The 72,089-nt window shown below is 39.3% G+C and overlaps 4 protein-coding genes and 1 long non-coding RNA gene across 8 annotated transcripts in view; 1 reads left to right on the top strand and 4 right to left on the bottom strand.

Moving 5' to 3' along the window:
- The window catches only part of LOC139119499 (uncharacterized), a 21,648-nt gene extending 5,248 nt beyond the window's left edge, over positions 1 to 16,400 (bottom strand). For both annotated transcript variants that reach the window (XM_070683366.1, XM_070683360.1), the window contains exon 1: positions 15,311 to 16,400. In XM_070683366.1, coding sequence (XP_070539467.1) covers positions 15,311 to 16,367 — 1,057 coding nt within the window. In that variant the 5' untranslated portion in view covers positions 16,368 to 16,400. The remainder of the gene's footprint in view (positions 1 to 15,310) is intronic.
- Positions 16,401 to 25,176: 8,776 nt separating this feature from the next.
- LOC139119488 (uncharacterized) lies at positions 25,177 to 33,865 on the bottom strand. Of its 2 annotated transcripts, XM_070683338.1 has the most exons (4): positions 33,631 to 33,865; positions 28,388 to 29,449; positions 27,324 to 27,521; positions 25,177 to 26,929 (listed from the first exon to the last, which is right to left on the bottom strand). In XM_070683338.1, the coding sequence occupies exons 2-4, from the start codon at positions 29,427 to 29,429 to the stop codon at positions 26,655 to 26,657; spliced, it is 1,515 nt and encodes a 504-aa protein (XP_070539439.1). In that variant the 5' UTR covers positions 29,430 to 29,449; positions 33,631 to 33,865; the 3' UTR covers positions 25,177 to 26,654. The 2 variants fall into 2 exon arrangements, with proteins under 2 accessions (XP_070539439.1, XP_070539447.1); XM_070683346.1 differs by lacking the exon at positions 33,631 to 33,865 and having other exon boundaries at positions 25,577 to 26,929; positions 28,388 to 30,019.
- Positions 33,866 to 34,659: 794 nt separating this feature from the next.
- LOC139119482 (BTB/POZ domain-containing protein 10-like) lies at positions 34,660 to 56,576 on the bottom strand. Its single transcript, XM_070683325.1, has 10 exons — positions 56,488 to 56,576; positions 48,697 to 48,818; positions 48,055 to 48,325; positions 46,488 to 46,590; positions 45,452 to 45,572; positions 44,723 to 44,820; positions 43,870 to 43,969; positions 42,454 to 42,564; positions 40,795 to 40,848; positions 34,660 to 39,788 (listed from the first exon to the last, which is right to left on the bottom strand). Exons 2-10 carry the CDS (start codon positions 48,794 to 48,796, stop codon positions 39,550 to 39,552), a joined length of 1,197 nt encoding a protein of 398 aa, XP_070539426.1. The 5' UTR covers positions 48,797 to 48,818; positions 56,488 to 56,576; the 3' UTR covers positions 34,660 to 39,549.
- A 3,252-nt stretch (positions 56,577 to 59,828) lies between these two features.
- Positions 59,829 to 64,584, top strand: LOC139119469 (uncharacterized). Of its 2 annotated transcripts, none has more exons than XM_070683314.1 (2): positions 59,829 to 60,222; positions 62,283 to 64,584. In XM_070683314.1, exon 2 carries the CDS (start codon positions 62,340 to 62,342, stop codon positions 63,135 to 63,137), a length of 798 nt encoding a protein of 265 aa, XP_070539415.1. In that variant the 5' UTR covers positions 59,829 to 60,222; positions 62,283 to 62,339; the 3' UTR covers positions 63,138 to 64,584. The 2 variants fall into 2 exon arrangements, with proteins under 2 accessions (XP_070539415.1, XP_070539405.1); XM_070683304.1 differs by having other exon boundaries at positions 59,833 to 60,222; positions 62,280 to 64,584.
- A 2,477-nt stretch (positions 64,585 to 67,061) lies between these two features.
- Positions 67,062 to 70,059, bottom strand: LOC139148069 (uncharacterized). Its single transcript, XR_011555865.1, has 3 exons — positions 69,962 to 70,059; positions 68,672 to 68,899; positions 67,062 to 67,790 (listed from the first exon to the last, which is right to left on the bottom strand). It is a non-coding gene; the product is annotated as an uncharacterized lncRNA (long non-coding RNA).
- Positions 70,060 to 72,089: the final 2,030 nt, after the last annotated feature.

Here is a 72,089-nt window from a genome sequence, read left to right as displayed (position 1 = left end):
GACAGATCCTCGTCTGGGAGTTAATACATTCCGATTGATGGGAGGTGAATTCCATGACTTGAATTCGATGAATTATTCACTGACTGACCTTTAATGACAGCGTCTTGTGGTATTAACGTAGCATTACCGCTGGTGCCGTCGAACGACCGTGGAGTTTTGGAAGTAAGACTTGGGACACGTTGAAGGCGAGGTGCGCTTACTATACAGCCAGTGCGAGGGCGCTGTAGAGGTCCATCCGATTTATGTGGCCAGCCTGTTCGCATGATCCCGATGAGAGAAATAGCATGGTCTGTCATGACAGGTACAACGCTGAAAACTCTGCCAGTTTGCTTCAAGGTGTCTTTATCATTTGTGATTGCTGCAACCTCGTGATGCAGAGCATTTACTGCTGCATCACTTTCGATCAATTTTCGCCAATCTTCCAATTCAACGCAGAAGTCTCGCACGTGACGAGCTTTCTTGCTATCTTGGCTGGCCACTAATGTGGGCCGGCAGTTTTCTAGTTCGTCATAAATGTGTTTTAGTTCGTCCACTATCTGAAGAAAGTTAGCGATGAGGTAGGCACTCTCTGTATAATTCTTGCCCATCATGGCGTCGTAACACTTCCGCACGACATCGAGTGACGTCACTTCCGCAAATGGATAGTTGGCGTTGTGTAGAGATTTGCAAAGCGGGTAGGCAAGTGTTATTGACGAGGAGAAGTGGACGTAGCTGGATTTGAAACCTTTCCAATTATCGATCAGCCTGATCAATCTTTCATCGAGATATTCATAACATTCTTGGATTATTTGCTCCTGTATACTGTTCCTTTCAATCGACGTCGCCTCGGTGCAGCAGCCATATTGAAAACAGTTCCTTACAAATTCTGTAAAAGATTGCAGAAGAAGAACAAAGGTCATTACCAGCATTACTCTGATTTAATGTTTCCAAACAACAACACACACGGAATAAACCACACGCCTACAGTCATATGTACACTGGTACAAGTCGACTTAGAAAATAGCTGACAGTTAACCTAAAAACATGTATAAAAGGTAATCCATTCGCAAATAAGAATACTCTTGACATCATACATACATACATACATACATACATACATACATACATACATACATACATACATACATAATAATTTTGAAAGAAACTTTGAGTTAATCAACTGGTACCGGAAGTCAGTATTACCGTCACTGACAAAATGTCGATATGTTTCCTTCCGGCTCTTTCGCTCTTTACTACCCGTACATGCTTGACACAGACCGACAGACAGACAGACAGACAGACAGACAGACGGACAGACAGACAAACAGACAGACAAACAGACACACAGACAGACAGACAGAAAGGCAACCCCGTGAGATAATAAACAGACATAGAATTAGATAGATCGATAGATAAATTTGCACATCCACCCGAAATACATTCGACACATGCAAATACTGACTGACAGACAGAGGCAGACAGACAGCTAGATAGACCATGGAGGTAGCAGAGAACCTTCTCTGCTACCTCCATGGACAGACAGACCGATAGACAGCCATACAGACAGTCCGAGCCGGAAAGACGAACCGATTATGAGATAAATACACAGGTATAAAGGTAGATCTATCGATAGATAAATTTGCACATACATCAAAAGGCATACGACACATGCAAATACTTAAGCCTGATAAGCGGAGATTCAATACATCTCCGGACGCACGCACAGTAAACGCAGTCGGCGGTACCAATAGCTTATAGGAATCAGCGGTTGTAAAATTGAGGTTTGATAAACGAGTAATTTTTACAGAGGTCCACTGTGGTTTAGTCGATGATCAAACACTTCGAGACGTTGACAATGAAAATATCGGTTTTCCTGTTAATAGCTTGCATCTTTCTCCAGATAAAACCGGATATGTGATATTTTGGTATCGAATGATTTTTTTCCAGTGTTGCATTCCATAGTAAGTTTTGTATACTCTGAAAAACATCAGCAAACAGGAAACACGTAACACAGCAACAGGCTGTGTTATTGGAATTTTGTCATATCACGGAAGTTCTTTCAAGTTGCCACAGGTCTGAGTTATGTTTACCACCATGTACGTCGAGGACAGATATTCGTACACGCAAACTTTTACAATACTTATTGACGCCTAATTTCTATTCTTGATTTCGAACTAGTATTTAAGTTTGGGTTAAAGTGCAAATCTTTCAATTTCGAGACTCGAACCACCTTAATTGGAAACAAGCCCGGGAACTTATTTAAATTGGTGAACTTATCAAAATTTAGGACTGGGGCAAACATGACGATGCGATGGCAAGTCCTTCGTCGTTGACGTTTACAATGACGAGTTAAAGAGGGTAGCTTTACTACCCAAAAAGCGCGATTCAGTAATGTCTATTACATAACCAGTAGTATAAAAATTGCTAGACGTAGACGTCTGTCTATTACCCCTTCCCCCAAATGGTTCTCAAAATAGTCTCACCGACCCTTCAAAACAAGTTACACACTCTAGAGAAAAGTGCGATATTTTTGTGTGGCAAACGTAATATGTGTCGATGAAAACATATCCCATTTTAAACTTAGTCGTCATATTCTATTTTCAGAGCTCGCTTTCCTTTGGACTTGTCGGCGTTTTAGATCCCCGGCTTACGAGTATAATCGCCGGAATACTTTTGTAATATCCGCGCTAGTCACGGTGTGATCGTACCTGTCTGCAATTTTATTAAACATCAACTTTAGTTTTATGATCTTATAATGTGACTTGTGTGCGTTCACTCTATCCCACTCAGCCAGTTAATATTAACAGTGTCTTTGTAAGTCGCACTTTAATGCAACGTTTTAAGTTAAAATGCCGATATTGATCAAATTCATCACCAATCATGGCAGTTTTCCGATTGAAAACGTTTAGGTTTATGTAGGATATCAAATCGTAAAATGTCTTGTCGGTCGAACTGACCATAGGAAAAAGTTGCATCATAGTTATATAGAGAATAGCAAATGTCACCGGAGCGCCGACTCACACACTTTGTACCCCACAATGGCTAGTCGCTGACTTCAGTGACCACACTTAGGTAGTACAGACCTCATAATTGAAAGGTTCAAATGTTTGCTTATACTTTCATCACTGAAAATTCAAACCATTCCCTTTCGATATCAAGAGTAAAAATTAGGGTTTGCCGTTCAAAATTGGTACTTGACATACAAATTTCCTATAAAAATTACAATTTGGATACTCAAAATGGCCGACAGCCCTGTATTAATTCTAGTTTGAGAAAATTGAAAATTTCGATTTTGAAAACAAGATAGGACAATGGAAACTTTACTTACTCTACGAGCTCCAAAATAAGCCAAAACAAGCGGTAGAGAAGAAAAGATCGAGATCGGCGGCCATTGTGAAGTCGAATCGTTTTGACTCGCTGTGTGCTTTTTATCTCGACGTGAAGAAGCTCAATTTGGAGAACTTATAAAGAAACAGAAATCTCCACTGTTCAAAATGTCATTGCGAAAAAAGTGAAACATGTTACGTTATTACGCCAAAGTTTTAAGAGCATCCATTTCGGGATTTTTTGTTTAGTTTTTAGATTTCTTTTCTTTTTGGGCGGGGTTGCTTTGATTTTAATCGTTCAAGGCAAAAGATTAGGCGATACCCTCATAACGTGTTTATATTTTGAAGACGCCTGTGTCTAGAAGACCTGCACTCTGTAAACAGAAAATTTGAAATTAAATCAAGAGCTTGTCGACAAAAATGACAACTCTACAGAGAATAGACTTCTACAGTCAAACATTTCGCAGGATCAAATAGAAAGGTGTCGTTGCACGTAATTGTGCGTGCGTCTCATACTGCAGTGGCCTTCGTATATCCCTGCTGATGTGTGAATTTGAGCCCAATGATTTTGCCACATGTTTTCTCGGAAACATGCGAAATTCGTGTTGTTTTCACAGAAGATTGTTTTCTTCGCGTTACGGCTATTCTTAAACATCATACCACCCTTGAATATAAATGGCCAGTTTTCATGGATACAGTTATTTATGAGGTTTGAAGACATTTTTGTGGATATATGAGACTACAACATTTCGATCACGTCTGGCAATCGTAGCGAGTATTTCTGGTACTGGTGCAAACTGTAAAATATTCGGATGTAAAAGCTGTTCGCTTATTTACTATATAACTTTGCGAGGTTGTTGCCTAAATTCACGGACACCATAAAGAAACCGCAAAAAATATTATACGTAATCGTGTGTCGTTTGCCGCTACGAACGTCTGCGCCACACGTACATAACGTCAACTTGAGACACGTGTACCGATGGGCGGAAGGTAAACACGTGATCAAACCTCTCAAATATTTTACAATGCAGCCGCGTGGTGAACAAGGATCTTACATTCTTTGACTTGGATACCTCACCAGGAAGTGTAAACAGTTACATAATCGCTAGACTATGATATGTGTGTCAACAATATATGCGCGTCTATGGCAACCAGTCGGTAGCAAGCCAGCGGTCACTGTGAAAGAGTTTATTGTCAACATGCAGCTCTGCCTGGTTTTCTGTGTGTGTTCAGCTCGCTACCGTCACGGCCTACAGTATACAGAATATGCGTACTATTCGAGCAAAACGCCACTGCAAGCAGCCGCTGCTTAATCCTTTGAGCAGTGTCAGCTTTTTAAAAATAAACCCCAGTAAATTTTTTCAGATTTTTGCCACAACTTTGATAAAAAGCTGTAGCCAATGAAACTTAGAGTCCATCGGGTCCAAAATTGTCCCAAAAAATAATAAAAATCTGAAAAAATGTTATAGTAATATTTTGGTGGGAAAATTACAGCACTCAAAGGTTTAAGGTGGAACGGGCCTCGGGGACACATATTCGCACTCTGATTTTTTTTCCATAATTTTTCTGATCTACCATTGGTGCGGGTTCGTTTAGAAACTCCAGGAGTAAATAAAGTTTTGACTATTGGATTTGTGGAAAATCGAAATCACTACTTTCTCCACGGAGTTAAAAGAGAAACTGCGCCGAATTTAAGGTAATTTGTTTCTCTAGTAACAAAATTTGTGATGTGGCCCTGATTCTTGATTTTGAAAGACAAAGGTTGAAAGCTTCTCATAGGAAAGTTTGTTCTTCAAGTCTTTCCCTTTTGAGGTGCGCACTATCTTAAATTAAACATTCTTGAGCTGACACTCATGACAAGAAAGTCATAAATGTGACAAGCACCTTTGTGGAGGAATTTGAAATACAAAGGTTTGAAAAATCACCCCACCATACCCTTTGGAGTCACGAATGTGTCAACTTTGTTCAAACTGCGTAAGAATTTTCCATACCTGTGGTGTGAATCGTAGAAATCACTTGAAATCACATGTTTATTTGCAAATGACAACCATGTGCTAAACTCCAATATTAGATGAAAATCTGTTTTTATCATTGGGCTGCGCATTGATATATTTAAAATCACAGTTACGCGGTTTAGTAATTTTATCATCCTTACATCCGGAAGTTGTTAAGTTGAATATTGTTCCGGTTCACTTTCGGTCAGGTGATAACTATGTCGCAGCTATGTCATCAACAAGTTAACATTGAATCCTAAGGGACGCGTCGTTTGATATACGAAGCATGTAATAATGCATGTTGAAATTGTCGTGAACATCATAACTTTAAGGTAGTATCCTTAAGGAATCTTTCAATCATTCTCTTTAAAATCAAAAATAAATATCGGGGTAACCGTGCAAATTTTGGTACTAGAGAAACAAATAGCCCAAGATTTACCGATATTTGAAAATCAAAAAGGCCGCGATCCCTGCGTTAACTTATGGAGAAAAACAAAGTTTCCGAATTTCGAAAAACTAAACCGGTGAAAATTTTTCTTACACCATAGTTTGAAAATAACCTCCACAAGTAGTGCATCAGAAAAGAATTGTAAAAGTTTGAGAGTCCGAATATCTGTCCCCGAGGCGCGTTCAACCTTGACAATTGTGTTTACTGTGTCAGTTTAAAAGTCTGTACAGTTGTCCTGTTTCTGAATTGTTTACCCTAAGTAAATTGATTAATAAGTTGATCGTGGAGCCCTCGAGACGATATCAAGAAAATGGCCGTACCCAATAACACAGGATTATGATAATGCGTTTTGTAAGCTATGCTTTGGAAAGTTAAACATTAAATTTAAACTTCCTCAAGGCCATTGAATTTTCGATACGGTTCAGATACAGGGTGTGTTACAGTTAACTGTGATTTACGTACAATATCTCGTACTTTTTAAGTTGTAGAAAGTCGAGAATGAATGTTATCATAGTGTCTATCGAAATTGGCAGCATCTGCAATATTGCTTCTAAGGGTCAGCAGCTGGTTGTATACTCATGTATGGCCGCTACGTCACTGGCTTTGACGGAATACAAATGTATGCAATGATGATATGGTGATGAGACATATTTTCACGACCACTCGAAGTGTTCGTTGAATTAAGATCCATTATTTGTAACTTTTTGATGAATTTTCCGATATTTTTGATCTTAGTAAAGTTTCTTTTATCTACTCCCAAAAACGATGTCAAAGTTCCTGTAGTGTACAACTTCTGAATGCAGCCTTTATACAGATTGTCTGTGATGTTATGTTTAATATTCTTTGGCAGCAATTAACATTGTATATTGTACACGGCGCATTGTGTTTGCCAGGGTAATGCCTTCCATTCCGACATGAATTTATTTCTGCAGAAGAATAAATATATGTACTTAGACTAGATTTTCAAGAACAAGATTTATGAAAACGTCGTCAAAGTTACAACCATTTTCTCTTAAATAAACTGTGCAAATCAATAATCTAAACTGTTTTTAAGTCACTCGCTGTAGTGCATCTATCCGGGTTACTCGATATTGAAAAACTTGTGAAATGTTGGTAGAAGAAACTGTCGCTTTTCGTTGGATTGTGTAAATAAATACATTGGAATTCAAATTCCAGTTTTTTTTCTTTATATAACGCAACAAAATCTAGCTTATATGTCTTCTTCTACAAACTTGTAGTCATCAAACATCAACTATATATGGGGTATTGAATTTGTGACGTCACACAGACCTGTCAATTATCAACCGTGGATATTTAGCCATTTCCTCCATGCATAGATAAAACAGGCATCGATATTATATAGGTAAATGGCGTCGGCAAGCCTGGAAACATATCGAACATTTGATGGCGGGTAAAATGTTTGTTTACCCGTCTGTTGTCTAGCTCAGTTGGGTTTTTTGTCTAAACCATAGACAGTAGAGAAACTCTCTACTGTCTTCTACTGTCTAGTTCTGAATCAATCTTAAAATAAAATCCGAAATTGCCTTTTAATCAAAATTTAACCCTGAAAGAGGGTTAATATTAAAAATAAGGACTGATTTTAAAGAGTCAAAACAGTAACTTTTAGTAATATTTTCAAAACAATATCATTTCCGTCTTCTCCTCTAGAAAGTACATTTAAATACTGTTGAAAACACGAAGCTTTGTGTACAATAAGCATCGTTGTTGTTGACAAATGAATTTTCGAGTGACTAAAATTCAGTTGTCAAAAATGAAATCTATCAGGTAGCGTTGACAGGTTGAACACTGGTTATATAGGATGAAAAAACCGTTATTCAATAATGAAGAAAAATACTTGCATACATCAAAAGTAACTGCTGATGGAGCCTTAATAAATGTTTTCTTTCCTTAATAAGATATTGTTTGGCCAACGCGCTCATAAGGCGATCGTTTTCCAAGCCTGGTGCAATCTTTACGCTACAATTCTGGCAGGGCGCTCCGAAACGTCCAAAGAGTTTATTACGCTGTCGTCTACACGAATAGGATGCGGTCCACCAAAGCCACATGACATTTATAGATAAAAGGGATGCTCGGAAGTTTTTCAAATCAAACAAAAGAATCTTGAAGTTTGGTCAAAGTGTTTCGTTCTGGCGTTAAATGGATATTTTATCATTGATGGTAGTATTTTTATAAATATAAAAATGACTCTTGTTTGCCATGAATATGTGCCATAGATATCTATAGGCAAGCCTAATTGCCCAGCTGCACACGATTATTTTTATCTGAACGTTTCTTAAATATAGGTGAGCTCCCTGTGCTTTAAGATTTGTGAATTTCATTGGTCTTTTCTGCGGTATCGCGACCTCACAGGTACACCATTGTACTGTACATACGTAAAGTATTTGACATGACGTCCCATAAACCGAGGAACGAACTGGAGCTAAACCCCTTGCACAACGAAGCGAAATATATTGTGAAAGTAAACTCCTATGCAAAAAAGAGAACACACGTCCATACTCCTATCTATCGACTTGGTCTGACTACCGAAATGCTTTGCAGAGGGGTGTGACAACTATTAAACATACTTCCTGATGCAATTATTGCAGTGTCTTCGCAGACGCAAACTCTGAAAGTAAAGTAGTTTAGAAGCCCGTACTGTCCTTGGACTATTTGGTTCTTTTCGTGGTCCGTGTGCGCTGATCATACTTTAACAAATGCAAATTAAATGTCCCGCTTTGTCTTTTATTTCGCGATAGAATTTGATCAGCGTATAACTGTTCGCCGTTTGTTTGTTTTTCGTAGTGTCTTTGGCAGTTATTGTAGTGAGACGCGTGAACTGACAATAGACAACTTGATTGTATTGACACTCTTCAGATATATTGTGTGCGATAGGTTAAACAGGTAAGGAGCAGAAGGGAACTGGCGGTTGATTTCTTCCGCCCAGTCATGCACCGAAGTTGACACTCACCAGAACTGTAACGTAGTCCTCAGCCTAGGTGTCGTCGCTGGGTTGGCGATCACGTATTGGTAGCTCCCGGTCCCGTAGATTTTCGTTCACCGCCCGATCATGGCCACCATATCTGGCCACCGGTGAAGTTGAACACCTCGCTGGCGAGGATGACCCCTCGTGACAGACCAACGAACCAATCCCCGCTTCGGATATCCCGGGTTTGAGAATACGTCACACCGCCCAAGGTTGACGGCGGTTCTTTCCCTTCGCAATCTATTTCGCTCTCTGCAGACCAACTATTATTATGGTAATTCCTTGCTTCGTAGAGATTTCTGTTACGTCACGACTGACTGTTGCCATGACGATGATAAACAAAGTGCAGCACCTCAGTCCCCGGTCCAATCTGAGCAGAGACGAGGCACTTTACAGTCGATTCTACTGATTCTAAACCTCTTCAATCATTTTGTGTCGTTGTCTTTTGATTGATTTCAAAACGCAGGTTTGCTATCTTGTGGCGTGTCTCGGCTTACAAGGTTGATTGCATTGATCTTTCATTCCAGTCAACCAGGGAAGTTTTTTCAGGTCGCGGATCTGTGGTGTGTACCTGTCCCCCACGCTTGGCCTACATCCGTGATCAGTGATATGTATGATGTAATCTGGCGAATACCGAGAACGTACCACTTGAAAAATATTCGTGCTTCTGTTCAGAGTTCACTACATACCATGAGCTCCCCCCCCCCCCCCCCGCCCACGATGAATTTAGGCGTGTCATGCCCGCGCCATCTGTCAACTTCCATGTCGGTCCGCAGCGATGTTCGGATTTCGAGGAGAAAACATTTTCCAAGGTTACCGTCATGTCGATGGACGTAGGGGCAGATATAGCAACTAGGCAGGTATATAACGTATAGTCGATGATACCCACAGACCCTCGAGGCTCTATGACATACACAACTCTAAAATATTGTATTGTCATGCAATGTAGAGCAGGCTGTAGCCTGAGAACATATGTAACTAGAGTGCCAGGTTCCCTATCGGGCCTATATCATGCAATATGATACTTCACCCATCTGTGCGCTCTCGTTCTCGTATAAGCGTTTGGACCGGTTATGTGCCTGGGTTATGTGTTTATATTGCAAAGGGAATACCAGGCAGGCTGATAATCGGCAGCATATGCACTGCCAGGTAATATGTTCTTGAAGACAATACAGTGACTGACAAGAATAGAAAGGACCTGTTGCTAATACCAATTTCGTATTCATTACTTGCTCAGAAATTAATTTGCTAAAACCAAGTCTTCATAGAATGTCTTCAAATTCAGCTAGGGGCTGCCACCAGCCTGTTGATTTCAAGAAGTTGGTGTTTTATATGTAAATTTATTGTTCCGATGTATTTTGAACAAACTTCAAATATGGATAAATGAAATTGTTCACAGTTACCCCTATTCCGCCACGATTTGAAAAATTACCCCAGTAGTTTACCAGCCTGTTCCCCTAGCCCTCCTTCTCGTCCCCGTCAAACTCTCCGCTAACTCTCGCCCAATTACATTAATTTTCCTGCCAAAAGCCCACCTTTGTCTGCTCACCCCCCCCCCCAGATAAATTTGTCTTGCTCCGAGTTCACCCCCGGCAAACAGCAGCCGAAACAGCCAGTTATTTTCAACGTTACCTGCTGAGCAAAAATAATTTCCTCACCAACTCTTTCCCAGCTTTCTGAAACAAGTTTGCGTGCAAGTCCGACAAAACATCGCTTGCGAACACCTTTTGTGCGCAAGGAAATTCAGAGGATGCTCATTTTAAATGCATGTTATCAGATATTTTTGACGGAATCTCGCCTCTTAAATGGTACATGATAATACTTGCAGTCTGAGCAGTTGTTGATGTTCTTGTAGAAGTTCGTCGACCTTTGCACAAAACAATACTCAGCCTCGGCATCGATCGATACCAAAGAAGAACGGTCAAGTAATGGGAAATTCTTACCATGTCGGCACTGCGCGTGTGCTTAGTCAGAACCGCACATTACGGCACTGTGTTCAACTTACACCTCGAGACACGCGTACACGTATTGCTATTTCTGTCACTACTGACTGATAGTACCCTTTCACAGAGAGGGCGAAATAGTTCATTCTGTCACACTTACGAGACTAACCACCGACTTCTTTCTTCAAGAATCGCCCTCAAACTACTACCTCCCTCTGCGCGACGCGTTGTTGTTAGTTGAAATATTATCACTCTGATTAAGCATTGTCTGTAATTTGTTTTTGAACAAATTTAAATCAATCTAAGAACACAGCCATGACAATTTTTTCCATCCACTCATTCATTCATTCATTCATTCATTCATTCATTCATTCATTCATTCATTCATTCATTCTTTTATTCATCATTTATTCGTCTTCAGTCCGTCCGTATAATGTTTCATCTCAACTATTTGAATATTTCAATTGTGTTGTTTGACGTCTTGTGCTGCTATACAGGTCAACTGTGCACAACCTCAACTCCGCTTGCGATAAGACAAGATTATATGTTCAGTGAAACGTTTTACGGTCTGTACCAAAAAAAACAACACAAGTTCTTTGCTCAGGGCTGAACATAAACTTTGATCCTCATGCAAGCTTTTGTACATGGCGGTGCTTTTCATGTGGATTAGGATAGCAGCTTTCCCTTACATTGTGGCAATGTTTATTTTTCATTGAAAAAGCAGGTAGGAATAGAAAAAATCCATTTTGCCAAGAGATCACCACAAATGAAATCTGCATATTTTTGCATTTAGCAAAGGGATAATTTTTGACACTTTCACACTTAACACGATTGAAACTAATTTAGGATAATGGGATTTTCACATTTTTCAAATTACCCGAAAGTGTTAGGTGCCGTATAGCTGAATGTTGCAATATTACAAATTACTCATAAAAACAAGCATGTAACGTAAAAAGAAAAGCAGATGAGATAACATTTGTAGGTGAAATCGACATTACTTCACCATCCAATTAGCCCAAATAAGTTACAATCGTGTTACTTATGTACCAACCTCATTTTGTATACTAAGCGACTATTTGCTAGTATTCCAAGTTTTCTAGATATCACAACAAAGGTCAAAAGTCAGCCACTTTGCCCCTTTAACCCTTTGAGTGCTGTAATTTTTCCCACTGAGATTTTCCTAAAAACATTTTACCAGTTTTTATGAATTTTTATGTAATCTTTTTGATAATTTTGGACCAAATTGACATCACATTTCATTGGCTACAGATTTTCATCAAAATTTTGGCAAAACTCTGAAAAAATTTGCCTGGGGTACATTTTGTAAAGGCGTCAAAATTGACTTTGGCGCTCAAAGGGTTTACGAAATCACGTTATCTTCAGCATGTGATTGTAAAGGCACACAAACGATTACAACTGTATCTGTTTATGAATGATCACAGAACCAGACTTTATTAAAAATCAACGTGAATTATTATCAAGTTCAATCGATTCAGATTACAAGCTCATAAATCAAGTTTTCTATCACATTTGCTGTGCCGTGCACAAACTTAGACAATATTGCCAAAGTGCATATGTTGCTCGGCTCAAATATTTAAAAAAAATTCACAGTCTTAAGCATGTATATCTGCTGACAGCAGCATTTCCAAGTTCTTAGTTACATCATGATGAATTTTCTTGTTTTACTTGTAAAATACAGTTCCGTGTTCTCCTCCAAAGACCATGTCGATATCCTGAGTGTATAACATGGCAACACAGTCCAACTTGTTTATCCGTTATGTCAAATTTTATTCCCTGCATTGACAACTGAATTCCAGTCCGGTTTGGCATTCTTTTGTAAACAAGAACACTGCAAAACGGTGCAAATTCCGTTGCAATGGGGTTTTCAATATTTCTATTTCAACATATGTGAGGATGAGAGAAAATTTCTTTGAACGACAGCAAAAGTTCACCGTAGTCCCTTTAAATATTCCACAATTCAACTTCAAAAGATTTTGTCTTGGATATATTTCCTTCTCTCAGGAAGCAGTACTTTACAACGAAATCAGTTGTATAAAAAAATTAGAAAGTATCCGAAAACCGAGAATGGTTTTAGCACCCACGGATAACATCTCTACCAGTCTTCGAAATAAATAAATTAGATTTTGATCAAATGCAATGAAGTTGCTCGCGTTTTTGGCGCACCTCTGTAAACCACAAAAACGTGACGTCACACATAGATGCTATTAACTTACAGAAATCACCCATTCTGATGTATTTAGTACTGGTTAATATTTAGCCAATCAGAATATACAATCACTTTGTTTAAAATCGAGACTAAAAACACATTACATTGTGAATCGCAGCCAATAAATGGACGGATATTTTCTTTAAAAAATGTACATGTGATCCGCATAAAAAAACTTAACCCTTTTTCTGCGCAGTTTATCAAAAATGTCACTGTCATAGTGACCGTTGCGAATTTCTCACGCAACGTGAATAATTACTGGCAAAATAAATAACACGTACTCAATAACAAACGTAGTCTTGTCTAAGATAATATTGGAGGCACAAGTTGTGTTTGCGGGCAGTAATATTCTCTTAGATGCTGAGAAATTTTGAGAAAAGAAAATATTGGTCATTTCGGCTAGAGCAGTACAACTGTGATCATGAATTTGACCCAGCGTTAAGTGAATGCATAAGACCGTCATAAGAACAGTAGAATAAAGGTTACTCTCTATCGCAAATAAATGTAGTGGAGCGATCATATGGGTATTTTCAAACCGACTTATCAAACCGCTTTTGTCCAAATTCTCAGAAACGTAACTGAACATTCAAAGCCGCGAATTCAAAAGTCTGGGTACTGGAGGTAATATACATCCACAGGGCTGCAACTTGTCCGTAAATAGTCTATAGTCAGCTAAACGTGCAAGAATCATTCCTCCTTAAATGCATGAAGTACTTGATTAGCTGTTGACCGCTCACCGATGTTCACCAAGGCTTTGATAATCGTCTCTATGGTCGCCTTGCGCATGTCCGACCCTCGCTTCCATTTGTGGAGGAGAGCGACAACGCCCTCCTCTTCATTGTCTTTGTATTTCTCATTTATCCATTCCAGCTGTGTCCGCGTGATGCCGAGCTCTGCAGCAAGCTTAGGGTACACGTGTGGACCGATGTATTGACCAATGGTGTGTATCTGCTTGTCATCCAATGGTTTGATATAATCTATGGATAAACATTGTAAAGGAGGGTTAATGTACATGTATGTATGTATGTATGTATGTATGTATGTAATATCCTCTCTCTCTCTGTATATATATATATATATATATATATATATATATATATATATATATATATATTTATATATATATATATATATATATATATATATATATATATATATATATATATATATATATATATATATATATATATATATATAAGTTCGTTTCAATTTTTAGCTTCCTTTATTTTCTTTTACATGCTTTTATAGTCTGCTATCCGTTTATTTCAGTTTTATCCTTGTTGAAGTGGGATTAAGCCCACGAAACGTCGGACAATAAAATTTAGTTTGTAGTGAAGAACACTGTGTCCTAGAGTTGGTGCTGCTTGACCTATCCTGTCAATATATATATATATATTTCTACATATCTATCTACCTACCTATATATCTATATTTCTATCTATCTACTTGTAATTTTCTATAGATCCATCTATTTATCTATCTATCTATCTATCTAATCTACCTGTAACTTTCTATATTTCTATATATCTACTATATATCTATATTTTCATCTATCTACCTATCTATCTATCCGCCTATTTCTATATCTATACATTTATCTATCGCCTCTACCTATCTCTTAATGTAATATCTGTGTGACACGCATAAACTTAAAAAATACTAACCTTTTAACTGTGTATCCAGTCTCAGAATTTCGAGGTCGAGTCCAGCGAACTTTTCATCGACGAACTTAGATAGCTGATCCACGTCTGATTTAATTTTGTCAATTCTCTTGTCTCGTTTCTTGAGGTCGTTCTGAATATCGTCTCGTAGACTCTCCGTAGCGTTGGTTATTTTCTTCTCAAGTCGAGTTGTAACTTTGTCCAGCTCTTCGTCAAATTGGATTGAAGTGCTTCTACAGGATGTTTTAAATGAGAAAAAAATGTTACTTAAGATGTGCATATTTTATATCTATCTATCTATATTTGTGTATGAGCGTTGTTATGTATACATATGTTGAAACATACATTGAAAACAATACATTGAAACATACATACATACATACATACATACATACATACATACATTGAAACATACATACATACATACATACATACATACATACATACATACATGCGTAAAATAAATGCTATTTTGATACGTATACGCTTTGTCCTTCGACTCACATATCGATCATTAAGTATTATTTGTAAAAAAGGCGAAATATTATTACAAATTAGCATTTTTGCAGTGAACTCTCTCAACCGGTAGGCCTATTGAGCGAAAGACTATTTTACGTTCGCATGAATTTATTTTCGGATACGGTATTGCAGAATTAACTTTTTATGCCTGATATTCAGAGAAATTTGACAGGCACCACATGTTTCGGTTACAGTGTCAATATGTGTAATTGACATTGTTGTTCACACACCTGTGATTTCCCTGACGACGGGACGCTTGTAATTGTCCATGGGTGACCACTGGGAGCTCTCGTTGTCGCTGCTGGACGAGATGGTCACGTTGGATTGCGTGATGGTCACGTGCGACAGCGAGTTCTGTCCCGTTTCATATGCACTGGACGAGCTAAACGACGGGCTGCAACACCTTGATAAGGGAGCTTCGTCGTCAATGTCGGAAAACGATGCTCTCCTCAAAGACGACCCAACCGCGCCGCTCCCTATAGTCGGAAGACCAGGCATTGAACCGGACTTCATCAATGGTCGCGCCGCTTGTCCAGGAACAACCGCGTCCTGGGGTCTCCACATCATTTGCGCTTTCTTTCCGTCAAGCGACAGCTGTTGCATCGTGGTCACGGAGGAGGAGCGGCCAAGCCGGGGGGAGGTTAGTACCCCCGCAGTCCGAGGGCGTTGTAAGTTTCTGTCCAACCTCGGGGGCCAGCCCCTCTTCATTGTTTTGACAAGAGTGTTAGCATGGTCCAGCATGACGGGAATGGTACTGAAAATTCTGCCTGTACGTCTCAAGATGTCTGTGTCCTGAGTTATCGACAAGACGTCGTGGTGCACGCTCTGAGGGACCTCCCCTCCTTCCACCATCTTTCTCCACGCTTCCAATCCAACGCAGAACTCGCGAACGTGACGAGCTTTCTTGCTGTCCTGATTGGCCACCAGAGTGGGTCGGCACTTGTCTACTTCGTCATAGAGTTGCTCGAGTTCCCTCAGCGTGTGTAGGAAAGTATTGATGACGAAAGCACTTTCCGTGAACTGTTTAGCCTTCACGGCTTCATAGCAATCTTTCACATCCTTGAGTGAATTCACTTCCGAGAAGCTGCCTTCATGACTTTGCGCCGACCTACACAGAGGATATGCTAGTGTAATTGAAGACGAGAAATGGACGTAGTTCGCTTTCAGATTGTTCCAAGAGCTGCTTATTTTGGTGATTCTTTCCTCTAAAAATTCCGAAGCTTCGAAGATGGTCTTCTCCTGCACGGAGCCGTTGCCCCGGCGACGGCGTGGTGACGCTGCCGACATTTTCAGATTGACTGACACACTGCGGCGAAGAGGGATATTTTCATTATTTTTGTCGTGGCATTCCTTCGAAAGTGTGCTGAAATACAAGATATTAACCCTGGACACACACATATGCAGACACAGACACGCACACAGTGTGCCATACGCCTATATTGTAGACAAGTGAATTCTAGTCCCGACTCAATAAAATTCAGTTTTCAAAAATAAGTGAGAAATTAAACTCATACAAGGCTATGTTGACATTCGACATAGTTCTAGGATTATGACGAGAAATTAGAGTCAGTCACAGATATAGCTAGTAGATGCGAGAGTTAACGCTTGAAGTTCATTGATCTTTAAAAAGGTGTTGACAGAGCGCTTGCCTTACCGACAGACATGCAGGGCGATACAGACACAGACACATAAATCGTCAACGTTCACGAGACTGACAAAGTGAAACGACGGAAAGTTCGTATGTAGTATGTTTACTGGAAAGAATTGTAAATACTCTAATATTCTGAGTACCGGGATTGCAACATCGCGGCACAAGACGGGGGTGTGACGTCATCAGGTCTCCTGTACAACAAAGGATAAACAACAAACACCTCTGAATTTGACCTTGTTTCTGTGACGGTTGACCTACATTGTGTTGTAGTGGAACAAATTTGGCAAGACTTTTTCGGTCGTTTTTTCACTTAATATCTCAAGCTAAAAGCCGCAATCTACTGTCGTTCGTATCTGATTTGCGAGGCGCCAAACAAGAATGTAAGTTTACGTAGTACGGGACGATAAGTTATGGACAGTGCATTTTTTCTTAGGTACAGCGATATGAACGTATAGAAACTGCGTATCCGGCACGCGACAAGTTTCAACTCGACGCGGTTTATTTTGAGTCACACGCACCTTGGCAACGCAGCCTATTTCAAAGCTTGAACTCGTGATCACAGGGTTACCCGCACAATGAAGCTATAGCGCTTCGTTGTTCAGACAAAAATACCGCGAAAACTTCGCGTGTGCATGACTAACTTTTATATTTGTAAATAAACGCTAGTCTAGCTGCACGTAGCAGCGTTACAAACTTCTGCGACCAAAGTTTATCAAACTCTACAAAGTAATCTCACCAACCACCTGTTGCTGACATACTGCTATTTCTGACTTTAGTATGTCTGATCGCGATCCTCCAGTAGACCGATGACGTCAACACTATACTTTCGCTTTATTTACTTACAGAGTAAAAATTACCCATCGATCTGTATGTTATCTATCTATCTATCTATCTATCTATCTATCTATCTATCTATCTATCTATCTATCTATCTATCTATCTATCTATCTATCTATCTATCTATCTATCTATCTATCTATCTATTTATCTATCTATCTGTAACCTATCTATCTATCCATCCATCTATCTATCTATCTATCTATCCTCTATCTATCTATCTATCTATCTCTCTATCTATCTATCTATCTATCTATCTATCTATCTATCTATCTATAGTATCTATCTATCTATTCGCCCGTATGTGTCTGTCTGCCTGCCTGCCCGTCTGCCTCTGTCTCCCCACTACCAGCTAGCTAGCTACTGAATTGCTCACTGTTTACTCTTGAATAGTGGAAATTGGAATAGCCAGAGATTTGACCAAAAGCACCGTCTTAAATCACTTGATTATCCGCAGAGCCGCCGACTGTCTGGATAGGAAGAATGTCTTGCTCCCGTGACAGGCACTGTACGCGGCAATACATGTTCAGTCTTGGGAGTTTGCGACTGGTGCGATCCAATGACTTCGAGTTGCACGCGACGGTGGTATGTATGATCGAAGAATAAAAGAAATCAATATAGACTGTGACACGGTTGTTTTGTGTGTACAAGCCACAAATGTGCAGCCATGTCGCAATATAGCTCGTGATTTCAACTTACACGGATCAGAGAGGTCTGACTTGCAGATTATGACGCAAGCAAGTTTTCGCGCGTCCTAAAGGAAGTAATTGAATTTCTTCACATTATTGCACAATGATGTAATGGAAAGGCCGACATAGATTACGTGGTATGAATAGTTTAAAAATGTCATTTTCTCTTCACAATCAAACTGGTGTTTTAAACATTTATTTAGAGTTCTCACCGACTCTATAAGTTCAATAAGCGTCCCTGCTTCAAGTTCAAGGCAATCAAAAATCTCCCCTCTCTCTGTTAAGACTGTCTTCAGTACGATTTTGCTGACAGTCTTAGTGGAGTCTGTATTGTAATTTTTAAAATCCTTGCTTGAGCCTGAGAAGTATTTGTACCATCTAAACAATAAATAACTTTTCACTGTGAGTTACAAGCTAAATATGGAAAAATGGACTTTTAAAATTGCTTAGCGGAACATGCGCGCATTGTAATTATGTTAAAAGTCTGGAACTTGTTGAAAATGATGATATAAAAATAGGGAATATCTCTATGTCATAAAAATTAATCCATTTGATTGAAAACGCGCGAACTGCCTTCCGTCAATGCATTTTATTCCACCATGTTTGTCAGCTTTTCACTGATCATCTTCATTTGCATAAATTTCATAGAAATGTACGATGGCCTGGAGACTTGTACTGAAATAAACGACCGTGCACCTTTTTCATCTCATCGCCGACACTATTATAATTGCAGTTATAATACCCCTGAAGTGAAATACTTGGTTGAATGACGACATGGATGATGATCGGACAATAGCCTGGAAAATTACGACGGATTTCCGGGCGTTTTATACGCCTTTCATTTTGAATATTTTTGTCTGCGATTAGCCCGCATATTTTTTTTAATCCTCCCCCGGAAATATGAGTTTACTACACTGTCGACATCGAAAGAATTAAGAGTTCAGACGTATTCGATGAAGCGATTTTGTCTTTGAATATTTTAAAAGGCGTTCTTATCAAGTTCTTTCGACCACGGCTTTGTTGTGCTCCAATATTTGCCTGGGGCTGTGTAGCAGTTCTGCTTCACTGCTGATGAAATCTACAGAGACATATAAAGAAGTGTGAACTCTGACCTCTGATGAAATCAAGTCAATTCATTTATCGTTTTCTTGGTGCAGCATCACATACAGTCCCTGGTGAGGGATTTTGCTATTACACTAGAGCTAGGTCAATCAGCATAACTTTTGTTCGAACTGATTTTGCGACCGCGTTGTGTACTCTACTTATACCGTACCCTACTTCGTGTAAACTCCACTAAGTAATGATTAAGGTGTATTCAGGCAAGTCATATCGCGATATGACGATTTTTACGACCCATCTTGTCTAGTTAGTGAATCAGAAAATCGACAATTGCATGAGTAAGGTAAAATGACAGAAAACATCTCCGAACCGCTGCTTCCATTTCAATGCACGTTTTAAATATATTTTGAAAATACCGTAAAATCATCAACCCAACTACTTTTTCATTTCTTTCTAAGAGCATATTAAGCGATGAAGTTCTTCAAAACTTTGAGCATTTGATAAAAACAATATTCAGTGATTGTTTTTATCTAATTATGCACGTTTGCTATCTAATTATGCATCCTATGTCAAAACTGGAATTAATGTGATAATTTATTATTGCGCTAAAAAGGATTAAACATTTCGATCGTCGCGATAGCTTCTGTTGTGTTGTCGAAAAAAACGAGTAGTTTTGCATATCCTCCTCCGACAAATCCGTGCCACGTCAACCTTAGGAATTTGCAATATTTTAGCCAGTATGGTCATTACGTGGGTGGACATCCGTCATCATTACTTGCACCGAGTGCGATGAATAGATCGTGCATTGACTGCGCACTTGGTAATGACATGGGAAACAATAGCACACACAGCTATGATAATAATGATGTGTCCAGAATGAGACCCTCGGATTATGCAAATGTGAGAAAGGGTAATGACCTGATTTTTGAGCAGAAATTTGGAAATTCTCCCCGTCTTGTGGTCATCTATCAGTGTCCATCTGTCTCTATCTATCATACCGTCTGTTTATCTGTCTGTCTGCCTCTAGCCCCAACTCACTCACTCACTCACTCTCTCACTCTCTCTCTCTCTCTCTCTCTCTCTCTCTCTCTCTCTCTCTCTCTCTCTCTCTCTCTCTCTCTCTCTCTCTCTCTCTCACACTGACGACTAAAATGTGACTATACCTAGAGAAAGTGAACAGGTTGTATATACGATATTTTAAAACAAGTTGCATTGAAATTGCACGTGAATATTCTGGTCTAAGTTATTTTGAATAAGTGAAATTTTGAAGTGAAATACAAGCTGTTTGCATCTGCCCCCACGCAATGACTTGAAAACTGTCCCCTACCGCCAAATACTTGTCCCCTTTCCTCACCAAGAAATGTCCTCGTCGGCCTATCTCCCATGCAACTGCGCCTCTCCATAATTTCTACACTTCTCACAGGCAACTGGGTCCAACTTCCTGCAACCCGCTTGGCCTTTTCAAGTTTGTCCAACCGAGAACAATGATAAAATTTCCCCGCTCACTGATCATAAACTGAATATGCCCATCCACCCTTAATCATCAGCCGATCACCGACTGTCCGTCAAGAACCCATTTGCGTAATGTTACGGTCCCTGATATTTTGGTGTTAATGTTGTGAGATATCGCTTTGAAATGCTGAGACACACAGTGACCTCGATTGTCACGTTCAACAACATTCATGCAAAATAAAAGGATGATGGGATGACGTCATCGGCGAAGGTTACGGACACGGGCGTGTCTGAAATGAATGCAAATTGTGTGAAGTCATCGATCGCACTTGCTACAAATTATAGATTTGTGATTTGCCCTTTGTCATGAATTTCTGCTTCTTGTGTGTGATTCAGTTTAAATTTTAATCGGTGACCGTTCAAGGCTATAAATTTGTGTGTTTTGGATTGTTAGAAGATTAGTCGTCCACTACTCCATGGTCACTATATCGGTTCCCTACAAATTTCTGTCACGCCCCGACTCCGTCTGCCGCGCCATTCTGTTAAACCCCACAAGAGTTACTGAAACTTGTCAAGTACAGATTAGTAAACGTTAAATCGATTTTGTAATTTCACTTTAAAGGTTCAGATAAGCGCTAAATAGTCGTGATTTTATTGAGCTCATAACATCTCGTTGTAAATTACGGACGCACGTTCAGATATCAAAGCGCTCTCGAATGAATCTCATCGTTAGAGCGCATCAGGGTTCCGTGTTCGGGCGTGCGTAAGCTGCGTTCGGGTCCATACTTTTACGTATATAACGCAAGAATTTGACAAATCATCAAAAATCGATTTTGGTCAATATCAAATCCATTACGCAGTCTTAAACACAGGTACACCAAAACGGTATAACCACGTATGACAAGACACATTTCTGAGTTGACTTGTATGGCTTGTCGGTTTTGAAACGGTTTAGTACGTCTATTATCTCAATACACAGAGTTTCACAGCAGCTCTCGTTATGCTCAGTGCTCAGCTTCGGAGGTTATCCCAGTATGGCAAAACAAGACTATAGGGCTAAATAGATAACGCATAACAGGCCTGTAGGTTTGAACTCCGAACGCATCGTCTGCTTCGATGATTTATTTTGACATGGAAGCTAATAATGGCGTGTTCTGTCACCAAAATAGCTATAAAAGCGCCCACGTGCTTGAAAATATTCAGTAGAATCGCCTGAACTGAAAATCAAGTGTGTATTTCCAGATGTGGAGATTAAAAAACAAATATTCCTATACTGTGGCCGAAACGCTATGTTTTGTGGCCCGCATATCAAATATCGAAATTGGCGGCAAATCGGTCTACTTTTGTACATCCATGGTGACACATACGATCGGCTGACGCACGCTGGTAGGTTGCTTTCTTGCTTCAAGGATAAAGATACGAGTCAATTCATTTGTCATTGTATCGACCGAGGAGTTCGGCAGAGTCACCTAAACCATAGCCCCTAGGCGATATGCTTAAACCCACGCTGCCATGACCCGAGGCCATACACAACCCAAATCAGAAAACTCTGGTAATAATTTGTTTTACTATTCTATTGTCACAAACTGCTATTAATGACCACAGCTAGGCACACTGATTATATATTTTTAAGTTTTTCATTTGTCGAACTTCTGTGATAATGTTTTCCGTCAAATGCACAGTCCGGTGCCACTGTGATTGTATTCTGTTCCGTGCTATATATGTTTCTCGTATGTATCTGTTCAGTTGCATTTTATATTCATTTATCCCTACTACAGAATGGTCCAACAGATCGTCAGAAGAATTGGGACTTAAGAAAGTTCACAATGGAAAACTGAACGCGTTAATTTCTTTACTGGAGAAAATCGATGTTTCCGCTGACGATAGTTCAGTGGTTCGATTCGCGCTCCGACAGTTTGTCACTGTCATTTTAGAATCTTGTGATCTGCCGACAGATTACCAGTAAAACGCTACTTGTGTAACTGTTCGTCGTCTTTCTAACAGAAGAGGTGCTTTAAAAATTTCAAAAACCTAAGGAATGTAGTAGTTTTCACTGCAAATTGTAATTTAAGAACGTCTCGGATCATGAATGCACCACAAGATCGATGCAACTTGAAGGTGGAAGGTCAACCTTTCGTTCGAGACACGGGAGAGACAGGCCATCAATATCATTAGCTGGCGAATAATGCTGTTCTATATATCAAGACACTCAACTTACACCGACTTTTGTGATCTAGGCACAGTTGCCCTTGGTGGTCATGAGCCTCTGCCGTAGACTACATCGTGCTACCGTTCAGCCAAAAGTACATCATTCTATGGTCACACAAAGTCAGCCGACTCACGGTCCCTCTACAAAACCGTGGCCGACTGTAAAAAAACGGACACTCGTCAACAGCAGTGACAGCAGCATAGACAATGCCTTACCCGATGTTCGGACTCGCGCATACACTGGAGAGTTTACATGTAAGGGTAAAGACTCTGTGGTTTGTAATATAAACCACAGGGTGTTGTCTAAATGTCCGTCCCCAGGGGTGGGTAGGTGTTTCGTTGTATTGCTAATAAAGATATATTCTACCAACCTTTGGTGTTTTGGTCTTAAACTTAGCACTGCCCTTGACAATCAACATGCTGTATCTATTATCTGATGAGTTTGGGTGCCTAATTGGCCAAAGTAAGCAAGGGTAAATTACTAAGCTGTGGACGCTGTCACCAGATTATCACCGGATTAAATTTGACAAAGTCAACAACGAACGCGCCAGTAAGGTATAACTGAAGACCTTGCTGGTGCGTTCGTTGTTGACTTTGTCAAATTTAATCCGGTGATAATCTGGTGAGAGCGTCCACAGATTAGTAATTTACCCTTGATTACTTTGGCTAATTAGGCACTCAAACTCATCAGATAATAGACGCAGCATGTTGATAAAACGTATACGCAAGATTGTCAAGGGCAGTGCTAAGTTAAGACCGAAACACCAAAGGTTGGTAGAATATATCTTTATTAGCGATACAACGAAACACCTACCCACCCCTGGGGACGGACATGTAGACAACCCCTGTGTATAAACATAGACAGGTTCCTTTATACAAACATGTGGCGTTACTCACCTCTGCAATAGGCCAGTGCAGGGCTGCCCGGTTCACAACACTTGCTGACCAGCTCTCAAAACTGTATTGAATGAAATCGTCAGGTTCCAACCTGCTATGAAAATCACGTGTAAATCATTGTTGTACGTGCACATCACAGGAAAGACCGAATCCTATGGTGGATTACTCGTCGTCCACAGTTGTCCTGGATTGCGTTATGGGGAAAGGGCTACCCTCGATGACGTGTAACGTTCACACGAAGTGACTTCAACCCTCGGCCCCTGTTTTGCTAACCGGTCGAGCATGCAACTACAAGTTTCCTGTGTACGTGTGTGGGCGCTATTCACATGGTAATTGGACCAATTGCAAGCCAGCAAGCATGACATCATCTGCTATATATAGCATACGGTAGGGGAAACCCGCCGTTGCCGTGACGATAACAAACAAACCAAGCTATACGGTGTCAGTGTTCACCAACATATCAGAGCTGCGTTCTTGCTAAATCATCTTCCGAAGAAGACTGCATATCTCAGTGAGTGTCGTCAACAGATTTATTCTGAATGTAGCAGCCTAGATAAAAGCGAACAATGCAAACACACAGAACCTGATAGACCTTGCAATGACATAATTGTGTCACCATCAACTACATTATTTCCCCGACCCCGGTGACCTTTGACTAGACAAGTTAATGATTTCGACCAAACGGAGGAAAGAAACCTAATTATACACTGACCACCTAGTACATTCCACTCATCTCAATAGACGCTTTGCAGGGCGCGAAAGACCGATTATTTTTCATAGAAGAGGGTACCGAAATTAGTGAAAATTGGCCCAGCATATTAATTAAACCATGCACTTCCCATGGGCAGTGTCAGCCACATCAAGAGGCCAACATTCACGTTTAGCAAGTTATAGGAAATATGCTTAGTAAACCTTATGAATATCGGTTTTCAGGCGTAGATATTATAGATTGACGAGACATTGTTTGCTTCAAGGCGTTTTGGAAACAGAGACAGGCGTAGAATGATGAATACACGTAGGGGATAGACAGAAACAAGAGACTAGCAGAGACTGATAGGCATAAACAACGAGACAGATAGACAGACTGACAGACGGACGGACAGACGGGCGGGCGGACGGACAGACAGATACAGCGCTACCGGAAAATAATTGCACTCTGTAGAGGCCAATACATGCAAAAGGGAAATAGTGATTTGCAAAATTCGGCGACTTACGAAGTCCGTGTAAGTGCGAATTTGAACACTTGTACGTACGACTATCTTTAAAAAAAATTAAAAGACTGGATATACCGCTGCATTCAATATAAGGCGTTTAAATAGAATTTTATTTCCACAGCAATAAACAATACACATAATGGACTAGTAAGCACAGCAACACACATGATAATACATCTAATGCTCATTGTTCATGATCACGTGGTCTGCGTGGTTTACACAATATAATTCCAAGTGGTAGCTTGGTCGTCTCTCAAAGTTTATCCATGCAAAGCCGTAAATGTACAATATCCTTATCGAGTTCCCGTGAAGCTGCACACACAAAAGCTGTGACCAAGTGCAGCGGAGATTGGACGAAGCTAGACGGAATTCCTGCGTAAATGCTAATATGACGTCATGACAAAAGCCTCTCCGAGGAGTTTTATTGATAATGCGTGGATCATTATGTCTGATGAAGGACAATTTAAATAGTAAAAACAACACAAAATATGTTCTCATACTTTAAAACTTTAAACCATTATCCAACCATTAGAATCGCCTCCGAGGTTCAAAGGTCAAGTGATAAACTCGTATTGTCTATTAACAAAATGCACAAAATGGTACTTCACAATGACCACTCTCGGGGCGAATATTATAGACATTAGGAATAGCTTTTTCTCAAAATTTCATCACGCATGCTCAGATTAGAAAAAAATATCCAGACTTTCATATTTGGGCAATTATGATACTGTGATAGCTCGATAATGAGTTTCTTCCATAAAAAAAAAACATCCACATTCTTTGCAGATCGTGAAAACGCCAATCATACCCATGCCGCCCCATTGAAACTCTTGTCCCACGTTGAATTGATGCTTTAGACCCAAGTCCTGATTTAAACTTGTCGGCCTGGGAACAAAGCCTAAGTAGAATAGCCCCTTCATTTTACAAGTCCATTAATTCTTCCCAATTTCAAATCAAAGATATGGAGCTTGTTAATTTCTCAGTTCAATTTCTGCATAGTGAATTCACGTATTATGTACAAAAAACAGGGGTATGACTGGCCATCTGGATAATTACAGGAAAAGAAAGCTTAGAATAATGGTTTATTACTGACAAGCACACGCAATCTCGATACAAAAATGGCGAGCGACTTAGCCTATTCGCTTGTCTTTATCCTTGAAAAGAACAATTTGGATAATAAATTCGATGAAAACGTTTCTTACAAATCTCAAAAACACATGTGAACTACTATTTCGATTTTCCTGTCTGACAATCATCGCAGTGATGTCGTCATCATTAGCAAATTTCAGATTTATTGATGATGTGTGATTTGATGAAAGGGCTCTTTAGTGAATTTTCGACTCTTTAAATTTGGCGGCTACTTTTTATATCTCTTCGCTATCTTTGGTTTAGACACAGTTTACCATCAGCGATGTCTGTCAGCTTTGCCTGTCTGTCTTACAACATTTTGTACAATGTCGTTCAGGCGAACAAAATCTATCTGCCAACTATCTGTCTTCTATTTCTGTCTACCACTCTTCATTCCCATGTTGTATGTCGCTTCATTCAACAACCTCTCTTAGAGCTTCTAGAACTGGTTGGCTGTCTGCCGTTCCCGAATCTGCAGCAAAGCCCGAACGATGGTTTCCACGCATGCGCCTTTCATGCCAACTGTTTTCCTCCACTGAAGCAAGATTTCCATCACTATTTCCTTTCCGTCATCTTTGAACTTCTCGCAAATCCATTCAACATCCGTCTTCTTTAAACCAAGAGTGCGTGCCAGCTTTGGGTAGACATTTGGACCAATATTCCTGGCGATTACGTCCAACAAATTGTCGTCCAACGGTTTGGTACATTTGTAATCTGAAGGAAGAACGTGTATTCATTGCATTAGCAAAGAAAATGACACGTATGTATGTATGTATGTATGTATGTATGTATGTATGTATGTATGTATGTATGTATGTATGTATGTATGTATGTATGTATGTATGTATGTATGTATGTACGTACGTACGTACGTATGTATGTATGTATGTGTAATCATCTAGTATCTATGTCTATCTGTCTATCTATCTATCTATCTATCTTTCTATCTATCTATCTATCTATCTATCTATCTATCTATCTATCTATCTGTGTCACTACTCCATCCACCCATGCATTCATCCATCCCGGATCCATCCATCTATCCACCTATCAATCACCCCCCTTCATCAATACTTGCATCACAATATCTTTCATATTTTATACCTACCCCTCAACACTTTATAAACCGTTTCCAGATCTTCAACTTTCTCAGACAATCTATTGATTTCCAACATAATACCGTCCATCCGTTTATCGTGCTGTTTGAAGTCACGCTGAATATCTTGGCGCAGTTTGGCGTTGGCGGCGTTCACTTTCTCGTCAACGATATCGGCTATCTGTGGGCGTAGGTTGGCCGCGACGGCATCTAGACAGCAAAAGTCAAATATGGACATTTAAGGTAGTTCGCGCCTCGAATGTGAAAGACTTCAACTTTTGCTCAAACTTTCCTCAGTTGAACTATCAACCGTTCTCCCACCAAATGTAAACTAAAACTCGAGGGTCACGTGCAAATTTCAGTAGCAGAGAAAGAAATTGCCTTAGATTTACCGATATTTGAAATTCAAAATATCCGCCATCCCTGTGTTAACTATGCGAAAAAAAAATAAAATTTCGATTCAATTTTTCAAAAAGTGAGCCGGTGATTTTTTTACACCAAGAGCTTAAGAATAAGCCCCACAAGAGGTAGATCAGAAATGTGCGGGGGGAAATTGAGAGTTCGAATTTCTGTCCTGGAGGTGCATTTCTGCTATGTGTTCGATACAAAAGATGTATAAGGTGTTGTATTTATGCGCTTATTCAGACTTCAAATGTGTCACTCGAGTAGATCTCCTCAATAAACTTTTTCAGAGGCCAGACTTCAAATGCCACAATAGCTTGAATTGGTATACACAAGTATACTTCTACGGTATTAATTCGATTTGCAGGTCACTGCTTGTTCTGTGAAATACAGTGTCTTTCTAACTATACGCAGATTGTGGTCGTGTTGACTGTCCTATGCAATGGAATCAATACTTACAGAATAATTAAGTCGCTGTGATTCTTAAGATGCAAGTTTGATCAGAAAGAGATTGGTCTGTGACATTGTAGTGTATTGGATCCCAAAATTCAAAAACATGTTTGTACATCGTGGTAAAATCTCATACAAGGAAATTTTCTTTGTGTTCATCTACAACCATGTGTGGGCCCGGAGGCGGACATTTAAGCAAAACTGTTTTTGGATATTGTACTTACCGCCCACCTCCTTGATGAGCAAATTTCTGTCAATCAAAGGCCTGACTTGATTTTCTGTGTCGCTGCTGGACGAAATGTTATAATTTACCGTGGAACAGTTCGTAAAGGAAACCTGTGAACGACCTGTGTCGTATGCACTTGTTGAACTAGACAAAGAAAGAGCGGGACTGACCCTGCCATCCTGGGCGGATTCTTCGCGCGGAGGCCGGTGACTCGATGGTCGGTCGTCGCGGTGTTGTGATGTTGTGCTCTCGGGGCCTGAGTGATTTAATCGCGGGGACCTTGGCGAGATGTGACTGTCGTGTCTGTCAGGCTGCGGGGATATCGGCTCCAACACCGCTTTCACTCCATCCAATCGCAAAGAAGAGTTTGGCGATGACTGGAGGCTTGCCCGACGTTTTGGCTTGGGTTTCACCCTGTGCTCGAGGGTCGGGGATCTATGCCGTTGGGGAGGTGGCAAGCTACCTTCAAGTCGTTTGATGGGCTTGGAAAAGGAGGGAGACCACCCCGTTTTCATATTATTGGTTAGCTTCTTAGCCGCATCTATCATGTATGGTATCAAGCTAAAAATTCGGCCATAGCGTTTCTTCCATGCCACATCCTCGGTAAGCTTATCCACCTCTGGGTGAAGATTTTTCGGAACTTTACCAACATGAGCAATTTCACCAAACTTTTTCAATTGATCGTTGAACTCATGTTCTAATTGTCCGCACATCTGTCCTAAGTCGATATCTGGGTTCGGCCTGTACTCTGTCAGCTCGTCGTGTATTTTTCTAAGATCGGTGATAATAACAAGGAATTTTCCGATGACCTCGGCAAAGTTGTGTGAAGTCACGGTGTCGTGGCATCTCTGCACCTCAGCAAGTGACGTCACTTCGTTCAAACCGTCCTTCGCCGACTTCAGGAAAGAGTTTGCAAGAATGATGGACGAAGAAAACTTCTCATGTTTCGCTTTCAGTATCTCCCAGGAGGTTTGAATCCTGTCGAGTTTCTCTCGGAAATAGCCGTAAGCTTCTGGCGTGTTGATTTTCTGATGCGCCATTTTATTCCGTCTTATATCGGCTACGACATGGAAATAATAAGAAAGGGTGGTATATTAATTTTCCGTGATTTTTTCATAAACGCTAGTTAGGTGACACGCCCGGCGAAATTCGAAAGAGCCAAGAAGTACCTCAGAATCTTCACTCAGGTAAACTATTTCTGTTACGGTTACGATACGGTAAACGGGCGCTCCTTGAATGAGAGTATACTCAGTTGATCGTCAGTTGATTTGAACATTACAGAGGGGCCGCCCCGTAAGTTGGCAACGTCCAGTTTCTAAACGCCTCGTTAAAGCTGACTTGGCAAATCGAAATTTGACCTACTTTTATTCACAGAAAATGCAAACAAAATAAAACGGTTGAACTATGGCTCACCACTTGAAACATGAGACAGACCTTCTGTAGAAAAAAAAAATTAGTTTTACCACTGGTACAATTTTCCGAAAGAGGGCAGTAGAAGTCACTGTCATGATTTAATTTCAAGTACAGAAGTCCAGTATTTTTTTTTCAATTGTTTATCCCAAAACTTGCAAAACTTACACTGGGCAGTTGTTTTCAATTACTGTCCTACGCGATCCCTTTGATTGAATAAAGGATAGTCTGAATTGACGTCAAAGGGGTTAAAGGTAACGACTATTGTATTCGACGTACAAAGAAGGGTCGAACAATTGTGTCTGGAGCAAAAGACCAGAATGACTATTGCGCAGATCACTTGACTAGAGATTGCATGAAGATGAATTTGTGAAGTTTTGTCCATACAGGCTGCGCTAGAAACACTAAAATGTTCGTGGTTAGCGCCGGCGGATTTTATTGAAGTTGAAATATTTGAATTATTTGAAATTCAAAATGATTTTCAGTGCTGTACAAACAACGGGAAAATAAATTTCCAATTTTACAAAAAGAAGAAGGTTAAGACATGTGTTTTTTCATCAAAGTTGCAGATACAGACCAGGAAAAAAGACAGTTGGAATTTTTAGAGTCCAAACATATGCTAACGAAGCGTATGAGAATGTTGTTCTAACACGATTGGAACTAATTTGGGATAATTGGATTGGCAACATTTCTCAAGAATTTTAGAAATTTGTCTAATATTACACTACATTTTCTTACCATCTTTAAAATTTTATTCAAAATTTACGATGCTGTTGAATTGTTATGAGTAAGAATCAGTGCATGATAGTATCTAATGCAATATTGTTCAAAACATTTGAACAATATTCATATTTGAATGAAAATATGAGAGTTTGTCTGTAGTATCTTCATTACTGAAACAGTAGTAATAATCTCAGTTTGTCACTTTTCCTCGACCAAAATGAAGATTTTCGATTGATTTACAGTTAAGTCAGTCAGGGTCAATTAAAATGTGCCCTGACTCAATTTAATGTTTTAATAAGCCTTAAATTCACGAAAAAGTCAGGGGCATTTCAAAAGTGCCCTGACTCAAAAGTCGTTAAGTAGAGAAATTTTAAGCATTTTGTCTCATTTCTTTAGTACATTTACACAAAAATGAACTTTTTTTCATGAAAATGAATCCGATGAAAGAGGTATGCAATAATCGTTGTGTTTTCGTTGTTTTGTTCGATGAGAACAATATTTCAAATTTTACACTATTCTTTCATTTTGTAAAATTTGAGCTGTAAAAATTTCGATTTCGTTACATTTTTCTGATAATTATTCTCATCCAATTTTCCCAAATTAGTTCCAATCGTGTTGTTCTGTTAAAGTTTTCCTGAGACTGCCTGCATATAAGAGCAATTGTGGCGTTCGGTACGATTAAATAGCCAGGAATTTTAGCTAAGGTGAAACGTTGGCCGACTTGAATAACTATATGTCAATGATTTATCATGCGAGATATCGCACGGCGTTAGCATCACCGTCTCTTCAGTTGTAAACCAAACAAATAATAAAAATATACTGTGTCTGCCCCCCCGAGGGATCCTGTATATGGATTCGAAACTTCTGGGAGGTTGTCGCGTCGGAATTTTTCAGGAAAAACTTTAGCTCGTTGAGACCAAGAAATAGAGAAAAACATCCCTTAGCGTTAAATTTGATAAGTCGAAAACGGATGGTCGAGAGGAGGTTGACGGGCTGTATCTCCTCGACATAATTCTGTCACACTGGCCCTCACATTGTTCCGGAAACACGCCGAATCTCGCAGTCTCTTTGCAACGATGGTATTCTGTCAATAGGCTGTCAATATTCAAACAGTAAAATGACAGTTTCATTTGAATCACGGATCAATATAGCCAGATTCATTACAAACTACGGAGATTGGATTGACCGACAAGCTGTTGAAATAAGTACACCCTGGTTAAATTGACAGCTTTAAGTTCAAGTTTATGGAGGCATATTTTCAATTTGATGGTGAAGACGAGAGAAAAATTGTTACGGATGTAAAACTCATTGAAAAACAAATTTGGACTGTAACGTATAAACTATGTGTACACATGTACGCAAATATCGTAGTGCTCATGCGTAGCTTGGAAATTAGAAGATTTCAAGCATTACAGTTTAAGGAAGTAAAAGCGCAACGTAATTGAATGACTTAAACTTGCACTCACTTTCCTCAAGGAAGCTTTCAACCATTCTCTCAACAAATCAAGGACAAAAATCAGGGGTCAGTTTTGGCACAGGAGAAATATATACCTGATATTACCGATAGTTGAAATTCAAAATGGCTGCCATTCCCGTGTTAACTCTATGGGGAAAAATAAATTTTTGATTTCTACAAAGTTAAGACAGTGTAAACTTTACTTTCTCTAAGAGCTTCAAACTGGGCCCACACGAGTGGTAGACTAGAAAAGCATTCGTTTTTGGAGACTGAAGATTAATGGCCACGCCTTTGGTTGCGGACTAAAATAGACTTTCTTTGGGGCTCTAAATAATGGGATGGACTTTTGTGCTCCAAGGATTTCCCAGAATTTCAGGGCATATCGATCTGACTTCCGTGGACTTAGAACAAACACCTATCTTCTATGAATATGTTTTACCTTGCACCCATTACGTAATGTGCTATGTTTCAATATGAGACGGAGAGAACTGGTTTCTCTGAAACTCTGGGTCATGTGAAATTTTGCGACTACACTGTCAGGCAAGCATAACTTCTACGACGTTGTCAACTGTATTCAACTAACACACATATTGCTAACAATCCCCCTGAGCGAAAAGTGTGTTTTATGCATTTGGTTAAGGTAGAACGCGCCTCGCGGACTGATATTTCGACTCTCAAACTTTTCCAATATAATTCTTTTTTGCCTACATAGCACTTGCTGGGCTTCATTTTTAAGCTTATGGAGTAAATAAAGTTTAGTTTCCGCTGGCACAGTTTTGTAAAAATCGGAAATTTTATGATTCCCCCACAGAGATAGCACATGGATGGCGGCCATTTTGAATTTCAAATATCGGTCAATATTGGGTGATTTTCTTTATTATCAAAATTTGCACGGTGACCTCCGACTTCATTCTTGATGCCTAAGGTTGAAAATTTGCTGGAGGATAGTGTAAACTCTAATTTGCGAGGCACGAACTACATTAAGTACCCTTCGAGTGAAACATTGGTCTTTAAGAGATTACAGTCACAGTTACTTCCATACGTAAATACTGAAAACACTTTTGGTAATTTGTGTCTCTAGATCTGTGTTCATATGAAGTGAAATTTTTCGTCAAATAATCTTGTTGGAAGCTGACAGACAGACGGAAGGCAGTTGAAGAGGCAGACGGAAATAGTCACTAACACAAACAGGGACAAAGCTGGTTTGAATACACTGGTAATGTGGGCATGTACACGACCGCGGCCTTTATTTTCAGTGGCCATATTAAGAGACAATTACCATATATGTTTGCAATGCTCGTCAACTCGTTATTGACTATATGTGTTCTTTGTCAAACCGCGTAATGATATTTAAATAATTTTCACATAAGGATATTTTTATTTGTTAGTAACGTTTAACAAAAACAACACATGAATGCAAAACATCATAAAGGAAAACCTCTTCAATGTCCAACACTTGACTTGAGTAGAATTTCAGTTTTAATTTGAATCAGACAAATAATGCGTCATCGAAATATCCAGGGTACCTTTGAAAGTCAGTGAAAAAAGGTGTGTTTATAAGCGTCACAATGCTTCCCACGCATACCTGGGGCAACCTTGAAGAAAACGAGAATCAAAGGTCTAATGAGATAAGTTTATTGTAATACATTTACCTTAAAACTACGCCTGCTTTACGCTCGATTCGTCATCTGTTCCACTCATTTGTTCCGGTATAATTACATATTCCGTTTCAATCATGTTATGAGGACGTCGTCTTCCACAATGAGCGAGACTCGTGGATTGTACCGCGAATTTTGGCCGGCCGGCGTGCACGGGCGTCATGGCTTAAATTAGACTCAGCTTGTGTTATTGCCATTGGCTCCTTGCCAGGTATCCGAACTGCTGTAATACCCCTTCGATCGGAACAATTAGACATTGGGACTTGTTGGCCTACTGTTAACAGTAGTGGGTGGTAAACCACTTGCGAATTGGTGACCGTTGATTGGTCGAGCGGTGATCGTGGTGAAAGAGGCCTAATCTTGCGAGGGGAAAGCCGGTGTGCACGGGCGTATCCAACAAATTCAAAACGAATCGCCAAAATTATTACATCTGAAGAAACGATATTTCAAGTACAGACCTACTGAGGGCCGTACAACTTTTCTCGGTCCGGCTGCGGTCAATAGGGGGCGCGCTAACAATTGTACCCTGAAGCTTGGTGTGTCTGCCTGGTTCGGCTTACAGTCAAAGGCATCGCTCAGGTGCCTGATCACAGGCTCTACTGGTCCATGACGAATTCATTTCGCAAAAATAATGTAAAATCGAAATGATTTTGCACTGAGCAGCACGGTGTGTATGTGTATCGACACACTTGCCGAGCAGAAAATGCACCAAAATTTTAACACTGATGGGAACACCGTTCGTCGCGGGTATTCCTCCTCTATAAAGAGGAAAGTACATTTAAGAGAGTGGTAATGGCCGCCAAATGGAATTGCAACAATTTGTTCGTATTCAGGCAGTGTCTTTTGTGAAGTCATAATTCACTGACAGTTGCCAGTTGCAAAGTCTCTTTTCATAAATGTATTATACAATATAATTTCTATAAACCGAAAACATTCGTAAATGTGCAGAACTGAGTTTGTGACTGTGTGAATGAAATGAGTGGAGTCAGTTAAACACAGAAGAAACTAATCGCAGACATAGACTTGATTTGTAACAATGTAATTTTTATCTTTAATACAAACTAGATAACTACAACCTGTGTTGCATTCTGGGATCAACTGATATTTACATCATGAATCACAGAAAGGATCATACCATTATGACAGCCGAGGGGGTGGAAGAAGAATGCTTTGTGAATGGCTGCGGAAACCACACAGTGCTGCAATTGTCGGAGTCAACGAAATGCAATTGACTATTTTCAAACAGAATGTCGCACTCGAAACTTACAAATCATAACCAGCTTGATATTGAGAGCTACAAGACCGCTCCCTTTCAAAGGTTGCTTCACTTGGTATGACTGAAAAATAATTGCGTCAACAACGAAATGGACACCGGAGAGTGAAATACATTATGCTCAAGCAGGGAGATACAGAGTCTTGGGACAGTTTACCCTGCTCCATAAAAATGCACATGGCTATATGAACCTCGATTAGCTGTAACTATTGATATATATATTTACTGATACTTTTGTTGTTTGTATAATTTCCAAATTCTAATTCCAAAATCACTTCAAAATGTCTTCTTTTTCAAACTTGTGAACACAGCCTGTGTGTTTGCATTGTCCAACGTCATTGTCAACAGATGAACTGCAGTGCAGACTTGAATCCATTTGTCAACTATAACGCTGCAAAGTTTACATAATGTACAGTATTTGCAATAGAATGCTTTCGGAATTTAACATAATATAGGAAGTATACGAAAAAGGTACTTTGTCCAGTAAACAAAAAACAACTTACCAAAAAGTTTCGGCTATTGTCCCACATCTTGCAAAAAAAAAGTCTCTATAATGTTCCATGTGTCATATTTCAATAAATCAACCTCAAGGAAATATGGAACGTATATTTCTCACTTAAAGACTGCCACCACAGATATGTCAAGTTGGACAGTAGAGTTAAAATGCATGTCTCCATGCAAGTCTCTATGTAACTGCTGCTGTCTCTGTTCACTGTAATAACCAAAATGCTAATGAAATGACAAAATAATAACATCTTCAGTGCGGAATCATTTTGGTTTGAAAATTTTACAATGGCAGCAAGGCGTTGCAAGAAGCCTTCTAGATGAACTTTTACGTTCTCTTTTATGTGATGTAATCCTCTCATCACCATGGTTTGACCCGATTCTACACTTCACTATGGCCATGTTGGACCACTAAACATGAATATTGGGGGTGAGAGGGTTAATCAGCTGGACTTAATGACCAAGTTCTTCACATTTTCCGTCTCCTCCCCACGAAATTGTACTAAAACACGAGCGTGTCCACCTGAAGTTACTCGTTCCAAGCTTCTTTGCAATCACTCCTGACAGAGTACAAAATATATTTACAAAAACAATTAATACTGAAAACATCAGCTGATCCACTGATACGACTTCAACCTTGCATCGTACAATCTACTTCTACAAGTTGTTTTTTTTTGTTTCATATAAAATATTACAAGTTAGATAATATAAATAATTTGCATATTGTTAGTTTTTTTATCTCTGGAAAAAAGTTTCAAGGATCTTAAATATAATCTAGCACTGCAAAAATAGCCTGGCCATAGTCATTTTTTTTAGGGTTCATGGTCAAAGCTAGCTAACTCTCCCCTACAATTCAACCTTGGTAATGAACAAGTTAATCTCAAAGGCAAGCATAAATTGAATGCTTCTGTTTTTTTTCCCATTCAATGCGATAACTACATCCATCTTGAAGAGCGCCATCGTGCTGTCACAAGTGGTAAGTCAAAGGTCATGACCTGGAATGCAAATAGCGTCGGCTAAGCGACAGGTGCCTCAGATTCCAAAAAACAACCATTCTGCTTTGTCATTCACCTAGGTGTAGTTCTCAATGCTTGCATCTGATGTCGCTCCACCAATTAGATACTTAAATCTCACGACTGAAGTCGAACTACTTGTTACAATACACGGGACACTTCTTTGCTTTGCATACTTCATAAGGTATACATTAGTCTGGTATCTTGTCCTCCCAAGTAAAATACAACAGAATCTTGTCCCATGATAATTTTTTTTGCAATCTGGTGGCCAGCATCAGAATGGACATTGTGACCTACACTTCAGTGTTAACTGAGGGCGGTCAGAAGTGAGATGTTTGCTAAAAGCAAAGGGAATATCAAAATATTAATGTTTGTTTCAGCCAAGACTTGTCCATCTTCTCCCTTAAAACAACATGTCTGGGCATAGTTTTATCTGCCGGTGGACATATCAAGAGCGGAAGTAGCTGGTGAACACTTCTTAAATACTTCTTCCTCTGTACTGTCAGCAATATATATATTACAGCTTCCTGGACCAGCTCAGCTCCTTGGCCCTGATCTGATATCACTACACAGATGCTGTCAGACTCTCTTGCATTCTGGGAAACTAGAGAGGCCCCCTGCTCCGAAACACTGTGGCCCAATCCTTTGCATGAACACTGACCACACACAATGATGCTGCGCATAGACAATACAAGGGCAGATATAGCTGTGTACGCCTGGTGCCTCTTATCAGACTTGCCGGAATACACACTGAAGGCACATCAGAGAATAGTCTAGAGTCCTGATATCGCTCTGACTGCTTTTCCATGCACAAAAGCCACATAATATCCTTTGTTAACAAGCATATAGCAAGGCATACATCAGCGGCTAACACAGGTTGTTCTGAAACAAGCAGAAACCCATCCACAGTTAATCACTCTGTTGTTAGCGTTCACATCTTTTCAAAGTCAAGGACAATCCAGCACAATTTCAATCTTGCGCAAGCAGTTTATGAATCAAATGCTCCTAAAGAATGTTACTTTTTTCCTACATGTACAAATTGCAAAAAACCTAAACCGAACTACCAAGATGTTCTTTCATTTTGACTTGAATGTTTGAAATTCATAATACATGTATTAGTGCATCTGAGTCAGTGGCTAAAATAATCTGATATGCCTACTTTTATGCCAAGTTTTGATGTTTCATTCCATTGTACACTGTAGAGTGAATCAAAGTTGCCATACACCGTAGCCTGATGCAGCTGTGTTAAGGTAGAATGCGCCTAAGGGACAGATATTCAGACTTTCAAAATGTTTACAATTCTTTTCTGATCTACAACTTGTGGCGGCTCATTTTAAAGCTCTTTGAGTAAAGTATACTTTCTCATCTTAGTTTTTTTAAAATCGAAAATTTTACTTTTCTCCATAGAGTTACCACAGGGATGGCGGCCATTTTGAATTTCAAATATCACTAACTGTTAGGGAATTGGTTTCTCTGATACTAAACTATACAAAGTGACACCTCATTTTCTTGATTTCGCAAGAATATGGTTGAAACTTCCTTTGAGAAAAGTTTGAGTGCATCTTTAAGTCTTTCATATTTGAGGTGCATACTACCTTAAATCAAAGGGACATATTTCTCGATGTGGTACACCTGCTGTTACTTTCGGTACTTGTTTGATTCAAAAAATGTAAGTCCTCAGGATACAACAATATTTAACTCTCTCAGCTGATTTCTATGGAAAAAGCTCTAATATAACCATAGAATACATTATGTTACCACCAGATCATGGTGCTGAGAGGATTAAATCTGTTCAAATAATTTGCTTTCTGCTCAATATCATCAGAAATATGCCTCTTTGACCGGTCAGTTTGGAGGGAGGCCAGTTTATAATGTATTCATTTTCACGTGTTCTTTCCTTGTACATTTGTCAATTTCTGGTGAAAGAGTCCAAGTTCAGGTGTGTCACTTTCTTATTTTATAATTTAGTAAATGCGTATTACTAACGACCTTTGCAACCAATAATCCACTCAGTTTTCAATATGATCTGATTTATCTAATTCATTTTGCAAATGTACAAGAACGTCTTGCATACGGAAACACTAAATGAATTCAACAAACTGTGTAACAGTGTCACCTCTCTACTCTGCAATTAAATGATGATTTTTTCAGTATTTCTGTTTGTAATGTCAACAACAGTTTCTTGTTCTACTCCCAAAAGCATGTTGAGATACACAGTATTCAGCTTGTCAACTCAACCTGTACATGTGTAGACTGCATTGTTATTGTTGACAAGTGAATTCTGGTCCGGACTAGAATTCAAATGTAAACAATAATGGTGCATTATCAAATATAGATGTGTTGAAAAGCAAAATATTTTGTGTTTCAACAAGCTTTGGGAAGTAGAACAAGAACGTTCAATTCATATAAACAACAAAATGGTGATAAAATCATCAAAAGTTACACAGCTACTGGCCTTTTTAACCCTTTCACCCCCAGTTCCCTGTATACAGGTCCAACTTTACCATAGAAAACAATGGATTTGGGACAAACCATGGTGTGAAAGGGTTAAGGGGTATGTATATTTATGTGATTTCAGAAGAGCAAAAGGACACAATAATCAGCTGCTAGGGTTTAGCTCAGAAAAGCATCCACCTAAATTATTTTTTGTGCCCCTCACATCAGAGTAGTTATTGAAGAAAGTACATGTATCGGGCAGATGTACAAGAAAATGAAACATCAGACTTCATTGACTATCAACCATGTTTCTGTGCCACCCCTCTACTGTGGACTGACCCTTTTGTTATTCAAGGTATGGGTCAGACCAATATACTGAGAGGGGGATATGAAAGGATCAAATGTGATGCTATATACTAGATCGCAAGCCACCAATATATGAGCTACTGTCTAAATGTATCACTTCTAAACCTTGAAATTTCTTGTTTGGATTCAATGTTGAAAAGAGTCAAAAAATCTCAATACTGATGTATAACAGGAATGTACTCATCCCCATGCTGTTGATGCCCATCTGGGAGGTGACTAGCACCCCCTGTAATGTACTTAATAAATGGAATGACCCATCGGTAACAAATGCTTGGAATACACCATTGTGGAACTGCGGAAGGGGGGGGGGTTTGACAGTGTTCAGTTGTCCTGGTCAGGAGGAGGGAAGTCGTCCATGTAGACTTCGTTTGGTTGGATAGAGAGCGCCACGCCTTCTTGCTCGGGGGGAACTTGTACAATTTGGATGTCTCCGTCGGCAGCACTTGCTAGGTTTGTGATGGATTTGCTCCTGACGCATTGGAAGTCAACGTGTCTGCTCTTGTTTTCTTCTTTCTCCCACGACATGTGGATGAAAGGTCGTTGTACATAGTTGTAGATAACTGTACAAGAGAGAAATCATACTTATTTTTATTATCTGTACATTTTTTCATTCATTTGAGTTCTGCCTATGGGTCTTGAGGTGCAAAAATCTGATCAACCCAGAGTATGTTACCACTTCTCATCATTATGGTTTGGCCTGATGCAATTGCATCTCAAAGATCAGGCTGGGTCCAAGGGTTGAAGGGCAGGAATTATACTTTTTGCCTATCAGTTGGTTGTTCTACACTACAATATGGATAGCAGAGTTTATGTTGTGTGAAATACCAACTTAATGCTGCTTATTTTCTCATTCAAACACACACTATTCATGCACATATGCAACTATAATGCGACTCAACATGCAACTTATTTCTGAGCACAAAATTTGGCAAGGCAGATGAAACAGGTACAAGGAATCCGCCACCCGAACTAGATAGAAGCAAAATCACCTAAATACTATACAAAACATACAGTTTTTTCTTGAACTTTTATGTTTTTAGGTCAAATGATTTAGGCTGATCCAAACTTTTTAAAATAAGAGCCCACAGCTGGGCAATATCAGAGCTCAGTTAAGATAGAATACGCCTCAGGGACAGATAGTTGGACTGTCAAACTTTCACAATATTCTTTTTGCTTACAACTTGTGGGGGTTCATTTTAAAGCTTATGGCGCAAATTAAGTTTTCACTGACTCAGTTTTGTGAAAATCAGGAATTTTCTTCTCCCCAGAGAGATAACACAAGGATGGCTGCCATTTTGAATTTCAAATATCAGTAAAGAGTTGGTGATTTGTTTCACTTGTACCAAATTTGGAACAGTGACCCTGATTTTTTATGCTTGATTTTGAAAATGAATGGTTGTAAGTTTGCGAGAGGAAAGTTTCAGCGAAAGTTTAAACCTTTCGATTTCGATGCACAGACTACCTTAATTAAACCCTGCCATACCTAATTTTGAAACAGTCATGTCATGGTTGGGGAAGGGGGGGGGGGTGCTAAATGGTCATGTGTTCAAAACACTTGCTGCTTACCTTCTGGTCTTCCACCAGGTCTCTTTTTGATTTTCTCCTTGTACGTTGGATAACCTATAAAACAAAGATGGGAATAGCTCTTACATTCTGGAGATTTGCTGTTCTTGCCAAAGAAAATGTTGGACTACAGAACAGATACACAGGTTCTAACACAGCAGATGCAGGGACCAGAAATTTGTAGAAATGTATCATCAATGGGATAGTGCTTTTCAGGGATTTGTTTATGACGCTGAAATTACTGCATTTTGAGGCCTGTAGTGTATGTGAAGCTTTGATCATTTTTTTAAGAGTTTACACTGAAGAAATTCTGTTGTGACATGTTGGGTCAGCGGCTGCTACGGTAGGTTTCAGTTCAGTGCTACAACTCTGCATGTGAGAAAGACACATTGTATGTACAATATAAATGATTAGCTTGGGTATCACCACACATTTCAAAGTCACTGACTCATTTATTAGTTACAGTAAACCAGCATTGGACAACTCTGTCTGGACTGATAGCTGAACAGTTGACTGCACCGGATCTACAATGTAGCTGTTTTTAGTAACAATTACAGCTGAAAGTTAAAAGATGCTTGCTGCAGCTAAAACTGTATTACACACACAGTTAGAGCACTGAATTGAAACCCGCTGTATTTGTACAATATAACATGGTCCCTACACTCAAAGACACTTAAAATTCAAAGACTTTTTCAGCAATTTTCGAGGACTTTGGAGTTCCAAAATACGATTTTCCAGATATTGCTTTTACAGGATATCAGTTTTATAAATTATTTTACGTACCATTTTTACAATACCATGAGTAATCATTTTTGAAAATTGTAGGTGGATTATCAACTTTCCAGGACTCAATTTTATTTTCCTCCAGCTTTCCAGGATTTTCCGGGAGGCTTTGAAATTCAAGGATTTTCAAGGAATTTCTAGGAGTGTATGGATCCAGAATATATGATTATTAAGGTTCCAAGACAAGAAACGGTTAATAAACTCAGAACCCCCGTAAAGTATACATTTTCTGAAAGCCTACATATATGGGAACATTTTGGTAACCACAGTGTCACCATTGTTTACATAACTATCACGTGACAAGATAATTTGCATAACCTTTCAAAAAAGCGTTTTCCCTATGTTTTGTCTCAATACTTCAAAATATCTGACTCAAACTTGCTGGAATGCAAGCTGTCACAATGCTCTTTCAAAGTGTGTCTCAGATTTTTTATATCTTGCTCAGTTTTTTTGGAGCACAATTTTAAAGAAATAAACTATGGTAAAATTCACTGCTCTGGAAGTTTTTCTGGCATAAAAACTGTTTAAGAAGGTTTAAAAAAATTCTGAGACACACTTTTGAAGACCTGTAGGATAGCTTGCACTCACATGAATTTCAGCCACATATCTCAAAGCATTGAAACAAAACATAGGGAAAACCGATTTTTGAAAGGATATGCAAATTACCTGTCACGTGATAGTTATGTAAACAATGGTGACACTATGGTAACCAAAATGTTCCCCTATATCTAGGCTTTCCGAAAATATACAATTTACGGGGGTTCTGAGCTTATTAAACACTAGAGAATTGTTAGTTTTAAACTGGTCAATTTCTTGTCTTGGAACCTTAACACAGACTTGCAAGTCCAATAGTAACATAATAATAAAGCATAAACTTACCTTCTATGCCTAATCGAATCTTTTTCAAACCTCTTTCTTTAAGCACTTGTTTTGAAACATCTCTGTTTTCAATGTATTTGAAAAACCTGTACATCGCTGTACTGTATATTACTGAACGGGAAAAGAAAAACGTATTCAACTGTTAGCAGAATGATGGGAATCTTGTTAGAGTCTGTTGGGGTGATGGATTTTGTTTTATAAGCCAAGCAGTACACTGAAAGTCAAGCAATCATGAAATTGTACACTGGTTAAAACAGACATGTGAGTTATTTTTTCTGAAATTACTGTCTTTAACACAAAGTATGAGTGAAATTAAATTTAATATTGCATGCAGAAATTTATTTTAAGGCAATGAGCGCATTCATTCACTGACAAGAGCAAAGGAATATTCCATTTAATGTACATGGAACAGATCATGATGATACCATAACTCATGTTACCCAATTGCTGAAAAATAACTCAACAGACAAGACAGAAACACCTATAGCTTCCGAAACCTTTCTTTTGTCCTTTATCTATTGCGATTTTCCTGCTGTATTTTCTTTGTGTTACAGGAATTGTCATGTTGGAATTAGAATGCACCTAAGGGACAGATAGTCAGACTAAAATTTTTGTAATTCTTTTCTGATCCACAACCACTTACGGGGGCTCATTTTAAAGATCTCGGAATAAGACAAATTTTCACTGTCTTGGACCCCTCTTAGTTTTTCAAAAATTGAACATTTCGCTTTTCCCCACACAGATAACACAGGGACGGTGGCCATTTTGAATTTCAAATGTCGGTAAATGTCAGGTAATCTTCTTCTCCAGTACTAAACTTTGCTCAGTGACCCCTGATTTGTATTCTGAATTTGGCAATAGAAGTGTTACAGGTTTCACTGAGGAAAGCTGTAAAGTTTAATTATTACATATGTACCACAGTTTACTTGCATCGAAGCGCGCGCGTGCTACCGGTATTTGCACTGCAGTGCAAATACCAAAAACATTATTCCATACCTGCATGCAAATGAATAGAACAGCGCGTGATCCTTGTCTTTCAATGTGTGTCGCGTAAACTACATTTAAAATGTGTTCGCTTGTGTTTTTAGTTCCTTTGTTTTCTCGATAAAATAAACATATGTAATAATAACAGAACCCCATGGTGCGCGAGCAAGCTTGCCGTACCTGGGGTATTTGCACTCGTGTTTGCGTTGAATCGGCTGTCCTTTCACTCGCTGCGCTCGTGAAAGCACGACCGCCAGATCCCCCGCAAACACTCGTGCAAATACCGCTGGTACGGCGCGCTTGCACGTTCTCGCCATGGGGTTCTGTCATAGTCTTTCACTTTCAAGGCGCATACTAACTTAAATAAAATAAAATAAAATAAATAAACATTTCCAAGAAGGTAATAACGACTATCATTTTCCTATAACTTACTTTGGGAATATTCCTCCCCCATCTGGGGAGGGTACTCCTCATCCCAGTCGACAACATCCTCCTCTGTTAACACTACTATATGGCACTCTCTCTCTCCTTTCTGTGAGAGTGAAGAAAAGACATACAGTTAAGTATTAAGCTCTATCTTAGTTGAAACACACAGTAGGCAATATAGATTTTACTGAAATTTACCCAGAATGCACTGTACCAATCTGATTAAAATCACATGTAGAGGGCAGTGTTTCCATCTTTGCCTGTTCTTTGCTGTTTTCCGTAGCTGATAGTTGCCTCAAAGCTGACTGACTGCTGTAGAGGATCATGTTCAAATCTTGCGCTTTGCAGGTGCAAATCATTACGTTACCATACATGTAGTTCATAAATACTATATCCACATGTATGTTCCCCAACCAAAAGGAAACTCTGAAATACATAAATAAGTTTTCACAAGAGACCTTGCAGGCACAGGCACACCAAACATTCATACATTGGTGCAAAAAGTTGATATCTTACAACAGGAAGGGTTTCAGATCGTGATCTGAAACATTTTCCGCGCAAATGTAATCACTTTCATGGCATAAAGCTCTGTTTGTTTGTGAAACTATCTAAAGGCATTCACCTTTTCAACTTGTTATGCATATCTGGCATGAAATTCCTGTATAATCTAACACTCTACTTTGACTTCTGTAAGCTGATTTGTTTTACCAGTAGAAATCCTCCATAATGAAAATATGGCCGACTGCCTGAGAATTTTATGACTCACTTAGATGCCAAAATCATATTTAAGGTATCCAAAATTGGATAATACAAGTAAGATGCGACTAGAGACATAAGATGTGGTGTGCTCACACATTACCTGGGCACTGGCAACCATACAAGGTAAAATGAGATCTTCTAAATATTTATCAAACTGCTGACGTGCACCGTCATTGGATAGTTCATGTAATAGGCTTCCTGTATGGGACACAATTGAAAAAGAAATCAATGACCTATGTCACTTTGACCCTATTAAGGTCAGGTCATTCAACTTTGATGAAAATTATCAGGTCAAGTCTGTAACATTCACCATCTTTACGTGGCAATTGCTTAGCATGACAAGCCAGAGCATGGTGCTCGCACACATGACTGGGTGCCTTCAAACACACAGATACATTAAAATACATTCAACAGGGATGTAGAAAATAGCCAGCAGCCAGCAAAAACAACCAGCTGTTAGCTAAAATTTGCCAGCTGTGAAAATTTAGATCTAGTAAAAATTCAGGACACTTTGCACTGACTTTATGTGCACAAACACTACTTGTAACTGCCTGTACTTTTATTTTTGCCACCTGTAAACCAAAATTTTCAACATTTTTGCTTTACTAGGTAATTTGTATCTCTAGTCTAAACTGTGCACTGTGACACATGACTTTTATTCTTAATTTGCTAACAGAATGATTGAAAGTTTCACTTGGGAAACTTCCATCAAAACTTTAAACCTTTCACTTTCAAGGTGCATACTGCCTTAAAATTGGAATAGAGAATGCCCTGGGATTAAAATTGAGCAGGTTTACGGCTGTATACAGTGTTTCAGTATAATACTCACTAAGGTTTTGACACTTGACTGTACTTGAATCAAAAGGTATTAGGAGGTAGTCACAGGCTTCTCGCAGTTCAGGCACAGAAATGTTGGGAGGACATCGGATCGAACCAGTTTTGTAATAGTCCTGTAGAAAGAGTTATGCTCAGTTAGATTACATTTGTACACAAAACATACAGTTTTCTTGCGATAAGAAAACTTTTTTTCTCTTAGGGAGTCACAGTTCACAATTCATCTATGGAATTAAATGGAAAGCATGCTAATTCTTTAAAGACAGATCAGACTATGCCATCTTTCACAGATTTAATATAAGGGATGTCACTTATTCGTACCAGTTCACAGTTTGAACATCAATATTTATTCAGGAAATACCAAATGCAGTTTTACCATTCCTCCATGTTATCGCTTTGAACTTGAATTCTACACATTTTTGGAGTCAAGGTTACATGCATGAAGCAATGCTTCACAAAATTCAACACGGTAAAAGTGGATTAAGTCTAAGATAATTCTAAGAGTACCGTGGTATTACTTGTCAACATATCATTTCTTTATATACTTGTACATTGAGCATGTGTGCACATATATATAGATGTACAGTATGCCCATGAGAATACCTCTAATGATATTGCATGAAAGTGTTAGTTGTCTAAGCCAAATTCTAGTGTGTATTACATTTGCTGAGCTGGTTATAGTAGAGTCTCTCTTACACAGTATTTGCAATTATACTACAGCTTTGTCAATACTACTGAAATTTGTGACGTCATCCCCCTAGATTATTACTGATAATGTATCCGATTATCCAGTATTGTGGCCAACGATGTTTTCAATATCTACAAATTCACTGGCATTTCTATTGCCAAAACTATAAAATAATAGCAATAATGTACCCTCTGCTTGCCCATAATGGACTCAAGCAACCTTTGCACTCCATAATGTACTCGGTTTAGCCTCGTATATTATGTTATGAAAAGTTTGCTTTCACCCATTGTGGGCTGGGAGGGCTAAATCATTGCTTACATAAAGCTTGAGATTGTTTACCTACCAATATTGCTGAAAATACTGTTGCTGATATGCCTTGGGCGACCTCATATTCACCTTTCTCATTTGGTCGTGTCCAGTTGTTTTCAAGGGTTGACAAAAACATCCTGTAAAATGACCACACAAATGTACAGTATTACAAATAAACTATATTGCCAATAAAGGGGAGTAGAAGAAGAAAGTCCGGTTGACATTTAAGGTGAAAAACAGTGAGAAATATCATCAAAATTTACAACCTTCACTGACGTGTGTATAAGATTCCTCATGCAAGAACACAAAGCTAAAAATCACAGCTTTTTATAAATTCTACAAGAACTGTAACTTCTAGCTCATACACTTCACAACAAACAATAACACAACTAACACCATACCAAATATTCTGGTACTAGTGTGGAATTTAATGATCACTTAAAATTCCTACATCTTACATGAACTTTGAACTTTGTCATCCTCTTACACAATAACTTATATGTATTACGTCTTGTAGCTTTATTTAGCTTGTATACATAAATAATGATGAAATAAACACCAAAAACTGTATTGTAAACAAATAATCAATTGATAGAAATTTTAATTAATTGAATAATCAATTGGTAGAGTAATTAATTGATTCTGATAATCTTATCTGTGTGAGCATCGTTAAATGTTTTGTTGAAAACTAAGCAACAGAATGTCTGCACTATAAATCATTCAAAATACAATGTGCCTCGGGAACATATTTGGACTATCAAATTTTTAAATATTTTTTTGGTCTACCACTTATGGGGCTCATTTTAAAGTCCTTTGAATATGACAAATGTTCACACTCTTAGTTTTAGAAAATCAAAAATTTTTATTTTTCCCTGTAGAGTTAACACAGGGACGGCGGCCATTTTGAATTTCAAATATCTGTAAATTTTGGATAATTTGTTTCTTAGTACCAAAATTTATACAGCGACCCCTTATTTTTAATTCTTGATTTTGAAAGAGAATGCTTGAAAGGTTTCTTGAAGAAAGGTTAGGACAAAACTTTAAGTCTTTAAATTTTGAGGCACAAACTACCATTATAAAATTTCCCTACACAAAGTAAGCTAACCAATAGTGGAGAGATTGTATTATCTTTATCTGAACAGTGAAAAAAGTATTATATTTGTAGAGAAATACACAAAAATTTTAGCATTTTTGAAAACTTTCATCTTGTAACAAACTATCTAAAATTGACTGTTGCCGGGAAGATAATTTTAAAATTGATCCATTGTCTATTGAAATACAGTGAGAACTATATGTACAGCTTTTGGCTACGCTACCCAAAACTAAAATTCACTCACACATGTGAGTAAATGGCTGAGCAAACAGCCTCGGACAAATTTTACTCAGCTAATTTCTCTTGTGTGCTGAACACTTGAGCAAGGCTAATATATCAAATTTCAACATAATTAAGAGCAGATAAAGAAATGTATTTGTTTTACAAAACAAAGAATGAAAATATTGAAAATTATCGAAATATATAAATATTGAGGTGTAGTTTTTTGCATAAAGATGTATGCAGGCACGGTAACGTACACCTGCCTATGTGTATGGCAGACACCTACCTTCCTAGCATGGTATTGGGTTGTGCGGTGAAAATCGCGGGGTTCACGATAAACCTCGTGTCATCCACTATGAGTGTGACTCTGTCGGGTAACTTGTGATTGCTGACTCTGTGACCGCTGTTCAAAGACATGTAGGAAGCGTTGGCCGACGAGGAACAGGCACCTGTCACTCCTCCCGTTGCCCCTAGCAATGACAAGCTGGCACCACTGGCTTGTTGGTTTCTGGCCGGTCCTTCATCTGTCATCGATGAACGCACTCTATTTCTAGGACCTGTGAATTTCAAGTCGGGATTTCAAGTCAGTGACGAAACAGACAAACTTCACGATAGCTACAGCAGTGCATGTATGCTTCACTGTACATTTGTTCATAACATTGCTACATGTATTTCATCTGTTTGACAATGACACATAGCATTTGATTTGTATGATAAAAGAATGTACGTGCACATTGCTGGACAAGCATACTGAATTACAGGGCCATTGAACTTCTAAGGATTTTGGTCCAGGGACCACTACATACATATGAATTTGCTCACCAACCCCTTCCGTTTACATGTCCAGTACTTACTTTAATCGAGACAATACGCAGGAAATGATGTTGGTTTTACGATCTAGCAAAGGACATGTACATGTGAAACTTACCTGAGGATTGTTGTTTTGGTGTACAGTGTGGGTCATTGGCTGCTTTAGTGCTGATGGCGTTCAGCTTGTCACAAAGTCTGTCCGTCTGTTTTTGGCTCATTATCCGTGCTCTCTTTCACAATCTGCAAATGGAAGGAGAATATCTCTCTGAAGACTGTGATTGTGAATCTATGAAAACTTGGACTCACATACAAGTAATAAGGAAACACAAAATAATTAAAAAATTAGGCTTGTAACTATTTGTCTTCTCCAACCAACTGTATGGTCTCTGAAAGGCGCAAAGCTAGTGTGCGTGTTTTTATGCCTAAAATGCACACAGCTCGTCACTAGACCACTGTTTTGTTTTGTAAATTCTTTAAAAAATATCAATTGTCATGTATCAGGCTGTTTTGCCAAACACCATTACCATGGATTGATATCATGGTGATTGGATTGCAATAACCAAAATGTTATCATCAAAATTTTCCCCTTACTTCCCTTTTATACTATAATAGGCAATTTCATATGCCAGATGAGATGGACTAAAAATTTACAAGATCTCTCTTCTCTGATCGTCTATCTGTTGGTCTATGTTGTCTATTGTTCTTTCTCTCTGTCTATGTGTAAATATGATATGTTTGTATCCGTAGTAGGTATCTCTGAATACATATTATGACAATTATATCACGTTGTAGTAGCAAAATCTCAGGCAATTATTCCATTTAACATCTTATACGTTTCCTTCTATATGTTTATGTTAATCTGAACCACATGTGGTTATCTGAAGATTTGTTACTATGCTGCAAGTCTTCTTCAGCATGTTACAGATTAACCTTTATAGTGTTGTGTCCATAGTTAACACACAATATTCAATGTGCATTATGCGTACCTGGTATTTTTTTATCTATGATTTTGGGAGTCTGTAACACAAAATTGAATCCCTGTAGCTCAGCTCAGCTGAATTTCAACCTGTTCTTATGTGCACAAGGGAGGCCGGAAGAACCTTCCTACCTTACCTCCACGCATAAACTGATTACCATACACAAGAAAACACTTCTGAGCATATGATCACAGTGAGAAGAGCTGCTCTGAGTATTGTCCTACCACTCATTATAATGCATATGTATGATACAGCTGAAAATCCTCAAAAAGTCAAATACACAGATGAAATTATTGTTATTGCTAACTAGATACTAGGCTATAGCATGGAGGTAGTAGAGTCTCTACTACCTCCATGGCTATAGCAAGCCCAATTATCAACTTTGTTTTTCTGATGGGACGATTTTATATTTTCAGATGTAAGAATTTAAATCATGCACACAGTGTTCTCCATAGCATGGAAAGAAGTTGGGGTGACAATTTACAAAACAAAGCCAAATTTGCATATTCTTTTGTTGTAAATAAATATTTGTATGTACAATTAACATATGAATGGATTGCTCAAAAAAACCGAGCAGTGACCCATCTCTAAAAATTCTCTTGTGGAGAAACCTGATACAGTTCCCAATTTTGTGAATTTTATTTAAACTCTACATCTGTATACAATACGGAAAAATATATAGCAATATAAAATGACGCATTGGAAAAACAATAAGAATGGGAGACCTCAATTTCACATTTTGCCACATAGATACAAACAAAAATTCAAAAGCTCTCCAGATTGATATACAAAAGGACTTACACTAATAGTAGTACATGTATGATCAATTGAGGCCGAGCTTTTGCCAGTGGCGATTTCCTATTCGTAATCATGAAATCCACTGTGTTACCTTTCTGGTAGTATCCACTGTGTTACCTTTCTGGTAGTATAGATATACCTGTATGATTCCGTAAGCCTTTTAAATCTACTAAATTACACAGTTTCCATCAAACTAATTTCAGCAAGGATTTCAGCATATGATCAAACACAACACAGAGTCAACTGGTTATACCCTACTGAACAAGTAGATATCTTTTGGGCTAAAAGCCCACCCACACACATTATACCCCACTATAATGATGATTACATTTTGGTTTCATCTACAAATTCAAAATTTTCCTAAAAGCATTTTCAACAGCCAATCAATAAGTTATCCAGGTCAGGGTCATGTTTTTACAATGACCTGGCTAATTCAATTGAGTGCAATACACGGTGACATTTATTAGGTATGATCAATCATACATGTACCCTGGTAAATGATTAAAAATCTCATTAGAAACAGCTGTGGTTGACCTTGACCAGTATCAGCATAAAACTATTAAGGACAGAGAGAATATCAAGATGTAAAGTCACTACAGTAGCAATGGACATCATGTATACCAGCATTACTTCCTGGACTTGAACGGAACTCTTCCCTTTTGACATGGTTGGGTTGATCTCTCAGATTATTTCAAAATATTTGAATTTCTAATCATACATTTCACATTGTAGGCACTTGCTATATATGCGATCTATAGACCAGACTCTCAAAATCTCAGCTTGTATTTGTTTTTAAATGTCAAGTCTTTAGATAATGCCTACTGTTGTCAGCTAAAATGTCAAGTCTTTCAGCCAGAGCCCAGAGTTGACAGCTATTACCTTCTGGTACAAATGTAAAGTGTGCACGTATTTTGTCCGATGTGCATAATTAATAACACTTTCCTGCCTTTCATTATCATGATCGTAGACGATGTACAGTGCAGTGGTGGTTGTGTTGGGACACTGCCCTGACAAATCTTTTGAGGGAAGTTATAATACAATGTGGGGATAAATTGTCCTCCCCGGGAATTTCTAATAGCATAGTAGCTAATTTACACAATAATAGAATTGTTTTCTTACCGAACTTTTGTTTTACCTAAATTAAAGGGTAGTGGCACTATGCTCTAACTGCTCTGGGGAGAGCACTGGGATATGAGTACAAGGTGTATCATTGGATTTCAAGAGGCGTTATTAAGGACTACTGTATAAAACTCCCTTTTTTGTTATATATACATGTACATTGTACATGTTGACTGTATGACAGTTTCATATTTAGCACTACTGCATGAAACACTCTTTGTTTTACATGTTGACTGTATGACTGTTTCACTGACACAGCAGTATGTCCTGTATCTGCCTTGTGGATACTTGGACTTTGTGATCAAACACAACACACAGTCAACTGTTTACAGCCTGCTGTTTACCACCCACACATATTCCTCAATATAATGATGATTGCATTTTAGTTTCATATGCAAATTCAAAAAATAGATCCATGCAAAACACACCACATGTACCATATTCACCGTAACGTCTTGCTTCAAATCAAAGAATGGGGTTGAGCAATATCACATAAGTATAGAATCCTCAAGACACAATAGTTACGGGAACAGCTGCGGGTACATTATATCATATTCATCCTTATCCCTTTTATCATGATAGTTTTGGGATAATCTTTTTGTTTTCAATGTTTAACCCTTTGAATGCTGTAATTTTTCCACCAAAAATTTAGTGCAACATTTTACCAATTTTTTTTATTTTTCTGAATTTTTTTTGCTAATTTTGGATCAAACGGATATCACATTTCATTGGCTACAATTTCTTTTGGCAAAAATCTGAAAAAATGACTGAGGTATATTTTATAATAAAGGCAACAAAAATTGACTTTGGCGCTCAAAGGGTTAAGCTTAGCCTGTGCATGGAGGAAATACACACCAAAACCTTACAAGCATTTTTACACTGATGTATATATGTACATGTATGTATGTGCCTTGAGAGAATGTACTCAATACGTATCAGTCTTATCAATGAATTAACTTCACAAGTTAATATTTCTAGACGGTTTATCAAATAATGAGCTCTCTTGACCCTTCTGTTGATTTTGTACTCTTCCATATCATTTATGAGAAATACAATTTTAAAACAAAACAATCATGAGAACATTCAATAACATATAGAACAATATTATCTGGCTGTAGAAATATGAAAAAACATTGCATGTCTTATTAATGATTCATAAGAGAAAAATATTTAAAGAAACATTATTTGTATCTTTTGACCTCATATTGTTGCAAACAAGCAGTTGATAATGTTACTCGACTTACTGAAAGATGTCTAAAAAACGGTCGACCATAGACAACTTCCATCCGTGTGCGTACACGTATAGAAAAACCTTGGGTCTGAGGTTAATGGAGGGTACTGTTAACCTCAGAGTTGGCAGGTTGACCTGCGATCAGACCACACTGCTAACTGCTATCTAGGCCGCTGTAAGCATCCGCATGTAAAAATATAAACCACACGAAGTGACAGTCGAAAGTGCAGTATTGCAGTTTCGGGATTCCCTATTACCGATCCCGTTTGCTCAGTTACGTTTTGACGGTCAGTTTTCATAGAGATCTTGACGGCCAATCCTGCTCTTAGATACACCATTCTTTGCTGCTACAGAGCACATTTTAGAATGGCCATTTCAAATGCCTACCAATACCAGCTGACGACGACAAGGCCTATAATTGCGGATCTTTTTCATATCGTTTGTTCCTCCAAATGCATATGTAGACTTGCCCAAAGTCTTTGGGCATAGAAATGTGAAAACAGAGTAAAATGAAGGGATATTTAACTTCAGTAGACAGTCACGTTATTGTCGAGGTGATCGCGAAATTGAGCAATGTACTTTGGCGACTGACACGTACATTATGTACATTGTTGGGTGAAAGCTAACTCTGCGTGGCAGGGCTGTGCCAAACCGCTGGCAGTACCTCGGTTGCGGCGTGCAGTTTCTCCACCACAAAAAAAAACATTTTTAATCCCAAACTTGCATTGAGTTTCGTTTTCAAGCACACCTACCTCGCCTGGGTACACGATTAGCCCTGCGTATAGGTCTGTGTGTTCCCGGTGTTACACGGCGTGAGGCAGTATATACGCAGGGCTTACACGATGTGCTCAGCTGCGCTTCTTACGTAAAGCCCACTTTTGGGAGTGGGTCGGAGGCACAGAGGCCGTAAGCGAACGGGTCTAGGCAACTGTCATTGCGATGTACTCACTTTTGGTTCGAAATGCGATTCAACTGATACAAATAATTACACGATGCACAGAGAATAACAACATTCAAACAGATCTTGTGTGTCGAGAGGTGACTCCAATCGCGAGCAGTATCAATGACAGTACTCGCCTGGCGCGGTGTCACAATGTCACCGATGCTACACACCGTGCAGTGTTCAGTCCGAGTGCGATGTTTCCAGGTTCAACAAGTGATCATGTCGTGTTTGTAAAACGAACCAACATAATGGCAAGAAAATGCCCTAAAAATCTTAAAAGTTGACGAAGATTTGCTAACGATCAAATGCACAGGAAATGCATTACTCTGTACCTGTTTCACTATCACCACAGCAATCTGACATCGTTTTAGTTTTACCATTGACCAAATTGCGTCTATGGTTTTATTTGTTTCACAGTCCGTGTCATCGATACTAAAATCAAACTTACAAGCAAATGCCCTGCTCAGTTTCACTATTTGACAGTAGTTTGTGATACGTGCATTTGTTTATGCGCCGTGTACTCCTCAATATCCAATGTGCTGAAGTTACTGTGTAGGTCACAGGCCTTTCACGCTCCAGCTGTACTTTGATGGTTGACGTATGCGTAGTAATATTGGTCAAGTGCAGGGGTTCAATCATGGCGGTTAGTTCAAATCGCGCGGACGCCCTTACCAACATTGACCCTTGCCGTAAAGAGCAAGAAGGTGGTTTTACATATCTTTGAAGCCGTCCATAGTCACAATTTAGGTCTCCCATTGATTTGAACGGGATTTCAGTCATGGAAGAAATGAAAAAAAAAGTCAAAAGATACAAATATTTAAAGAAAAGATTTTGTGGAAAAGCAAAAGAAAGGTTAACTTGTAGTTGATACAACATCCTGTAGCCGTTTCAGAATATTTAAAGATTGGTTCTCTGGTTTGATAATGACGTGAACCCAATTCAACCCTACATGTCCTATAGTACCAAGTACTACTACAGCTTGACTCAACACCATTGTTGTGCCTTGAGATGCTGGCTTTCTAGCCGAGAGCTAAGAAACTGATGCATATTATATAATAAGGGCAACAGCCCTAAATTCAGACACAAGCCGCAATGTTTCCACTCACACAAGAGAAATAAACTGCCTAAAGAAATAATATGAATATTCATGACTATATCACGCACCCTGTGTTATTTAATGGTATCTACATTAATACAGAATATCATATCTGGATGGTATTGCTTGAGGGGATTTACAGATCATGCACAAGTCTATGATTCATATGATCATGCAGTGTGTTCCATATACAAGCAGACCTTAGGCTAACTTACTGGTATGTACAGCTGCGAACAACTGTAACAGTTCCTTGTTTCCCAAAGGAAAATTTGAGCAAAAGTTTAAATCTTTCTCTTTTGAGGTTCAACCAATCGAACTTCACATCTGACGAGCAAATATGCTTCAACAACTTGAATGTTATAAACTTGTCCCCAATATAGACCCTACCTCCCAACTAATGAAAAGCTTAAAAATATAACATAGTATGTCTTTGCTCAAACATCAGCTATTTTGAAAGCTCTATTGCAGTAATAATCAGTATTTGCTTTTGAACAACATGGTACAAACAGCATATGTGTGGTTATACCAGAAATTTGGAAATGGTGATATGTTCCTTTCTCCTTATTTGATGGTAAACAGAGACAATTCAGTTCCATGTTCTGAAGCCAAAGATTTCAATTTTTGCATCAAAGCTTTCTTTTTGCACTGCACGTCAACCATACACATTTTGCAATAATACAATCCTGGACTACAGTCGGTAAAGTGAGTATCTGTCTTCAAAGTTGTGAGATAACAGTTAAACTTAGATGTCTTTAACAGAAGACTGCCGGAAATATGACTGATGCTCCATGTATACTACATGAACATGAATTAAAATCAGACGTTCAAGGCTGGAGTAGCATTGTCAACAGTATTTGATCAGGGCATAGACAGTGGAGCGGAAGACTCTCTCTGCACCATTGTCTAGGATCACGGCTTTTCAAATACAATGGCAATCCACGAGTGCGTACATGTAGTTCAAATCAAAATCAGGTTAGTATGTTAGCATGATGATGGTTATTTCACTATTTAACATCTCTTAGTCTAACGGTAAGGATAAAAAACCAAACCTTCTAAAGAACAAAACACCTGCCAAAATATTAATCAGCAAAATAACAATTACAATCACTTCTACCAATCTATTCCGCGGCATGCATGTAAATGTGAGTAACCCTGTCGAAAGGCATCATGCCCCAAGTGCGCCGTGGTATCCCTCCAAATAGATAGCGCGATTGAGGGATGACGTCTCCAACATCTATGAAGTCAAATGCGGGATTCCACGTGATTCTCTCAAACGTTGGTTGTCCGATATAACCTTGGTCGCGAGCAAGTGGTGTTTACACTGCTGTTCGCACTGTGGAAACAGTCACGTAGCGACATTGCGGTGATTCACTGATTGCGTCTTTGCCTAAAGTTCAGCCTATGGTCAGATTAACTAAGGAGAGAGTTTTGAGCCTATCTAGCACTGGCGTAGGATTTTCTAGATGGTATAAAATTGTACTGTACATATTTTAAAACGGTTTAAGTCGGTAAAGCCACTCTATATTGGAACACGACGTTATGACGTACGTTGATCAGGGGTAACACGGACCGACCACAATCAACTTCTGTTTGGTGAGCTGACTGGTGGCAGATTCACGTTAGTCTTCACCCCTCTATATTCGTAAAATAAAGCCAAAATACGACAACCACAGCTATATTTGATGATGTGTTTTACGTTAAAGATACGGGGTTGTGAACTGTACATCACAGAGTCTAATACTTACGAAGACTTCAAAATTTCTTCTGCGAATTATCACAATACTGGTCACGGTGACGCCATCTTGGAAATCCTTTCGCTATGGTTTGTGGGAATGCGCTTCGGTAATTTCCGTTAAAACCCGAGGAGTGCCGAAGCGAATATCGTCAAATTGTCAATATTCTGGCTGTATGGCAAGGCTGAATGTTTTCCAATATTGCGTAATAGTTCAATATTTTCAAGGCGTAACTCATGCCACAATTGTGAAGGAAATGACTGCACCCTATTTTCGACAGGCATATCTATACCGGGTCCCAGTATTCTGCAGGTGGAATAATCGACCCGCTTTGACTATAACGATTGTCGGAAACAAGTGGTTTGGTGTAACTACAAGTTACACCGTACATGTGCATGACTTAATTGAATGCGGCTTACCTGCTGTTTGAGCAATCCCAGCTTATCTGCCCTTCCAGATACTAACTGTTTAAATTCGAAAACAGAAGTAATGCAGTTTAATCCCGTGACGACCTATGAGTGTATTCATTTTACACTTTGTCTCTTTTTGAACCTCTTTCGTCCCAACTAAATGCATCTAAAAAGTAATGCATGGCCCGTGTCGCTTTCCCTTGAATTTAGGAGAAACTGCATTGATGTAAAACCAAAAATCCTATTTGTGCGGCTGATGGTAAAAGGTCATTGTTATCGTATACTCAAGTTTTCTCCGCGAAAGCCGTCCATCCTTCTTTCAGTGAACCATAGATCTGAGCCGATGCTTAGGCCTAATATTGGTTCAGTAAGATACCCTACGAGCTCGACAAATTCAAGGTCAAATACAGTAAGTACCCTCAATGACCATTGGAATAGGTCTGCCATCACGATCATTAGGCCTACGTCTCTTTTGAAGACCCTGATGGGCACAGCACAGAAATGTCTACGTCTGATAATCAAAGTGCTTGAAAGGGAATTCCCCGAAATTGCATGTACGTAAAACAAGTGTAAACGGCTCACGTTAGCTATTAAAATGTACGTCTTACACATTCATGAGACCGTGCCCATCCGATTTTGCAGTGTTGCTCGGCCATGGTGATATAAGATCGAACGATCATCAAAATTGCATGTCGTTTGTAATTTGTAAATAAAAGGCGGTAATTTCATTTGACAGTAGCTAATTCAATCAACGGTCACCTGTGATCTATTCCGCTCTGTGCGCCCTGTAGACGTGTGTACATATGCCTGAGAAGAAGATCTTCTCAGGCATATGTACACACGTCCGGGGCGCATAGACGCAGAGCGGAATAGACTAGGCCTACAGGTGTCTCCGCTTACACATTTTTGCAAATGCCAGTTTCACAGTTCGTCTCAGATTATCGCGTGTAGGCCTATGTGGCGACTGCATCAACTGACGATGCCAGACGAAGAATTTTCTGTATCGAGAAAATAAAACCACAACAAACAAACAAATTATTGGACGTACATATGATTATACAGTAAGAGCGACAATGTCACTGGGTAGCACTTTTTCAGAGCTATCGCCTAAGGGACAGGTCAGTTTCTTCGGCCTGGGGGCGGTGGATTCATGGGGGGGTCACCCTGTTTTTGACTTTGGTGATACGCGGGGGGGGGGGGTGTCACCATGTTTTTGAAATGCCCAATAGGGGGGGTCAGTGTGTTTTTGAATTTCGACACAGGCTCATCATTGGCTAAAATGCATCGTGTCAGCCTCAAATTTCATCTTTCAGTTGCATTTTTCGGCGCGCCCTTCGGGCGCGTAACTTTAATAATCAGACATATTTTCAGCACACCCAACATTAACATATCAGGTATACATATATCAGAGATATCTGTATGTTCAATATTTTTCAACATGCTCTTCGAGCGCATTACTTTAATATATAAGACATTTTTCAGCACGCCCTTCCTGTGCATGACTTTAATATACAAGACATATATATCAGAGATATCAGGATGTTTCATATTGTTCTCCGCGCCCTTCGGGCGCCGTACTTTAATAAATCAGAGATATATGCCAGAGATATCTTGATGTTTGCTAAGTGAAAGTGTACCGTTATGAAAAGCAAGACAAATTCCTGATACTTTTCTGTTCTCTCTATGAGAATTCAGTATGAGAAAGCAACATGCACAAATATTTCACAATATATATTTGATACAGTGACTTATTTTAGAGATAGAAAAATGACAAGATATCTTTCGTTCTCATTGATGCAACTGTTTTCTTTTATGTCTAAGGTTTTCTGTAGAATGATGCTTTTTTATGACCAAAATAACAGATAAAAAGGCAGTTTTTGTCATTATTAGCTGTGCTTTTATGGTTTCAATGTTACAAGAAAAGGCCATCTCAGACACTGCACACATCAGATTTGGCTAAAATGCCTCTCTATGGCTCCTCAGGAGATTTAATTGGATGGGTGGCAAGTCTTAACACCCATCAAAATTTTTGATTTACTGCTTTTTCCTCTTTGATATTAATGATTGACATCCATTTCTGTACAACAGTTCAGGACATCTGGTTGAGCATAGAAAGTGTGAAATACATTCACAGCTCATTCAAAATGTACTGTATTCAAACTTTAAGATTGACACTTTGAAATTCCTATCTTACAACGGACATGTCAACAGTTTCTTTAAAACACAGAATGACTGTTAAAATATAAATGTATGTAAAATATAATATATATATATATATATATATATATATATATATATATATATATATATATATATATAATTTGTTCCAACTTTTGTTTTACAATTGTCGCGTGCAGGGGGGGGGGGTTCACCCTGTTTTCGAAATTTGGAATAGGGGGTCACCCTGTTTTCAAATTTTGGAATAGGGGGGGTCAGCCACTTTTTGACGTCGGCAAAAAATAATCCACCGCTCCCCCCAGGCCGAAGAAACTGACCAGTCCCTAAGTGAGAGGGGTGGACATTATCCGTGTTGGCAATTCGTATGATTTGCAATTAGCTCAAGGTTGTTAAAACTTCTACCTTCATTGGTTATTCATGCTCCACCCACAACTCAACATCGGGAGATTCTATCGGTCCAACTCTAGTTATGTGACGTAGCCTATAAGACCACAGTCGCTCCACCAGGGGCTGTGTTAAAACATTACACGGACTACTGTATCTAGCTATATGGTGTTTATCTGTTTTATTTCCACAAGTCTGCTCACTTCTGTTCTTCGAGTTTATGCCATGTCATTATAATTGGCTATCTCCCCATACCGACACCCAGTAGTGTACTCTGGCCCATGCCAACAGAGCCTCGCCATCATGAACAAACGAAGCGATAACATTTACATAGACACAGTTTTCGGAGTGAACAAGTTTGCATACATTTTGACAAACACGCAGTCCAAACGATTCATTTTCCGACCAGCGTACAAATGTCTCCGGGCAACGGCACAATGATGACAAAGGCTGGCAAGCAGCATGTTAAGCTAACGGGCAGGCAGGGTCACTGGGCGCAGCATTGTCTAAATACCTGTATGCCATCAAAGTCCTGTGCATACAAGTGGGCCCATAGTATATAGGCGCTAGCGTGGGAAGGGCACACAGCGACCTGTCTGTTGTTTTACAACGTTTTCACGTCATCGAATGATCACCGCTGCAATTAAAAGCCAGCGTCTTCGTTCGGTGATCATGTTATGGACTGACGCGCAGAAAACCGGGACGTCCTGAGCGTTTCACCGTCTTTCTCGGCGACACAACGCGACAGAGGAATAGGGTCGTGGTTGAAACACAGGTGAGTGGCTATGCACAAAGGCTTTTCGTCCACCTCTGTATTAAAAGCAGCCTCTTGGATATGCGGTACGTGTCTAGAGTGTCGTGACTACTGGCTTGATCGAAATCCAACTAAATCGCACAGAGGTTTCCCCAACGGGTTAATACTTGTGAAAGGACTCTATCGTACGTTTGGCGTACATATTAAAAATGAAGTTTGTTGTTTGCTTTGTTCAGGCCCTAAGCTTGTCAGTACCAAAACGCTAGCGACTTTTCGCTAGCTGTCAAAGTCGCCAGTATTCGATACCCTTTGCTGTACAGTTGACACGGTCTGGCCTTGTGCCAAGTCTAAATTTCTCCGTGCCAAAGCCAGTCACGTCAATAGCTGGTGAATCCCCGTCAAGACTTTGCAAATCTTTGCTGGTCACTCTTCGTGTGTACACTCCAGCCTCATCCTCGGATACTGTTCTGTGGGCTTTACTAAACATCCTCTACGCCAACAAATTCACTCCGATATTTTTTCTTGGCCTATGACTGTCCACCAAGGGCAAAATCACAAGAATTACACGCAATTAAGACGCTTTGTTTAATTGTAATTGCTTTGTCTGGTGTCTTTACCCAAATGTACGTAAGGTGGTAATAAATTGAACGTCGTCATGATGATCAGACCAGATATTGTGATAATCAGCGCTGTTGTGTCATCGTTCGGTCGCTAGAAGAGAGCGCGACAATAGTTTCAAAGCTGGGACTTACCCAAGGACGTATTTCTGTTGACACACATAGTGTTTTACCATGGCAGGCCGTGAGTGGGCTCAGCTATGCGTTGAAACCTTGTCCAATTCATGTCCTGACATGTTTTAAAGCCGGCAGATTTCAATACACTTCTGTCCCTCGGTCGATTTCTTTGTTTACACGCACAGTATACGAGCCTGTCTAATTCTTTGGTCGGTCGTATCTGGTAGCACAGATTAGTCACAGTTAAAACTACGAAAAATCGATCGGAATGTTTTCAAAAAAGTTATGTTTAAAAGGCATAAAAAGAAAAGTAGCGATGTTTGACATGATCTATGCCTGGGGGCGCTGTTCTTTGACGGTTTAACGACTTCTGACCCGTGAAAGACCTTGTTTACACAGTAATATCATCTCTATCCCACACCACAGACCGATTGTACTTTTCTATACAACAATTGACGTCGAAAGAGGTCGTGGTTGTCAGGTCAAAACGATTACTGGAAACGATTTATTTGAGAGAGAGAGAGAGAGAGAGAGAGAGAGAGAGAGAGAGAGAGAGAGAGAGAGAGAGGAGAGAGAGAGAGAGAGAGAGAGAGAGAGAGAGAGAGAGGAGAGAGAGAGAGAGAGAGAGAGAGAGAGACAGACAGACAGACAGACAGACAGACAGACAGACAGACAGACAGACAGATAGACAGACAGACAGACAGACAGATGTTGAGACAGAGACAAAGGCAGACAGAATAGGGAGACGGAACACGAGGTAGATAACAGGTATAGCAACAGACCGGGGGGGGGGTTCAGACAGGCCAACATTGGGGGAGGGAACAGAGAGGGTGGGCATGGGCACACGCAAGAATCTTACCCTGTGAAACTTTTTTTTACGAGACAAAGACTACGAAATAATAATAATTCTTGGCAGACAATGAAATTTATGGCAGACAATGTGTAGGTATTTTCATTGAAAAAACGGGGCGAACCACAATTTTGAGGAATTTATACAGAACGCCAAAGTTACAAACCAATTACCAATGTTATACTGTAGAAAGATGTCCGTGAATAAAGCACACTGTCAGTCACATGTCACCATTTCTCCGCCAGAGGGCTGCCAAACGCATGGTGTTCATTTCGTGGCCACATCACACATATCATATCATGATTTTGGGCGCAGAAGTAACAGGCTGAGAAATTACAAATGAAATCAGTAGTTTATTTTGTTAGCAATGTTTGCGCGATAGCTGAACTTATTTTCGTTTTCCTTTTGCAAATGAACTTAACTTTCACAGAAACATGACGAGGTCCCTTTAGCAATTTTTTTTAATAACAGTCTGTTTGCTTTCTACATTCCAGCAGTGCGGGATTCCCCCGACAAGACTCAGAAGACTTTAATATTTTTGCCAAACTGTCAAGATGTTGCGACAGGCGTCTATATCCTCGGATATCATTATGACCGTGAACCCCCAGCACCCGGCTGGGGGACATGAATCCGGCCGCAACATGCGCGTCGTTACCATAGAGAAGCCGATCCTTATTTGGAACGGGAACCTGAACGGACTGTACTACAGAGCCGAGGACTGCAGTATGGATGCCTATCTGAACAACTATACATATATGAAAGGTGATAAACGGTTCTACTCGAGGCGGCACATACACGAAGTTCTGCAGGAAACGTGTATTAAAGCCCGGTACAAGCTGGACGATTCCTTGGATTCGAAAGAGAAAGGGGATGGAAATTTGTGCGTTGCTGCACTGGGGATTATCGCTGAAAAGAAAGCCACCGATCGGAACGACTCCCAGTTCGTGTACCTGTGCGCGCCTATCACGGTGAAGCCAAACGGCGGCCGACACGTTAAGCTTGCCGTTAAATCGGAGCCAAACCTCGGGAAGAACTGCAAGGAAGCCGTCTTCTGCAGCAGGCAGGAGTCGGTGGAAACTCGAGACATAGCGGACGACCCAGAGATTTATTTTATCGGCCGCGAGAGGGCGCTGTCCACCCGAATCGAAAGGATGAAGAAACGCATGACAAGGAGCATGATGAATGACGAGGAAGACAAATCCGGGGATGACCAAGATGACCTCGCGAGCGAGGAACGCGAAGATGAACCGATCATTTACGAAGAAAATGTAACGGATTTCGAGAACGGGTTTGAGGGGAACTTTCTAACCGACAGCTTTAAGTCCATGGCGGTAGACGACAGTGGTACTTGAAGAAGGCGATCAAGGATTACATCAAGCAGTGCCCAGAACTGATTTCCGAGAATCTGCAGATGTCTTCAAAGCTAAGTGCTACGCAGGGAGATTCAGTGACTCGGGTTGTCCTTCTTCATGGTCGGTGGAGAGCAACTGAAAAGTTTCTACCACGCCGAGCAATGGGTCTTGGAGATGTTGCGAATGAATCCGGATCTGCCGGCTGAGCTTCTGCGAGACTACCAGATCAGTCCGGCGGCTTTCGAAATCCACGCCATCATGTTGGAACTGCACAGCGAACACGATATTTGCGGCAATTGCCAGGATCATCTGCACAGCCTGATAGCGGACAAGTCCCCGAACAACGCCATCAGGACCGCGTTCAAGAACTCCTTGACGAAGTGGGGGTACAGCGTCTCTTGCGCTGATCTGCAAATCGGGGTGCGTGTGTCCTCGAGAATGGCCAACAAGACTGGAGCGAGCAACAGAGGGAGTGTGGCTGCCCCGAGAAGGTTCCACGACCCTTTCCGACGGAAGACACGGCAGTACAAGACCTCATGCAAAACGGCGTTATCATAGCGCACCGCTTCGTGCCAATCGCCTTCTATGACCGACAGGGGAGCAAGTTGCCCGCATGCGCAATGACTGACTGCAAGACCTGCATCAGGGACGAGAGGAATTTCCTCAATGAAATAGGAAAGAAACTTCAAGAAATGATCTTGACTTCGGGGGTTACAGAAGGAGAAAGCATCGAAGGAGAGAAAACCGTCGTGCTGGACGTTCGGGTCGATGTCCTCGGGAACACAAGACACGCCTGTCCATCGTCCACCAACACCTTCTGTTCATATGACTCATTGACGTCATACGCGAAGCTCGATCTCAAAACGAAAGTGTGTAAAGGCGTCAAGCTGTACCTGACCTCGTACAGGACAGAAAAAGTTAGCCCGTGAACAAGGTCGCCGAATAAGATGCGATTACCAGGCTCGAATATCATCATAATCCCAAGTTGGTGTCACACAACTGAGTAAACAAAATTGTAAATCTTGAAACACATCAACATACGTAGGCCTACATACATTATGCATACACACTTACCCACATACACACAACACATATACACACATACACACACACATACATACATACATACATACATACATACATACATACATACATACATACATACATACATACATACATACATACATAGCCACCAACATCCGTTGTCCTACCTATGCAACGAGGTCTTCATCTTACCTCGAACGATTTGTAGATGTCCAAATGAAGGGGGATCTAGATATTTCGCCCTCTTGAAAAAACAGAGACCAAAGATATTTTAATCTCTGTTACACAATCTAGTCAAATGACACAGTTCAGTGAAAACGCACGTATAATCACCCGATTTAAGTACCAGGCTCTGTGTTGTGTGTTCCTCGAAGAGTAAGGTAGTTATTTATATAATGATACAGAAATACACTTATGTGATTTGGCTTGTTTTATTTGAAAAAAAAATATTCGTTCGTCCTGACATTAATACTCTATTCTGGAGTTGATAACGTGTGGAAAATATGGACGTATTTTGTTTTAAGGGTTTGGCAGCTCAGTCAGTAAACATCACAATGCTTAGCAGCTCATTCAGACCGGTATTTACAGAATTTTTCCTTAGTCGAATACTTTCCGGTTTAGATGAATCCATGTTTGGTTTACACGCAGCAAAAACTACCATGTATGTGTGTATGTATATGTATGTGTGTGTGTGTGTGTGTGTGTGTGTGTGTGTGTGTGTTTGTGTGTGTACCAAATAAACTTATCTAAGGTTGACGTTTGTAAATACAGAGATTTGACGCGTGTCACAACATATTTACTAATGAAAGCTTTAATAACGCCCTCACACGAATATTTGAAATTTAGAGGTTACCCATTTATATCATATTTGCACGAAGTCATAACTACGCTGCATGTCAGAGAGTTTTTGGTTGAATTGGACTTGCGGATGCGGAGGAAATCGTTCGTTAATTACGTCATGAATATATTACGTCTTTAAAACTGTGGCTTTAAATGTAGGAGTCGAGGTGAGTGATGACAACGAGTCATGTGTTAGTCCAAGAATCGTATTGTTACATTTGCATGCACCACCTCCATCAGCAATGATGCATGGCAACGATACTGTATATATATATATACATACAACAATATCCCTGATAGTGCGCCCCCAGCGACAACAAAGTAGAGACTAGAGATTTATATTTCAGGTAGAACTGGAAGGCGTACAAGTCAAGAAGAGTGACAATGTGATCTGTAATATAATTTTATTTAATTTTTGGAAGTCCCTAACAATGATTTAGTGTGTATTTGTTAAATAAAATGTTTATTGTAAACTTTGGAAGACCTGTGTCGGGTTCGGTTTGTTTGGTGGGCCGGGACACCCGGCGAGTTTGCTATAAGATTGGGTCCGAGTTAGAGTCACTGTACTGCGCACGCAGGATCACTACAGCACATCGTGTGTATTTTGTATTGTGTTAAATTGTTGCAAACTTTGTCGAAGTAGAAGGTTGTAATGAAAGCTGGTGGCGTCATTTTCTTTCGCCAGAAACGTTTTTCTTATCACCAAAGCACGTTGTAAGTCCAAGCTATTTTGAAATTGACTGTAAAATAGGTACAAACATAGATGTAACTCTCATCAAAATCAACTGAAGTTATTGTGCAATCGTTTCAATTGTATATAATATATATATATATATATATATATATATATATATATATATATATATATATATATATATATATATATATATATATATATTTACCTACCTAACTACCTACCTATCTACCTATACCCATCTCGCTGTCTATCTCTTTATCTATCTATGTCTGTCTACCTATCTATCTATCTATCTATCTATCTATCTATCTATCTATCTATCTATCTATCTATCTATCTATCTATCTATCTATCTAAAATTCACAACATATAAATTAAATTCATTCAAAATAAGTGAGATGAAGATCATTTGTGGACAATGATAGCTTCCCAATCAAATTTGAAAAGAAGGGTACCGTCATCTTGCCTAGGATCGCAACATTCAGGACCCAAAGCCAGTTCCTTGACCGACTTCTGTAACTCCACAGGTGCAGTTTGTCTGAAGTTGATGGTATGAGTCAGAAAATCCCACCACAGGTTATTTTCCTCTGTTTCATCTTCATAGCTCGCGATCACCTTGGCCCTTGATGGCGTCCTGCTGCGTTCGTATTTCACACCCATTTTATCTAATACTTTGCACAGGTCCGCCGAGTCTATGGTTTTAAAGAACTCTTCGCCCTCTGGGAAGGTTTTCCTGAGAACTTTCGTTTGTCCACCGTGCTCTGAGCAAGTTAAAATATCATAGAAATCGTGTTACATGTATGTGATGCAGTAAATATTCAAGTTTTCGTGATTTCATTTCATGACAAATTTTCATGGTTCAAATGGTTAGAACTTATTTCTGGCCGTTTTGACAGTTTTTAATGTGATTGTGTTAATGCAGCCTGAGAATCTGGTGACTCTACACATTAAGACAGAGCAAACAAGTCTGAGACGTTATTAATCAGATAGACTATATCTGATTGGTCGAGGCGTGAAAATAATGGCCACGTGGCACTATTGGAACATGCGCCAGCTCTTTGCTTTAGAAAAAAATCCTTTTGACGTTTCACGTCAGAATTTCAGATACTGCTATGATATGATATGATAGCAATAAACACCTCAGCAACGTGCATAACACGAGATTTTGACCAGTTCACGGGTTCCAGGAGCAAGAGGGAGTATATCGTGGTATACCGTCTCTGGGTGTGGTTTATTGCTTAATTTGACCTTATTCACAACTTAATGAAATTGTTATGTAGAAGGAAGTAAGAATGTTGGATAAAGTTTCATACCTAGACTAATTTATTTCAATAAATGCATCTCGATCTGTTTTGAAATAACTCTGAACTCCAACCGTTAACATAGGAATGTTAATTATGCAGTATACGCGTGCTAGACCAGGTCTTATGCAAGCAACAGTCTGTAACTTTGTTCTCTACGCCCCACAGAGAGCCCATTTAATTGGGGCGATAATGCATTCAGCTGAATATTTGTGAGCTCCTGCAACTCCTCTAAAGATCTGTTCCATACATTTGAATCTAACTTCCAACAGAAACATTCTTGAGACAAACTGCAATGACGCTTGACCATTACAGTAAGGTTGCAAACAAATGACCCGAATTAGACGTATAGGTTGCAGAAAGTAACCTTTGACAACTTACAGCAAATAGGTTTTAACTCTATATCTATATCATGCTGTTCACTGTAGTTGTAAAGTAGAAAACTCACCCGAGATAATTACAATAAGCATAACGCCCCATCGGCTAAGATATCAAACAGATAACGAATGCTTTCTTCCCAGTCACGCAGATAGTATAAGATATGGACAGCGCTGATAAAGTGATATTTGTCTTTCGATGAGTCATTCTCGCGTTCAAATTCCTCGATAGTCTGCTGTTTAAATTCTGTGCTGACGCCCTCAAGGTTGTTTCTCTCAGCAGTGAACAATGCTTTATACTTGTCTAGGTGGCTAGCGATTGGTTCAATAGCAGTGTTGTCAATATTTGGATACCGTTCTTTAATCTTTGTGATCAGGAGGTAGTCCGTTTTACCTGTATTGGAAGATATTAAAATAATTAAAGCAGCAACCAGGATCCATTTGTCACGGGTTAGTCAGTATCTCATCTCTGCCTGTGTGATAGAATATCGTATCGAATCAAGCTGATATGTCGAGATTTTGTTCAGTATTTTATTTCTACGCCATAGGAATCACAATCTGCAGCTATAATTACATCTAGAATATCTTGAAGGTTTGGTAAAATCATTTTTAGATCCTCAACTTCTAGGGAATTATTTGTTTGTGGGGTTATACTTATTAAATAACTTTGCTGCCATGCCATAGGTGATTGACATGTACAAATGGGTTGAACCTTTCATCAAGTATAAGAAAGGGCATTTTTGTGCCAAATGATTGTGAGATACATCAAAGTAATTTAGGCTGTAATATTGTGAGGCAACAATAAACATAGTTATTCATTGCAAAAAAAAATTGTTTGCTGTAACCCTAGATGGGATAGAGCAGAGTCACTCACTTTCTTGCAATATCAGAAAGTAATATGGACGAAATTTGTTATTGAGCGTATGTATGTATGTATGTATGTATGTATGTATGTATGTATGTATGTATGTATGTATGTATGTATATATATATATATATATATATATATATATATATATATATATATATATTGAAGTATACAGATATCCTTGTGAGAAATTGCAGAGCTCGATGTCCTATATTTTTGTCTTGCGGAGTAACATCATTGGCTGTTTTGCAATCGGCGAACGGCATGTAGTTGTTATTACGTGATCTTTACGATCATCTACAGTTTGATACCGACTTATTATGCATGATTGCTGATCATTATGTGCAATGGTAAGATCATTATATCATGTATTAGCCGAATCATTGTAATTCAAACATCAAACCCACCATTTCCACTTCCCACTCCTAGCACTCGTAGTGGAGCGCCCTCTGGTATTCTTGGCAGCTTGGTCGACACAACTTGGCGAAACACAGTATTAGTCCACTCTTCTCGATCGCCGTGGTTCGACACTGTCTCATAAAACAATTTCATGGAATCTTCATAGTGCTTGTGATCATGAAATATGCTGCGAAGTTGTGATTTAGACATCTTTGGTTCGGTAAGACGAGGGGTATCTGTCAGCAAATACCAAATATAACAAATAAGTTTGTTCATACATTATTCCTGGATAACATGACATGCATCTTGGTTTTAGGGAGTTAATATGAGCTGAGATGTATTACATCTGTACAGCAGCTTCATATACTTCGATGGATACATCCATGAAGTTGAAGAAATTCCTGCAACAAAATCTCTTTCAGGGCTGAAAATAGAACTAACTTTATTCCAATTATCTCCAAAAGGATCGGTTAGCGGGAATGGGTATTTGCCACACGACGTATTTAGTTCTTCGTTAATTGATCACCGCTGTTTAACCTCGAAAGTGAAATACTTACACTTTTGCTCAAACTGTCCTCTTTCAAAATCAAGAATAAAAATAAGGGGTCATCATACAAATTTTGTACAAGAGCAACAAATTACAAAATATTTAAAATTAAAAATGGCCGCTAGCCTTGTGTTCACGCAATGGAGAAAAATATCATTTTTGATTTGCAAAAAAAAAGTTAAAGTTTTCTTTCTCCAAGGGCTTCAAAATTAGTTCCCACTAGTGGTAGATCAGAAAAGAATTGGAAAAGTTTGAGAGTCACTAAATACCTGTCCCTGAGGCGCATTCAACCTTAAACGTGATCGTTGGAAACGTAGGTTGCATCGGTGCAGTATAGAGGGAAGCTGCTTTCTTCGTCCATTATGTGTGTCGAAGGTCATTTAGGGGTCTTGACGATAGTCACTTCGACCTCGTTCTCAATGGTCTCGTTAGAGAGCGGAGCCATGTTGGAGGACGCACAACACTGACATGATTATGAATAAGCAATGCCATCATCCTGTCACTCTCTGTGGTTCAATGTGAAGATCTCATGTCTTTGATACTGTCACGATAATGTAGTAATTTATAAATGTTGCAGCAAGTTTTAGAGGGCGCGTTTTCTCGTTAATATGTCCTTCTGACCACGCTTGACCTATATATGACGTGACGTGATGTGCAATCCATTTGACCGTATTTAAGCAAAACTTGTAAACATCATTGCATTTTTTATAAAAAATCTTATTTCTATAAATAAACCCGAAAGCAACCTTACCTCTGAATTAATCAATGTGCACCTAATATAGTTATTCCACAGATAACTGACAAGCGTAGGTCTGATCGAAGGACCAACCTGGCAGACCGACTGAACCCGAACAACGGTCAAAGCTTGACAATGTGATCACGTGACAAATGTAGAAATGGGCGGGCGATATAGAATCACGTGACCTACATTCGCTGCCAATGCACAAAACAAAACAAAACAAAACAAAACAAAACAAACAAACTAGGTGTTGGGAATGGGGTGGTCGTTGATATTTCGTGAGTACCATGGGGGCTCTTACTTTTTACTAAATGCAAATCAATACTGATATTCACTCAGAAAGAGGCAGAAAACAAATTTTTCGTAAACTTGTTTTCTGAGATTATTCCATCGAACTGCTGTCTTTCAACGACTGACAGTCATAAAGTGTTTATGGCTGTTACCTTATGGAGACTGTCAAAGCTACAGCTGGCTATCATGGAGCTACTTAAAAGGCAGACAACGGGCTTGGAAAAGAATTTCAGGCAAATTTATTTATCGAACAGATGTAGCTAGCCTTGTAAACAGTTTTTCATAGTTTGTTCTCTAGACTCAAGTGTACAACACATCGATACTTTTTGTGAAATTTCAACTTATATTGTACTTTTCGAACACGCACAATTTTAATTACCATATTTTAGTGGTTTAAATTTAGATCAACTGTCAAACACGCACAAATGTAGAGACATATCTAGTTCTGTGTAGGAAATACATTGTTTATGGTTTGCCCATAGCCTATACCACGTATAGTGAAATGACACCCAGGCAACCTTTGGTGAAATTCTAAAATCAAATTACTTGTACGAAAATGCGTTTTCCTTCACGATAGAATACGATATACATGGTGGTTTTATTTCATATGTATTTATAATCTTTATTACCTATCGTTTTGATGTGCATCTGCGCGCGTGTGTGTGTAATACATACATACATACATACATACATACATACATACATACATACATACATACATACATACATGCATGCATGCATGCATGCATGCATGCATGCAGCATGCATACATACATACATACATACATACATACATACATACATACATACATACATACATACATACATACATACATACATACATACATATACATACATACATACATACATACATACATAATCATACATACATACATACATACATACATACATACATACTGAGAGAGAGAGAGAGAGAGAGAGAGAGAGAGAGAGAGAGAGAGAGGAGAGAGAGAGAGAGAGAGAGGGGGGGAGAGAGGCTTATGTGATAATTTGCAATTGACGCTGGCCGATTCTAAAATTGTAGGACTGAAAATTTTTGCCAAATTTGAGGGCGACCTTTGGAAAAATATAACGAAGTGTGTTCTCTTCTGACCCCACGCTGAATCATTATGTTTGCAAGCATGACTTTACTGAATAATCGTATTCTCGCACAAACACGTCATCAACACCACAGACACAATACTCGTCAAAATACGGACACGTCACTTCTATACACGTCGGGTGACGCCAGCCACTGTTGATGTCTTCATATTGATTAACTACATTACACAATAAGTGACCATTTACCTTTTGTTGTAAGTTTTGAAGGCATTCATTACAGTGTCGACAGGTGCACACAGCTTCTAATTACGCCAGTTGCCGTAGTCATTAGGTGTTAGTGTGGATGAAAATTCTCTCAGAATTTTAATGAGAATGCATCGTCAGCGTTGTTTTCTCGTTTGATTCAGGCAATGGATATTATGTTGCTATGGGAATTTCGCTATCTTTGTGATATACAGGGTTATTAACAAAATACGGCCCTGTATGGACGAGAGCTCAGTGAGTGTCGTATTGGACGAGCCGGAGGCGAGTCCAATACGTCACCCACTGAGCCCGAGTCCATACAGGGCCGTATTTGTGTATAACCCTATTATTATACACCTCCCTCCATCAATCGTCCGTATAAACTAATTCTATGGTAAATTTTGAGGGATGCGGCACGCGCGAGATGAGTGGAACGCGCGCTTCCGTAGTACAAGTCCCTTGCGTTCGCACGAAGCCAATTAATTTTCAGTGCAGTACAAGCAAACTCAGTTTTTTAAAATAAAAATAAATTGCATTTAGACTC

This window comes from Ptychodera flava, chromosome 2 (genome assembly GCF_041260155.1).
Source record: "Ptychodera flava strain L36383 chromosome 2, AS_Pfla_20210202, whole genome shotgun sequence".
NCBI classification, from domain to species: Eukaryota; Metazoa; Hemichordata; class Enteropneusta; family Ptychoderidae; genus Ptychodera; species Ptychodera flava.
This window is presented reverse-complemented; position numbering and strand designations above follow the sequence as displayed.

Coding starts and splice junctions, on each gene's coding strand:
- LOC139119488 (XM_070683338.1), bottom strand. CDS start 29,429: ATGGCGCATCAGAAAATCAACACGCCAGAAGCTTACGGCTATTTCCGA. Junction 27,522..28,387: donor GCTCATCAAGGAGGTGGGCG/GTAAGTACAATA, acceptor TTTGCTGTCTAG/ATGCCGTCGCGGCCAACCTA. Junction 26,930..27,323: donor GGTTTATAAAGTGTTGAGGG/GTAGGTATAAAA, acceptor TTCTTCCTTCAG/ATTACAAATGTACCAAACCG.
- LOC139119482 (XM_070683325.1), bottom strand. CDS start 48,796: ATGAGCCAAAAACAGACGGACAGACTTTGTGACAAGCTGAACGCCATC. Junction 44,821..45,451: donor AGTCAAGTGTCAAAACCTTA/GTGAGTATTATA, acceptor TGTCCCATACAG/GAAGCCTATTACATGAACTA. Junction 43,970..44,722: donor GTATGGTTGCCAGTGCCCAG/GTAATGTGTGAG, acceptor TCACTCTCACAG/AAAGGAGAGAGAGAGTGCCA.
- LOC139119469 (XM_070683314.1), top strand. CDS start 62,340: ATGTTGCGACAGGCGTCTATATCCTCGGATATCATTATGACCGTGAAC.